A 72,089-nucleotide genomic window follows, 5' to 3' on the forward strand; every position below is an offset into this window, starting at 1 on the left:
AGGATTTTGAAAATAATACAAGTTTTGAAAGAATGATGTTTGCTTGGAAAATTTGAAATGTACTTGGAAAATCATTGGAAAAATACTTGAAATTGGGATTCCTGGGAAAATCATTGAGCTTCACTGAAAATCAGAAATTTACATTGGAAAATGAATTCTTAGGAAAAACTGGGAAATCTGAGAAAATCGATTTTGAGATTGGAAACTTGGAATTGAGAATATAGAAATCTTGATTCTGAACTTGGAAAATACTTTGAAATCTCATTTGAAAATTCAAAATCCTGAGAAAATCTTGAGAAAAATGATTTCTGAAAACTAGGGATTTTGAAATTTGAGAACTTTAAAACAATGGAAAATCTTGATTAGAACTTGGGAAATGCTTTGAAATGTCATTTGAAAACTCAGAATTCTGAGAAAATCCAATCCTGAGAAAGCCTTGGTAAATCCTTGAGAAAATTGATTTTTCTGAAATTGAAATTGGAAAATGAATTTGAAAATAATGCAATTTGAATGATATGAATGAATGAATATGAATTTGAAAGGGAATTTCATTGAGGAATTGGGAAATCCTTTTGAAACTTCAAAAATGCAGTGCATTTTTGAAGTTAGCCTAAGAGTGTAGGTTGAATGTGGCTAATATGAAGATCATAAATCTTGGTTTTCTTCATATTCTGACTATGGTCATAAATATGAATCACACCGAGTTTATAAACTTCATAAGAGCTTGTGCACATGTCAATCATAGTGGATTTGATAAAAAAATGTGCATATGCATCATATAACAGATATTGGAAATTGCAGAAATTTAAACTATATGCAATGCAGTCCTATTCTAAGCAGAAAATGTAACTCTTACTCCAAATTATTACATTGCTTTTCTACATTGAATTGAAAAAAACAAATAAATAAAATGCCTAAGTCTTCCTCTTGAATGTTCCTGCAAAACTAGAAAACAATGTTAGCACAAAAATGTAGGTTTTTCTGAATTTATCCAAAAATATGTGAAATTATCAGATATTATTTATATATAAACCCAAATCCATACCCCCTTTGATATAAACATGATAAATAATGAATAAATTTCTAAAATAAGCTTGGAAATTCGAAATTGGGGTCAGAATGACCAAAATGCCCCTCATGACCTTGAAATCAAGGTTTTCTGAAAGAATTTTTGTAAAATTTGAAATTTTGAAAATCAAATGAAATAAATCAAACATAATATGATGAAATATGATGATATGCATGAAAATTTATGGAATTAGAAATTGAAATTTTGAATATTAGGTCAAAATGACCAAAATACCCCTAAAAACAAGTCTATGGCCTTGAAACCAGGGTTTTCTCAAATGAATTTTGCAAAAATGGAAAGTATGAAATGAAAATGATATTTAAATTAACCCTAATATGATATGACATGCTTATTTACATGAATAAAACCCTAAAATGGCGAAAATATCATAAAATATCAAATTTAACTTGATTTTCGCCTAATTTTGCTTCTGAATTTAAAGATAAACTAACATATAAAGCAAATGAACTTGGAATTGATCCAAATTTGGCATGGACACCTAGACTAACCCTAAAAACATAATGGAGCTCGAAAATTTATTTTTTTTGTATTTTCTTGATATAGAAAATAGCTAAAATCCTAAGAAAATCAAAATTTTGCCTAAAATGCTGATTCTAAAGGAGGTTTTGGATATAAAACTTAAATAAAATTTTTCCAAATTTTATGGGGTGACAGAGGACAGTATGGCAAAGATTTTTGCCTTTTACACTTTCTGGTTTTGATCTATGGTCGGAGGTATACATCTCCGGCAAGTCGGATCGGAATCCGGCAACTCTAGGATTTAGGGAAAACAGACAGGTTTCGGAAGAAAATGTGGGGAAAATAGCAGAATGATGGGGAAAAGGCTAAAATTATGGTAAAATGTCCCTGAGAGACATAGAAAAAAATAATCTTTTCACATCGTTGGTATTAGGGTTACGGTTTGGAAAAGGGCACACTGTTATCAGAGACCTAAATCTCTTAAATTTCTGGATATTAGAATCTGTCAGACAGAAAAGAACATATTGGGAAAAATACTGAAAAAATTCAAAAAATTCCTAAATTTTGGGAAATGACAGAAAAATGGGTTAGAAACAACTTTTGTGTTGAAAGTTTTTGCAGACGGGCTACGGGTTGAGCGGACTTAGTGCATTAGAATCTGTTTATACCCTGACAAAGGAAAATCAAGATTTTTTCATAGGCCTAGGAAAATCGATTTTTGACAGAGGGTAAATATGCTTGTACAGATCTCAAAATTTCCAGATCATTATTAGATTTCATCATAAATCCACTGTGATTTTTTTTAGGATGATTTGAATCCCCCACAAGGGAGAATCTGAATGTTCTTGTCTGCTAAAACAGAAATTGAAATTTTTGGGAGGGTTCAAAACCCACTGCAGAATATGATTTATTTAATAAGATTTTAAAACCCGAATTAAAGCATACTTTTAGCAGGAGATCAAGAACATGTAAATCTATCTAATATAAAAATTTTAATATCTATTGAAGACAATACTAACATGGAATAACAACTGGACTCTTACGTATAAATGAAAACCTAAGTTAAACACTTAATAAAGGCAACATTAAGTGTTTATGAAGTGACCAAAATATTCTAAATGCAACATAAAGAATGAAATCTATACGAAAGTAGGAAAATAAACAAGAATAAAAGGAGGTATGATTCATTTTAATATTGGCTCTCAAGATGAGGGACTCGATCCCATTGGTGGATGAATCCCATTATCCATATAGCCTCGATAAACAAGGTGATTATTGCATTTACTTGATCTAAAAAAAATATATTCATATGATTGCAAATCTGATCCTTAGTTTAGTTCCATAACATTCATACGAAAGGGAAATCTAAAGGTCCCTAGTCTACGAATTCCATGGATGAACATCTTAGGGGCTTTACCAATAACCGATGAGAATCACAAAAAAAAAAGAGAATAGTGGCTCACCTTGGAGTTTCGACGGTAACAAACGGAGTTGCGGCAGTGAGGATGGACTATAGCGCCTTTAGAAGCAAGCTTGGTGTCTTGCTGGACTTCATTCCAAGGTGGGCGGCTTGTAGTTGTCCACGGAGGCTGGGCAATGGCTACATGCTGAGCGTGGATTTGAAGGAAGGCATTGTGGGGATAGTGGCTGCAAAGGAGATGCTTGCAGTGAAGCTGGAAACTTGGTGGAGATGAGGGCGTCAACTATAGCAAGGTGGTGGTGCTGGAAATTTGGAGGAGGTGAGGGCATCAGCTGTAGTAAGGTGGTGTTGCTGGAAGTGATAGTTGAAGGAGGAGATGCTGGCTTGTGTGGAGTTGCCGGCTGAAGCAAGGTGAAGGTGCAGCTGCTATTGATGGTGATGAAGGTTGGCTGGCAGTGGTTGAAGGAGGAAGATGATGGAGTTGCAGCAATGAGGCCAAGAGAGAGAGAGAGGGAGAGAAAGAGAGAGACGTCAAATTGGATCCATGGGGCAGCCGTTCCCCTCTTTTTTTATCATAACTTAGGTTTTGATCCCCTCAAAACCTAAGTTTCTAATAATATTTCATGAATAGCTATACGTGAATGGCTGCAGCCATATGGCCTTGAGGGAGATAGAAAAGGAGTACGGAAGAAAGGGCAAAGGAGGAAGGGAAGGAAAAGGAAAGAAGAGGGGAAGAAGGAAAATGAAAGAAAAGGGGAGAAAGGAGAGGGAAAGAAGAAGAAGAAAGATGGGAAGAAGGGCTTAAGTAAGTGGGCTGGAGGAGAAAGAAAAGAGGAAGGAAAGAAGAAAAAGAAAGAAAGAAAGAAAAGAAAGAAAGAAGAAAAAGAAGGAAGAAAAAGGATAATGGAAGAAGAAAAAAAGGAGATGGAGAGGAAGAGAGGGGCTAGGGTGGTCGACCCCCTTGTGGGTCCTACCTTAGGAAAAACAAAAAATAAAATAAAATAAAATAAAAATGAAGAAAATAAAGAAAAAGGTAAAAAAGAAAATTCTTTTTTATATTAAAACAGAAAATACAAATGGATGGACCATCTCAGAGCGGGTTCAAATTCCACTTTTGAAATTCATTTTGACGATTAGAGGGGTAAAATAGTCTTTTCAAAAAAAATTCAGACGAAACGAGCTATTTTGGCAGTTTTTGAAACGAGCTCGGATTTTGAAGTTCAATACCCCGTTTCAAAGCAAATCCAGTGTAGAATTTGAAATTTTAATTTTGAAAGAAATCCATATTGTTTTTCTTTAGAAAATATTTCCAAATTTAGACTCCCGGGGGTAAAAATGTCAATTTTAGAAACCCAGGGTTTGAAATTGATTTCTGAAAACTTTTAAAACTCAATCTGGATTGAAATTTATAAAACTGGAGTTCTGGACTTCGAAAATAGAATGAAATGTTATGAAATGCTGAGAAATGATATGAAATAATGAGAAATGACATGCAAAATGCAGACCTTGAATGAAAAATTTTGGATGTTAGACCCCGATTGACAGCTACACCAGTTTAAAAAGCATTAAAATTGATAAAATTTGCAAAATGGTTGAAGAAATGGTTTTTGGACTCTACTGGGTTAGAGTGATACTGAAAATCAGGGTTTGAGCTGAAATAAGTTAGATTGAGCTGGATTCTAGAGTTTCAGAACTCAACTGGACTGACAAGGTACTGACTCATATGACCTTTCCGACTAAATTTTCAAGAAAAGCTGCCATTTTTAGAGAAATGGTACGGAATGATCACTGGAGTAAAGTGAATTACGAATCTGAGCTGGATTTGAGCTAGAACAAAGGTCACTAATACTGAGATAAACTAAAATCAAAGCTCAAACACTAGCTCAACTGATTGAACTCAACTCAATTTCAGCTGAAAGAGCTAAAATGGGCTCCTGGAGACTTGGAAATGGTTTTGAACTGAAACTGGAGCACTTGAACTTCTGGTGAGCTCAAGGTAGACTTTGGGGGATATGACTGACTGTGAATGACTGACTCAGAGACAATTGACTTGGATTTGAGTGAGAAATGAGCTCATTTCTAAAGAAATGATCCCATTTTGGCAGGAATGGTCAGAAATGAAAATGGTTTGTTCATTGTGAGCTCGGATGAGCTTGAGATGACTGATATTCTAACTGTTCTGAACTGACCAATGAGCTTGGTTGACTCCGACTGACTGGGGTCCGGGATGTCTTAGGGGTAAAATGGTAATTTTACTAATGAAAATGGGTAAAGTGGTGATTTTTTGAAACAGACTCGGGGTTTGACTTCTACACTGACCTAACAGGGTTGGCATTGCACGAGAAGGGTTGTTTGAGAATGGATGAGGAAAATTTGGGGTGTTTACATATGCCCCTCTTTGCTACTAAGCCGGCTTGAGGACGAGCTTAGTGGCAAAGAAAAACACACCAAATTTGGGTTATAAAAATGCCCCAGTTAGAAGGATCTGGTTATGAAGATTATTAACCCTGATGAAAATGGTAGATATGAAAGGGAGAATGAAGAAGAAAAAATCACTTTAAAAGAAGTGAGATTCAGGTTTTGCCCTTATCCTGGATGGGACAGGAAATACCTCGTGTAGGAACGAAGTTCAGGTTTGACCCTTAACCTGACCGGGAAATGAAATACCTCATCAAAATGAGGCTCAGGTTTAACCCTTAACCTGATCGGGAAATGAAATACCTCATCAAAATGAGGCTCAGGTTTAACTCTTAACCTGATCGGGAAAATGAAATGTTGGGATTCTTGAAAGAAGAACCCATGATGGAACCTTTGAACTTCCGCACAATGAATCCGATAGGGGTTTTGCAAAAGGATGAAATTGGGGTCCCTTAAGCTTGAAAAGGGGTTTGATTTTGGGCGCCTCATTGCTGAGACTAAATAACTTTTGAAATTGATGACCTTTTGCGAGAAAATGATTTGTGGCTTAACCTCAAGCCGAAATTGGACTGCTTATGGTGGGATAGTGGGGACACAGGGAAGTGTGCGAATCTGAGAACCCAGGCGCTCAGATTATACCAACAGAAGGGAAGGAATCTTGAAAACTCTTGTTATCAAGTCCTAAAAGGATAACAAATGATGTCAAGCCAAAGATGAACCTCAAGCTCTCTCTTCACGCCAGGATAGCTAGAAAATATTGTCAAAATGTTGAAAATTGTTGTTGATTCAAAATGGTTGAAAGTGATGCATATTGTTTTGAAAATATTCCCTCTTTTCTACCTGAAGTATTACCTCCAACTAGGCTTAACTCCGGAGAATCCATATTCGAATTCAAATTGCTTGCAATTGACTTTCTTTCAAGGAAGCTATCAATTTCTTTGATATGAACAGAAAAGAGAGTATTCTTGATATTGTGAAAGCAATTGGTGAAAGAATATTGATAATAGAATTTCACAAAATTTTAAAGAGGATTCTTGGCAAATTTGGCAGTTTGGTATCCTGGGATTCTTTTCTCATGATGATCTTTCTGCCCACTCTTTTTTTTTATTGGCAGAATTAGAGCTCTCTTCGGTTTTGTTTTTTTTTGGATTACATCATCCTTCATTTTGAAGATGTTCTGACTTTTCTCTCTCTTTTTTTTGGAAGGGTACGTCACAAACTTCTTCATCTCAGAGATGTTTCGATTCTTCTTTTCTCTCAGGAGTTATATTGACGGTTATTGACTCTTTGGTTGGAAATCTCTTGATGATACAGAAATTAAATATCCTTTAGGGTTTGTCGGGAGGCTCATTGCAGTCGCCTTCATCTTGACGGTGATCTGAACTTTCCCTGGAAGGATCCGTCATAAACTCATTCATCTTGGAGATGATCCAAATCTTCTTTCGCCCCGGGGGTCTAACTCGCATAATTCGTCTTCATCTTGACGACAATTGAGAGATCCCTTTTGCAGATATTTAATTACAGCTTAAATGATTAAAGAAATATGGAAATTGAGTGGATTTTTCTGTATCACCCAGGATATTTCGACTGCCTTATTTTCCAAGAATGATCTTTAAAAATGTGTCATTGATTGTGATCAATATCAATCACTTATGGCTTTGCAACAACATTGAATTTCCTTTGCTAGCCATATCGAGGGTTTATTCTTCATCCTTTTGGTTGGCCAATTGAAAGATCATGAATTTTGAATCTTTTTTCGCGAAAGCTTTGTCCTTTCGAAAGTAATACTGGAGGTATTCTGAAGTAATGTTTTTGTGCAATAAAAATTTTTGAAATCAACAAGTATTTAATGATAAATTGGCAAAATGTTCTTGAAATCCTTCATGAAAGAAATTGCTTGAGGTTTAATTGACACACCCCTGACTAAATTGAGTCCTGAAAAGACTCAGTAAAAGATCAACTCGAAAGTTGGGTTTTGTTTTAACTTACCAGCTCTAAAGCAGAATTTTTGTTTTGACTTATCAGCTCTAAAGCAGGATTTGTTGACCGACCAGCTCGAAAGCAGGATTTGGGTTGATCGACTAGCTTGAAAGCAGTATTTGTTGACCGACCAGCTCAAAAGCAGGATTTGAGTTGACCAACCAGCTCGAAAGCAGGATTTATTGACCAACCAGCTCGAAAGCAGGATTTGGGTTGACCGACCAGCTCGAAAGCAGGATTTGTTGACCGACCAGCTCAAAAGTAGGATTTTAATTGAAAGATTGAATTTGATAATTTGAAATTGATTAGCATTGATGAAGTTGTAACCTGAAGGCTTAGAAAGTGATAGATATTGATAAAGTTGTAACACAAAGGCAGGAAAATGACTGATGTTGGTAAGATTGTAACCCGAATGATTGAATTTGGAAATTGATTGACCCGAAGGTCGAAATTAGAAATTAGTTTACTGGGAACGACATGGGTTCAATTGAGAACGGCATTGGTTCTCTGGGAACAACATGGGTTCAATAGGGATTCAGCCTAAGAACTTGGATCAGGAGGACTTTAACCTACAAATCACAATTCTGAAAAATACCAATCCAAAAGGGGTTCAACCTAAGGACTGTAAAGAATATTGGATCAGAAGGACTTCAACCTACAGATCAAATTTTTGGCAGTGGGATTAGTTCCGAAGGGGTTCAACCTAAAAACCGGAGATCAGTAGGAATTCAACCTACAAATCGAATTTTTGAGAATGAGATTGGTTCGAAAGGGGTTCAACCTAAGAACCATTGGGTTGAGAAGGACTTTTGGTTCACAAAGGGGTTCAACCTATGAGCCATATTGGTTTGACAGGCGTTCAACCTACAAATCACATTGGTTCCGCAGGGGTGCGATGATCATGCATATATTTTAGGGATATTTCATATAAAAATATGCATGATTTCATGAGAAAATGATTTAAAACCCCAAATTTATGTTAGTTTCGAGTAAATGTGCTAAAATAATATAAGAATAGAAAATGCATGAAAAATAGTGTTATTTTACATTTTAATGCATATTTTAGTGTTTGACATAATTGTAGTAGTTTAGTTTTTTGAAAATCATAAAAAATTAGAGTTAAAATAGACTTAGTTTTGTATTTTCTAAAACATAGTCATTTTGAGTTGTTTTGTAAATAACTTTTTGAAGAGAGGTTTTTGAAATGCAATTTTAAAAAGAAGAGGGACTTATGGAGAAAAGTTCAAATCTTTAAATATGATACGTAGAGGGAAGAGAGGCTTGTCTTCTCTCTTATGCCTTTGCCCTCTTTCCTAACCCTTCCCCTTCACCTTGTTTCTTGCCTTCTTCTTCTCCTTCTCCCTTGATCTCTCTTCTTCCTCAATCCGGTGGAGGCATCCAGCTACGGTAATGGCATATAGAAGGATTCCACTTCTCTTCAAATCCCTTTGGTTATGGTAAGATCTTCATCTTCTTCCTCTTCTTCTTTTATTCTTCCTCATTCTATTTTTCAATAGATTAGTTTAGCTGAAATAAAATCAAAATAAAATAAAATTGTAGCATTCATGATTCATTCTGAAAACGTAGATTCAAAAAGGAAATTCCAGATTTCATTTTAATTTGTAGTTCATATGCATTGCATCGTATTAATTTTTTTACTGCATTGATAATAAAATCGTTGAAGCATTAGTATTAATTCCTCAACATCATCAGAACATTAATTTTCCAAATTTGATCAATCCTGTAATCAATAGCAATTTGTGATCGATCATCAGATGTCTGGAGTAATTACATTCAATTGATTCATGTTTTGATTTGTTTAAACATATTTTTTTATCTGTTGATGATTAATGGAACTCTGATGACTGATCGGAAAAAAACTGGAGTTCATCTGATCCTTGTTGTTGATATAATTTCTGGCGACTAATTTTTTCCTCTGATAAATCAAGTTTTGTTGATGTAAAGTCTGAATCTACCGATCGATTTTTTGATATCGATCGATCAGAAGAAGCTGGATTGAAATCCATCTCATCGGAATCCTAATCTGATGTCTGCTGGAATCCCTTGCGTAAAGATCTGAATCTACCGATCGATTGCCTGATATTGATCGATCAGAAGAGGTTGGATTGAAATCCAGTCTGCCGGAATCATCTGGATACAGTTGGACTCCCGTGCTTCTGCTGGTAGATCAGCCAGATGGACTCCGGTGTCTGCCAGAATTTCTTATTGTTAGCAGAAAATCACCTTCAGCCGCCGGAACTTCTCTTTAGCCTGTCGTAAAATTCCAGATCTGCAAGACTGAAAGAAATCAATCATCCTAATTAATCGATTTGCTGTGAAACAAATGGAGGCATCAACTGTGATCAAGTGAAATTACAGATCTGTTGGAATCACCAGTGCCTCTTTCGGTGGATCCTTCTTCTGCTGTCATCCTGCCGGAATTCCCTGTTTAAGCCGTAAACTTCACATTTATCGTGAAGATCTTTGACATCATTGTTGTTTCCAAAGGAGGATGTGTTGCTGCTTTGAACTTCAGAATGTTTTTGAACTCCATTGAATACTGATATGATGGGATTTACTGCATGTTTTGAATCTTTTCATTGAATCCTTTGTTGTGTGGTTACATTGAATTGAATCATTTGGTACTGGGAACTGTCCTGTACTGATAAGATCCAGTGAAATGCTAAGTTTCACTGTTTATTTTTTCTAAAATTCACTGTTAATTCCTAATGAGTTTCATTGCAAAGTTTTCATTGAAAGTTAAATCATATTTGAGTTTTGTTATTTTACTGAGAATTGCTGAGTTTTAATTGCTGATGCTTTGTTTAAACGAGTATTAGTTCATTAATAATTAGTAATTAGTTAAACCATTAGTTAGTGTTAGTTAAATCTAATAATTAGCATAAACTGTGTTTAGTATAGTTTTTTTCTTGTACTGCTTGTGTTTCTTTTGACTTGTGCAGGATAGCACAAGAGTGGAGCTGAAGAGATTACGTGACACGAGGAAGCACACGAGTAAAAGATTTTTGCTTTTATTTTTAGAATTAGGAATTTAATTGGGTTTGTAAATATTGCACTTTACGCCCTCTGCGAAGGGTATTCATTTGTTGTAATAGTTAGTTGTTTTTACATTTCTTGAACATTTTACATTTTAATAATACGGCAATAAAGAATAGTTTAGAATTGTGTGTTTGAATACGAAATATTCTCGTTCCCTGAGTTCGACCCGGTCTCATCCACTAGTGAGAACCGGTTTTTATTATTTGATGTCTGGTTTTCACATGTTTTTCATATAAAAATCTTTTCAAAATTACAACGATTTAAAAGAAGACATCAAATTTTTGGCGCCGTTGCCGGGGATCGGCGTAATATTAGTATTCACTTTATTGCCAAGTGTTTATTGCATTTAGGTTTAGAACCACGTATGCGCATATCTTAGAGACGAGCTTACTTTTCTGCACAGCCCACCTATTAGGATCCCCTTAGAGGTGACTGTATACGATTGGTACCGTACACAAAGATTTTATATTTCTTTGCATAATCTCTGTTATGTGTAACTGCGTGGTGTTTGTTTAGTTTGTGTTGTTTTTAGTTTACTCGCTTTGTGGTTTGCGTGGTTTGGCCGCTTAGTGCGTTAGTTAGGTAGAAAAGCCAAAGTTAGGACGTGAGCTACACCGGTCTACTATGAGGTGTATGCAAGGGCGACGCTCACTTGACCCTGAGCTGATAGAGCCGATTGAGGACCCCGAGTCCCTTATTAGGAGAGCCCAGAGATCTGCAACCATGGCTGAGAATCAGCAGATTACTCGTCCTCTTAGGGAGTATTTCATGCCCAACACTTACACTCCCGCCTCCTGCATCACAAGACCTGATGTAGGAGCAAATCATTTTGAAATAAAGGCCAGTGTGATCCAGATGCTACCTTCATTTTATGGCCTTAGCAATGAAGACCCATACCGTCATCTCGACGAATTCTTAGAGATTTGCTCGATAGTGCGAATCAACAACTTTGGAGATGACGCGATGAGGTTGACGTTGTTCCCCTTCTCTCTGAAGTACAAAGCGAAGAGTTGGTTAAAATCATTAGATACAGTTCGAATTACCACTTGGGAACATATGCAAAGAGAATTTTTAAAGAAATATTTCCCAATTGGTAAGACGAACCAGTTTCGTAAAGCGATAACCAGTTTTTCCCAAATTGAGGGAGAACAGTTTCATGAGTCATGGGAGAGATTGAAAGATCTTCTCCGCAAGTGTCCCCACCACCAGGTGCCTCGCTGGCAACTGGTGCAATATTTCTATGACGGTCTTACTGAAAAGAACTGTCAAATGGTGGATGCCGCGTGTGGGGGCACATTTATGCTCAAAAGTGAGGATGAAGCATGGTCGCTCTTTGAGACATTGAGCAAGAATTCGATGCACCATGCGACAACCTCACGGTTCGATAGGGCTGCACCTGCACAGGATAGCATTAAGAAGGCAGGTATTTTCGAGTTAGGGATGAACCTTGAGTTGAGCAACAAGGTAGACCAACTGTCCCAGAAATTAGATCAGTTCTTGTTGGGTCCTTCTCCTGCCATGCAGGTGTGCGCGTTGTGTGCGAGCCCTGCACACCATGTCTTTGAGTGCCCAGTTGCGCCACAATATCCTGAGTTTGTCCAAGAGCAAGCTCAGATGGCTCAAAACTTTGCTAGGCCCGCACCTAATCCATTTTTCAATACTTACAACCCGGGTTGGCGAAACCATCCAAATTTCTCTTGGCGCAACTCACAGATCCAACCCCTTAACCCTTCCCAGAGTCAACCAAGTCAAGGCGGTTATGCGCCTGGATTTCAAAGATCCAGTTTTCCCCCAGTCCAACATGTTTATACTCATCCCCAGTCTCATGAGCCTTTGTATAGTCAATCCTTTGAGGATAAGATTTTGCAAGCTTTGAGCTCACATACCCAGTCTATTGCAAAATTAGAGACTCAAATGGGGCAGCTCGCCGAGGCGCTTAGCAGGCGAAGTGAGGGGACATTGCCTAGCCAGCCTATTGTCAACCCTAAGGGAAAGGAACCCATGCGTAGCTTGCATATGACCGATGCACATAAAGAGCAAGCTCAAGTAGTAACCCTTAGGAGTGGGAAGCAGTACCAAGCGAGGGAGGCTGCAGAAGAAAGAGAAAAGATAAGTAAGAAGCAGTTTGCCCCTAATGTTTTACCTCAAGAAAGCGAGAAGGTTCCTCCATCTGAGCCTTCACCATCCTACATTCCCAAAGCCCCCTTTTCTGAGGCGTTAGAAAGGCCAAGAGCACTAGGTAAGTCCGGAGTGAACATGCAAGAGATGCTTGAGATATTTAAGCATGTTCAGATAAACCTCCCCTTACTAGATGCCATCCAACAGGTCCCTGCATATGCAAAGTTCCTCAAAAAACTTTGTACGCAGAAAAGGAAGTCGATGTCTCATGTGCAGAAAAAAGATTTATTTAACTGGGCAGGTGAGCGCAGTATTGCAACATCAAACCCCACCTAAGCTCAAGGACCCAGGGACTCCTATCATCTCATGTGTCATAGGAAACATCACTATTGGGCGTGCATTGCTCGACCTTGGGGAAAGTGTTAACATCTTGCCGGGTTTCTTTTATGACCAATTTGGATTGAAAGAGATGAAACCTACACCTATGACTCTTCAGCTTGCAGATAGATCTATCAAGGTCCCAAGAGGGATACTTGAAGATGTTTTAGTCAAGGTGGAGGATTGTTATTTCCCTGTCGACTTCGTAATATTAGATATGGAGGGAGTTGATAGCCCATAGCAGACTCCTATTATTCTCGGTCGCCCCTTCCTAGCTACCGCCAACGCGTGCATTAATTGCCGCACTGGTGCAATGGATGTGTCATTCGGAAATAGGAAGATGCGGCTAAACATTTTTCGTGCTGCTATGGGGCCTGTTGTTGAGGATGCTTCTTTCGAGGTTGATGTCATTCAAGACCTCGTAGAAGCAGAATATGCTTGGTTATTGAGTGATCCACCTCATGAGGAGGATAAGGAATCACTAGAAGAGGATCACCTAGAATTACTTGAAAATCAGATAGGTGAGTTGAGTTGGATCGGGCACTTCGAGCCATTTAGAGGTAGACAGGATGGGAACATAGTGTGTAGTGTCACAGATGACACTATTTTTCATAGAGAGCCCGATTGAGCCTGACTTCATGTCCATTGGTCTCATGGACGATGAAGGATTTTTCCAGGGATCCGTCTGGCTGGGGACGTGAAACTTAGCGCTTTATGGGAGGCAACCCATATCTTGTATATTATTAGATTTGCTTAGAATTTATAGATTTTATTTTGTTTTTACTTTGTTGTGAGTTTTTCATGTTCTTTTTGTTTCATTCTATGAGTTTCATGTTTTGTCATATATACATTGCATTCATTATATTCATAGAACGTACATTTCTTTAATTCATGTCAGGTCATTCTGCTCTTTTCCCTCAATTATTTTCTCTCATGTGCATTCATTTAGTTTCATATAAGCATGAGGGAGTGCCACTGGGACAGTGTCATTTAAGCATGGGGGAGGGTGTAGTTTGCACATCTTGATATTTTTGTTTACGTTCTTGCACATGTTTACACATCTCTCATGAAAAGTAGATTTTTAAAGAAAAAGTTTTAACTTATATGAATGTTATTTCAAATCTGATGTTTTTAGAGGATTTTTATGCCCCACGAAAATTTTTTCTGACATAGATCTAGAAATTATGGTTGTTTATGCGGACTTCGAAGAAATGATGATAAATACATGTTAGAATTTATTTTGAATCATAAATATGAATATGCACAGTGCTATTTTTGAAAAACTAAGCAAATGAACAAAAGCGTAAAATAAGCTCAAAAGAGAAAAAAAAGAGCATGCGTTAGGTTGTTTGGATAATTTCACAATCCTTAGTAGATGGAACTTAGATGTAAGTTGAAACTTTTAATTCCATTTCGAAAAGGAGAGTGGAAAACTTTGTGATCCTAAGTAACTGAGAACAGATACAAGTTGAAATGTTTGACTCTCATGTTATAAAGGTGAATGAAGGAAGTCACTTTTATGTCTTAGTTGATATCTTTTGGTATGTATTGAAAAAGTATAGAAGATATTGACATTGCACAAGGCATAAAAGCAGACCACACGCAAGCTATAAGAGAAAAATAAGTGCGCAAAAAGAAAAAGCGTGAAAAGAAAAAAAGAGAGAAAAGAGCTTAAAAAGAAAGAAAAGTTCAATGCTTAGAAGTGTGATTGAGAAAACCTGTGTAGAAAACATATGAGTGAGGATAAGTAAAATAATAATATGTTTTTATTGGATTTTCTAAGAATAAAACATAAATAATTGTGATATTTAGAAAAGTGAAAGAAATTCTTTTTCTGTGGTGGTATATAAAAGAATCTAATTATATTGTGATTTTGAAATAACAGGAAATATTGGTGAAAATAAAGTCTTTGATTATCTACTGCTTATGAGGATGTGTAATATTATGCATACATGACAGAGATGTTTGTGGGTAGCATCACTGCAAACCCTCACGAGACCTTACTCGTCCACTGGGGTAACCCAGGGGTTGAAAGGGCTTGTTGCATGAGCTAAATGCAACCGTGATTCCTACGAAAGTGAGTTAGGTGATAGTTTGATTTCTTGCATTTTTCTAGTTTGCTCGAGGACTAGCAAAACATAAGCATGGGGGTATTTGATCATGCATATATTTTAGGGATATTTCATATAAAAATATGCATCATTTCATGAGAAAATGATTTAAAAACCCAATTTTATGTTAATTTCGAGTAAATGTGCTAAAATAATATAAGAATAGAAAATGCATGAAAAATAGTGTTATTTTACATTTTAATGCATATTTTAGTGTTTGACATAATTGTAGTAGTTTAGTTTTTTGAAAATCATAAAACAATTTGAGTTAAAATAGACTTAGTTTTGTATTTTCTAAAACATAGTCATTTTGAGTTGTTTTGTAAATAACTTTTTGAAGAGAGGTTTTTGAAATGCAATTTTAAAAAGAAGAGGGACTTATGGAGAAAAGTTCAAATCTTTAAATATGATACGTAGAGGGAAGAGAGGCTTGTCTTCTCTCTTATGCCTTTGCCCTCTTTCCTAACCCTTCCCCTTCACCTTGTTTCTTGCCTTCTTCTCCTTCTCCTTTGATCTCTCTTCTTCCTCAATCCGGTGGAGGCATCCAGCTACGGTAATGGCATATAGGAGGATTCCACTTCTCTTCAAATCCCTTTGGTTATGGTAAGATCTTCATCTTCTTCCTCTTCTTCTTTTATTCTTCCTCATTCTATTTTTCAATAGATTAGTTTAGCTGAAATAAAATCAAAATAAAATAAAATTGTAGCATTCATGATTCATTCTGAAAACGTAGATTCAAAAAGGAAATTCCAGATTTCATTTTAATTTGTAGTTCATATGCATTGCATCGTATTAATTTTTTTACTGCATTGATAATAAAATCGTTGAAGCATTAGTATTAATTCCTCAACATCATCAGAACATTAATTTTCCAAATTTGATCAATCCTGTAATCAATAGCAATTTGTGATCGATCATCAGATGTCTGGAGTAATTACATTCAATTGATTCATGTTTTGATTTGTTTAAACATATTTTTTTATCTGTTGATGATTAATGGAACTCTGATGACTGATCGGAAAAAAACTGGAGTTCATCTGATCCTTGTTGTTGATATAATTTCTGGCGACTAATTTTTTCCTCTGATAAATCAAGTTTTGTTGATGTAAAGTCTGAATCTACCGATCGATTTTTTGATATCGACCGATCAGAAGAAGCTGGATTGAAATCCATCTCATCGGAATCCTAATCTGATGTCTGCTGGAATCCCTTGCGTAAAGATCTGAATCTACCGATCGATTGCCTGATATTGATCGATCAGAAGAGGTTGGATTGAAATCCAGTCTGCCGGAATCATCTGGATACAGTTGGACTCCCGTGCTTCTGCTGGTAGATCAGCCAGATGGACTCCGGTGTCTGCCAGAATTTCTTATTGTTAGCAGAAAATCACCTTCAGCCGCCGAAACTTCTCTTTAGTCTGTCGTAAAATTCTAGATCTGCAAGACTGAAAGAAATCAATCATCCTAATTAATCGATTTGCTGTGAAACAAATGGAGGCATCAACTGTGATCAAGTGAAATTACAGATCTGTTGGAATCACCAGTGCCTCTTTCGGTGGATCCTTCTTCTGCTGTCATCCTGCCGGAATTCCCTGTTTAAGCCGTAAACTTCACATTTATCGTGAAGATCTTTGACATCATTGTTGTTTCCAAAGGAGGATGTGTTGCTGCTTTGAACTTCAGAATGTTTTTGAACTCCATTGAATACTGATATGATGGGATTTACTGCATGTTTTGAATCTTTTCATTGAATCCTTTGTTGTGTGGTTACATTGAATTGAATCATTTGGTACTGGGAACAGTCCTGTACTGATAAGATCCAGTGAAATGCTAAGTTTCACTGTTTATTTTTTCTAAAATTCACTGTTAATTCCTAATGAGTTTCATTGCAAAGTTTTCATTGAAAGTTAAATCAGATTTGAGTTTTGTTATTTTACTGAGAATAGCTGAGTTTTAATTGTTGATGCTTTGTTTAAACGAGTATTAGTTCATTAATAATTAGTAATTAGTTAAACCATTAGTTAGTGTTAGTTAAATCTAATAATTAGCATAAACTGTGTTTAGTATAGTTTTTTTCTTGTACTGCTTGTGTTTCTTTTGACTTGTGCAGGATAGCACAGGAGTGGAGCCGAAGAGATTACGTGACATGAGGAAGCACACGAGTAGAAGATTTTTGCTTTTATTTTTAGAATTAGGAATTTAATTGGGTTTATAAATATTGCACTTTACGCCCTCTGCGAAGGGTATTCATTTGTTGTAATAGTTAGTTGTTTTTACATTTCTTGAACATTTTAATAATACGACAATAAAGAATAGTTTAGAATTGTGTGTTTGAATACGAAATATTCCTGTTCCCTGAGTTCGACTTGGTCTCATCCACTAGTGAGAACCGGTTTTTATTATTTGATGTCTGGTTTTCACATGTTTTTCATATAAAAATCTTTTCAAAATTACAACGATTTAGAAGAAGACATCATTTGACCTATAAACTATCAATTCCATAGGGATTTAACCTAAGGATCACATCGGTTCTGCAAGGGTTCGACCTACGAACTATCAATTCCATAGGGATTTAACCTAAGGATCACATCGGTTCCGCAGGGGTTCGACTTACGAACTATCAATTTCATAGGGATTTAACTTAGGGACCACAGTTTAAGAATAAAGGATTCAACTTGTGAGGTTTGAATGGATCAGGTGCTAAACTGGGATTTAAGGGAAGATTTGAATCAGAATTCAAATCTTTCAAGGAAAAACTAAATGAATTGGGTTTTGAAAGAAAATTCGAGTTGGAACTTGGATCTTCTGGACCAATTACTAAATTGCAGAAAAGTTTGAGTAGGAGTTCAAAATTTTAAAGGAAAGCTAAGCAAATCGGATTTAGGAGAAAATTCAAGTTGAAACTCTAATTTTCTAGACCGATTCTAGCCATTTGAATTGGATTTGGAAGAAAATTTGAGTCAGAACTCTAATTTTCTAGACCAATTCAGAAGGAAAAGAAAACTCGGGTCAAAACTTGAATCTTCAAAGGAAAACTAGATCCATTGTGGAAGGAAAACAAATTCGAGTCGGAACTCGAATCCTGAAGGAAAAGTAGATCAATTTGGAAGAAAAAGAAATTCGAGTCGGAACTCGAATCCTGAAGGAAAAATAGATCAATTTGGAAGGAAAAGAAATTCGACTTGAAACTCGAATTCTGAAGGAAAAGTAGATCGATTTGGAAGGAAAAAAATTCGAGTCGGAACTCGAATTCTGAAGGAAAAATAGATCAATTTGGAAGGAAAAGAAATTCGAGTCGGAACTCAAATCCTGAAGGAAAAGTAGATCAATTTGGAAGGAAAAGAAATTTGAGTTGGAACTCGAATCCTGAAGGAAAAGTAGATCAATTTGGAAGGAAAAGAAATTTGAGTCGGAACTCGAATCCTAAAGAAAAACTAGACCAATGTGGACACTGAATTTTAAAGTGTAACAGTATGAACACCGGATTTTGAAAATGAACCAGTACAAGCATTATGTTTTGAAAAATTACCAGTACGAATACTGGGTTTTGAAGAATTACCAGCACAAACACCGGGTTTTTAAGAATTACCAGCACAAACACTGGGTTTTGAAGAATTACCAGCACGAACACTGTGTCTTAAAGAATTACTAGCACAAACACTGGGTTTTGAAGAATTACCAGCATGAACATTGGGTTTTTGAAAAATTACCAACACGAACACTGGGTTTTGAAGAATTACCAGCATGAATACTGGGTTTTTTGAAAAATTACCAGCACGAACACTGGGTTTTGGAAAAATTACCAGCACGAACACTATTTTTTTTTTTTAAATTACCAGCACAAACACTGGGTTTTGAAGAATTACCAGCACGAATACTGGGTTTTTTGAAAAATTACCAGCACGAACACTAGTTTTTTTGAAAAATTATCAGCACGAACACTAGGTTTTGGGAAAATTACCAGCACGAACTGTAATATCCAAAAATTTCTAAGTTCTTTTCTATAGCATTGTGAAATGTCCTGAATTTCGTGCCAATATAAAACCCTAATTTCTTTAAAAATTAATGTTTGAGTATATTCGTAAGGATTAAGGGGTTTAATTCTATTGAATTATAGTAAATATAAACCCTACATGGTTTGGATATCTGAGAAAATTCTAAGTGATGTCTAATTGAAAACGTCTTACTTAAAAAGAAAATGTTGATTTTTCTTTTAAGTAAAATTATCTAAATAAAGTAAATTAACAAAAGTAGATTTTAAAAATATACATATTAACATGCTTAATAAGATGGAATTAACTTATATTCAATTCCTTTACATTTTCACATGAGTTGTGGGTATATAAAACTAAAACGGTTTTTAATTAGAATTTTATGATTATTCAATAATAGTTTAATATAATAGTTTTCTTTTTTATAAATTAAAATCCATTTTCATTAGTTTAGTAGGAGCCCATAGGTGGGCCGTCCCATCCTATGTGGCATCTTACTTCAAATTCAAATTGAAAATAAAGGTATAGTGAATTTCAAGGTTATTTAAAGTTTGAAAAGTCAAAGTGGAGATCAAGGGCTCCAAATGAATTTCATTAATGAGATCAAGGGCTGGAATTAATTCCAGCACATAACCTAATTTAAGAAGGGTTATAAAACCCTCCCATAGCCCTTGCCCTCCTCATTTGTGCTGGAAAAAAAAAGGAGAGCTTCTCTGTCCCCCAAAAACCCTCTTCTCTCTCTCCTCTATTTCCCTTCCCTATTCTCTTCTTTTAGGGTTTCTTTTGGTTCTTGAGTGCAAGATCCAGGCCTCAAGGGGTGTGGAGAGGAGATCAAAGGTCCTCACCTTGCTGGAAGAAAGGGCTGATCGGTGGATCGAGCAAAAAGGGTCGTTCATCCATCAAGAAATACATTTTTTTCAACAAAATGTAGGGTTTCTATGCTTTTCTTGCAAGAACGGAGTTCTTGGCATGGATTTTGATGCTTTTTCATGAGTTTAGATCATAATCAAACCCTCTTAACCGTGGGTTTGACTCAGATCTAATGATCCATGGCAAAAACATGTTTTCCCCTAAAGAAAACCATTTTTGAAATCGGGTTTATTATAAAAATCGGTTTCTTAGAAATAGATTCGTAAAATATATTTGTATTTGATTTATTCCATGATTTTTATGCAAATATTAGTTTGGATTGATAGATTATGAAGTGTTTCATCTACTGTGAATATTTTAGAATTTTCGGAATTTTATTTCATGCGTATTCCCTATTTCTTTTAATTTTTCTTGGGATTCGGGTGACTCGGTTTGATTCACCCAAATGCAAATCTCGGAATTTCAGGTTTTCCACTTTACCTTCGTTCAGTAAAATGGTCGTTTCTCCCTCGTCCGGAGGAGTTTTGATGAACGGATTGTTGAGTTGGAAAGCTAACTCCATTGTGCATCTACTGTAGAAATTTGGGCTTTGTTTATGGACCGAGCACATCTCTGTGACAGTCAAAACAAAAACAAATAGGTCTGTAGTAAAACATGCATAACTCTCTCATACGGAGAAGTTTTTACAAACGGTTTGCGGCTATGGATAGCTGACAACAATTCCTATATACTGTAAAAATTTCAGCTCTGTTCATGGAGCCAAAAAATTTCTGTGAGCTATGTACCAGTCGGACAGAGTTAAGAAATTGGAAAAATTTAGGGCAAATTCATAAATCAAGTCTCAAAGGGTGCATAGTATATATGTTTTTAATCAAATTCTTTATAGAATTAGTATGCATTATATGAATGATTATGTAGGTTTGATTGTATGCAATCTTATATGATTATGGCATGAATTGTAAATGGAAGGTTACACATTAAAGATTTAGGATCAAAAGGTCCAATGAATACAAATTTATGTTTTAAATTCTAAAAATGTGTTGCCTACATGTATGTTCATGATATCGTGATGATATAATTGTTTCATTGATACGGATGTTCATATATATTCTCCTTGTTGCATTGGCCATGTACATGCATATGCATTATATTGTGTGAAAGTGAATAAGATGTTTATGCTACGCATGTGCTCTAGTGTCTGTTATAAGTTTAATTATATGACTTTGTCCAATGCTTTATAAGAATGCATCCATGAACATAAAGTGGTTTAAGTTTGATGTTGCATAAAAAGTATGACTGTAAACAAGTAATCATGTGACATTAAACTCAAGATACTTGCTTGGAGAGTAGCAGGTGATACAAAACTTTGTGGGGCAAGTTCTGTTATGGGCACGGAAGGTTGCTCCTCCCCTCCCACGATTTTAGGGGGAAAACCTCTGCATTAGACTGCAGCGTAGAGGTTATAGTACTCATGAGAAAAAACTGATGCATCGGGTTGAAAGGTGTTGGGAATCTCTCTCGTATTAACGTCCCTCACCCCGTCTTAGTGAATGGACCTGGCTAGGCTAAAGCCACCCCTGTATGTAAAACACGTCCTGTGTCATGGTCCTGATCTGAGAATGTATGCCTGTGTCGTATCAGCAGGGCTAAGAAGTGATAACTTAAATGGTGTGTGCATTAATTTGGCATCGCATGCATCATCTAACTAAGAAAATGTAACTAAAGATAAGAAAATATGCATGTATTGAAAGAGCTTCTGCATATGGTAAGTCATGCATTTTAATGGTTCATGCATTTTGTATTTTGAATATATGAATTTATGTCTTTCTGTTAAATATGAAACTTCTAAACATGCATGATTGTTGTATGATTTTTTTTAAGTTAAATTAAATGTTAAATCATGAAATTTTTATTGAAATCCTTGTCTTGTTATTCTGTCTTACAAGTTTAGCATAATTACTCTACTGAGACATGTTGTCTGACCCTATATGGTTTAAAAAATTTCAGGTAATGAGTAGGTACTTACGTGCGAAGGCGGAAGGTTGCGACGGGGACTGAGCCTACCTTTCCTCTGCTTCATGAATTCTGAACTCTGATTTTACTTTAATTCAATTCAATAACAAATGTGATAAATTTTGGATATTATGGAACTTGATTTTATTTCATGCATGGTTAATTAGTTGTTAAAGTTTAAATTCCATAAGTATATGTTTGCAAGCATTCATCTGAAGTAGCACGCCAAGTTTTATGCCCAATGTGTTTTTCCGTTGTTAACTACTAAAAGATTTAAATGTATTTCAAAAAAAAAAAAAATCCACCAATTTCGGGTTATAAAAATTGGGGTGTTACACGAACACTGATTTTTTTTTTGAAAAATTACCAGCACGAACACTGGGTTTTTGGAAGGACCAATTCAATGATTGGTTTTGGGGAAGGACAGATGTTAAATCAGGTTTTGGAAGGACCAAGTGCTAAACTGGGTTTAGAAGGACCAATTCAAAGATTGGACTTTGGGAAGGACCGATGCTAAATCGGGTTTTGGAAGGACCGGGTGCTAGACTGGGTTTACAAGGACCAGGTGTTAAACTGGGTTTGGAAGGACCAGGTGCTAAACTGGGTTTAGAATGACCAGGTGATAAACTGGGTTTGGAAAAGGCTTAACCCGAAGGTTGATTTTGACAAGATTGGCAAAAATGGTTTTGATAAAGTACTTGACTCGTAGGTCAACTTAAAAAAATTGATGTTTTGAAAAGTATTTGTTTGTCACGATGGGAGATTTTCAATCTTCATCTTTATGATGACTTTTGGATGACTTTGTCGAGGTCTTAGGATTATCCCTTATCCTGAATGGGTATTTCAGGTTTATCCTTTATCCTGAAGGGGAAATGAATTTGATACATATGGATGCAAATGAATGTGAATGAATGCAAATATATGCAAATGAATGCAAATGAATGCAAAATGATGTAAATGGATGCACATGCATGCAAAATAAGAGATTTATTTGATCATGCTTGCATACAGGATGTCTTGAAGACAATTTTCAAAATAATGCCCCAGTATAACTGCGGAGTGAAATTTTGGATAAAAGGAAAATAATTGATGTTCGAAGAATGCTCTCCGACAGTAACAAAGCAACTGACTTTTGATCGATTCAGAGACTCTGAAGAGGGTCATTCCTCGTGCAAGAACATTTTGCAAAGAAAGAGAATAAGAGGTGACATCAAGTTCATGAGGAAAATTGATAATTTTATTAATGTATTGAAGGAAAGATGACAAATCGAGGAAAGACAAGTGGGATTGCATTGTTCTTTCAAATTAATAAAAGCAAGATGAGAAATGGGAAAATGCTAGCATTGTCAGCTTCTTGAATGATTGAGGAAAAAGCTCAGTCAGGATGACTAGTCCTCCTTTTCATCTTCAATGAGTTGATTCTTATCAATGCAGTCTTGAACGATATTCTTGAAGATGAAACAATGCTCGGTATTATGACCCATTGTCCGATGAAACTTGCAGAATTGATCTTTAAACCTTCTCATGGTCACAGGAGGATCCGCTATCTTGGGGAGTCTAACCATCCCTTTGGCTATCATGTATTCCAGAACTTGCTCGAGCGGCTGTTCTAAGGGAGTAAAATTGTAGTCGTATCTCCAACCGTCATGCTTTGGTCTCCCTTGGGGTTTTAATTCTAGTTGAATGCTCGAGGGAGGGCTGTCATTCTGCTTGTTAATTCTGTCCTCTTGTCCTGTATGATTATCTTTGCTGGAATTTAGACTCCATGATCCACCGGTGTGGTTCTTTCTGCCACCCCTTTTGTTTTTTCCATTGTTGTTGCCAGAGGCATTCGCAGAGAATGTGAAGTTTGACTTCTTTTTGGTATCTGAATTGCTCTTTGAGAGTGTGAGACTCTCATATACTCCATTCTCTATTCCCATCTCGAGCCATTCAGCTCGTTCTGTCAATTCGATGAAAGATCGTGCTGGAGAAGTAGAGATCAGGCCTCTCAAAGGTTGGGAGAAATTATTCAGGATGACCGACAATGCATGCTTTTCTGATATTGGATCCTTCATTTGGTTGTAGATAGATCTCCATCTGTGGATAAAGTCTTTGGCCTTTTCAGTGTCCTTCTGCTTCAGATTATAAAGATGATTCAGGGTGGGTAGCACCTCGGTATTGAACAAGAATCGCTCAATGAAAAGATTAACCACCTTGTCGAATTCCTTCAACTCAATAGGATTGATGTGCTCTGAATACCATTTGGCGGTAGTGCCTTCTAGACTGCGAGGAAAGAATCTAAACAAAGCGTGATTGTCTCTCTTGAATCTATTACATTCTGCAAAGAACATAGCCAGATGAGCCTTGGGATTGCCAGTCCCATCAAATTTGACAAATTTGCGAGGGAGATCTTCTAGGCTGTCATCTTCTTCCAGACCATCATAGAAATCTTCGCTTGTGAAAATCCTTTTGCCCTTGTCGCGGGTCTGTAGATCTCGAACTATCCTTACCATATCTTTGAACTGTGGTTGGTCAGAATCACTGATAGACTGATTTTTGAATTTATGGGCTGACCCTTGCCCCTGAGTAGACTTGCAGAGTATCTGCTGAGTCTCAATTTCTTCATCTGTGTCTCCCATTGATTCCTCTTCATCAAATGTATCTTCATGCTGGACACGCTTTTTAGATATCCTTACCTGCTTCTTGACTGTGTGACCCTCAGCCTTCTGCTTAACCTGGGTCTGCTCTGTACTGGCTTCAGCTTGCTCTGTCAGCACCTTACTCATCATCTTTTTGAACATGGCATACATCTGAGGATTGATGACATCATCTGCTTGGTGACTTTGGTTTCTAGCAGATCGCGGAGAATCCATCTCTTGCTCGCTGCTACTGTTAGGGTACTGAAGCGACGCTATTTTCTTCCCAAATCTGGTCTGAACCATTCCACGATACTGAAACTCTCTGTAAGTCAAATGGGATGATTAGAATGAGGAAAAATTCTTAAAGGCAATCACTTGGAGAATAGAATGAAAATAATGGATGAAGATCTGAAATTGGGTTGACAGTTTGAAGGATATCCCTTTACCAGGGATGGGATTATTGTTGGGATTGCGAAAATTGCATTGTTATTCCATGAGAGGAAATAAACAACCAAGATATGCCTTGTTACCTAGGCGAGGTCGTCAACCATGAAGAAAAAGACATTTTTGAAGGAATATAACAAAGTAATGCATAATTGGTAATGAGCTTCCCTATGAACTTGGTAGATTATCTGAGAAGGCAAAAAGAATTTTTTTTTTCAGAGAAAAGCATTCATCACAAAGGGCATATTGCATGAGAGTTCAGAAAATAACATTATGAAGAAAATGACCTCCAAATATAAGGAAAACTTATGATTTTATTGATGTCTTGGAGGAAGGATGACAAATTTAAAGAAAGCAACTGGAGACTACATTTATTCAGAGAAGCAAAAAGCAGAAATGATGGAAATGAGAAAGCATTGGCATTTGTCATCTTCATGAATGATCAGGGAAAGGCTCGGTCAGAACGATCGACTGGTCTTCCTTTTTAATAGGGAGATTCTTGTCAACACAGTCTTGAACGATATTTTTGAAGATAAAGCATCGCTCAATATCATGCCTCGTATCTCGATGGAATTTGCAGAAGCGATCTTTCCATTTCCCTAGGGCAACTGGAGGATTAGCAATTCTTGGAAGCTTAACCATTTCTTTGCTCAGCATGTATTCAAGGACCTTTTCAAGGGGCTAATCTAGAAGAGTGAGCTTGCGGTCATAACCCCAACCTTCATGATTTGGGTTCTTTTGACTGCTTGCTTTCTGCTGTGAGCAGAATTGAATGGATTTGGTCATGATAGTCGGTTGGTCTGCTATTTTGTTTTCCCTCAGCATATTCTTGTCAACATGATTCTGAACGATATTCTTGAGGACAAAACAATTTTCTGTATCATGTCCTATTGCACGGTGAAACTTGCAAAATTGTTCTTTGAATCTGCCCATGATTGTCGGAGAATCGACGACCTTTGGTAAATGAATCATGCCTTTTGCAAGCAAATTTTCTAAAATAGTCTCGAGCTTCTGATCCAGAGGGGTGAACTTTCGATCAGTGCTCCAGTCTTTGTGTTTTGGTTTTTCCTGCTCTTTCCCTTTATGCTGAGGACTGGACTGGAGAGGTCGATCATTCTGCTTGGCTGGTTCCTTTCTAGTGCTTGACTCGGGTAGCTCTAATAGCATTTTTGTCATCATTTTTTTAAACATCTTATACATGACTGGATCAATGTCATCTTCACTTGTCTGGTCCTATTTCTTGACTGGCCTCAAAGAACTCATCTCTTTGACACTACTTGGTGTTGTTCTCTTTCTCGACCTTGTTTGAACCACGGTGAAAAATGCCAATGATTTCTGCAGATTAAAGGAATGGTTTAGACTGAAGAATTTTTGAGAGAAATTGAGATGATGCAAGAGATGTCTAAGGACTCGGAAAGAGACGAAAATTTGGCAGACTTGGAGAAAAGAAGTTTGACAAGATTTGAACATTTGAAAAATGGCATAAAAGATCAAAATAAGGTTAGAAATTCGAGGTCTAGAGGAAAAGTAGGAAAAAGGAAATCGCCTGGACTTTTGCGGAAAAATATGAGGTTTTGAAAATCGTTCAGGGTTTTAATAAAATTGTTGAAAAAAATGGATGAAATTTGGAAAATGATATAAAAGGGAAATAAAAAGGAAATGAGAAATAAAAGAAGAATGCATTCAATCACATCCTGCACAAACAATTATGCACATACAGCATTCCCTAAGAAGCTGACTCTAAATGTATCAGTTTTGAAAGAGCTTTAGGACCCTAATCTTGACTCTAAGCTCAGATCATCTGTGTCCAACCATGCTATGCCTATATACTCAAGCCGAGGCTCGATGTATGTGGCATAAAAATTCATCTCCAGTTCTAGGCTTGTGCTTTCCCAACATCCTTGAGCACCTGCCGATATATGTTGGACTATGGCCCTTGGTACGTGGTAGGGGAGTGTTAGCCCAAATAAGTGGCCCAGTTGTGAGGCTCTGTCCTGAACTATGGTTCTGGAAGAGAGCTCAGCAACATGAAGACCGGGTAGACATAGGTGGGGTGGTTTTTGAAAACATGAGCACATGCAAGCAAACAGAGGGCTCTAAGTCCTAAAGAGATAGAATTTTGAAAATTTTTGAAGCAAACATTGTTTTCATACAAGTCCTAGATTGAGGAGTGTTGTATTTCAGACCTAAGTCTAAGTGAGCATGAATAATTCTCCTCAATATGATCCTACCAAACCATGCCTAGTCTACATGCAATCCATGTCAGTTGGGTTCAAGCCTAGGCTCTTAGGTTCACATGATATCAGAAATTAAAAGCTAACATTCTATAGAACATGATTCTGAAAATTAAACTAAGTCAAGCACACAATTGATCAGACGAAGAAAAAGTCCCATCACGATCGCCAAACCTGTTATCATCGTAAAATTTCTCCCCTCTTGCGAGAGAGAAATGAATTTCGTGAGTCAAACTCGACCAAAGTTTTGAAAAATTGATTTTGAAAATTACTCGCCTCTATTTTGAAAATTTGCGGGAAAATCATGGAATGGGATCCGCCTGTCGGTACGAGGTTCGACCGTTCCTAGCACCTTTACCAGGGGTAATCGAACCAAGGATCAAATGTGCGCTTTGACTAAGTTAAATTATTTAAATTATGCTCTATTTTCCTAGAATGCACAAAGAATCAGGCTTGTGCTATGGGATTTTGAAAATAATGCAAGTTTTGAAAAAATGATGTTTGCTTGGAAAATTTGAAATGTACTTGGAAAATGATTGGAAAAGTACTTGAAATTGGGATTCTTGGGAAAATCATTGAGCTTCACTGAAAATCAGAAATTTACATTGGAAAATGATTGGAAAAGTACTTGAAATTGGGATTCTTGGGAAAATCATTGAGCTTCACTGAAAATCAGAAATTTACATTGGAAAATGAATTCTCAAGAAAAACTGGGAAATCTAAGAAAATCGATTTTGAGATTGGAAACTTGGAATTGAGAATATAGAAATCTTGATTCTGAACTTGGAAAATACTTTGAAATCTCATTTGAAAATTCAGAATTCTGAGAAAATCTTGAAAAATCTTGAGAAAAACGATTTCTGAAAACTAGGGATTTTGAAATTTGAGAACTTTAAAACAATGGAAAATCTTGATTTGAACTAGGGAAATTCTTTGAAATGTCATTTGAAAACTCAGAATTCTGAGAAAATCCAATCCTGAGAAAGCCTTGGTAAATCCTTGAGAAAATTGATTTTTCTGAAATTGAAATTGGAAAATGAATTTGAAAATAATGCAACTTGAATGATATGAATGAATGAATATGAATTTAAAAGGGAATTTTATTGAGGAATTGGGAAATCCTTTTGAAACTTTGAGAAATGCAGTGCATTTTTGAAGTTAGCCTAAGAGTGTAGGCTGAATGTGGCTAATATGAAGATCATAAATCTTGGTTTTCTTCGTATTCTGACTATGGCCATAAATACGAATCTCACCGAGTTTATAAACTCCATAAGAGCTTGTGCACGTACCATTCGTGTCAACCATAGTGGATTTGATAAAAAATGTGCATATGCATCATACAACGGATATTGGAAATTGCAAAAATTTAAACTATATGCAATGCAGTCCTATTCTAAGCAGAAAATGTAACTCTTATTCCAAATTATTACATTGCTTTTTTACATTGAATTGAAGAAAACAAATAGATAAAATGGCTAAGTCTTCCTCTTGAATGTTCCTGCAAAACTAGAAAACAATGTTACCACAAAAATGTAGGTTTTTCTGAATTTATCCGAAAATATGGGAAATTATCAGATATTATTCAGATATAAACCCAAATTCATACCCCCTTTGATATAAACATGAGAAATAATGAATAAATTTCGAAAATAAGCTTGGAAATTCGAAATTGGGGTGAAAATGACCAAAATGCCCCTAATGACCTTGAAATCAGGGTTTTCTGAAAAAAAAAATATTGTAAAATTTGAAATTTTAAAAATCAAATGAAATAAATCAAACATAATATGATGAAATATGATGATATGCATCAAAAATTATAGAATTAGAAATTGAAATTTCGAAATTTAGGTCAAAATGACCAAAATACCCTTGATAACAAGACTATGGCCTTGAAACCAGGGTTTTCTCAAATGAATTTTGCAAAAATGGAAAGTATGAAATGCAAATGATATTGAAATTAACCTTAATATGATATGACATGCTTATTTACATGAATAAAACCCTAAAATGGCAAAAATATCATAAAATATCAAACTTAACTTGATTTTCGCCTGATTTTTGCTTCTGAATTTAAAGATAAACTAACATATAAAGCAAATGAACTTGGAATTGAGACAAATTTGGCATGGACACCTAGAATAACCCTAAAACATAATGGATCTCGAAAATCTAATTTTTTTGTATTTTCTTAATATGGAAAATAGCTAAAATCCTAAGAAAATCAAAATTTTGCCTAAAATGTTGATTCTAAAGGGGATTTTGGATATAAAACTTAAATAAAAATTTTCCAAATTTTATGGGGTGACAGAGGACAGTAAGGCAAGATTTTTTCCTTTTACACTTTCTCGTTTTGATCTATGGTCGGAGGTCTACATCTCTGCCAAGTCGGATCGGAATCCGGCGACTCTAGGATTTAGGGCAAACAGACAGGTTTCGGGAGAAAATGTGGGAAAAATAGCAGACAGAAAGAAAAAGGCTAAAATTGTGGTAAAATGTCTATGACAGACAGAGGAAAATTTTATTTTTTCACATCATTGGGATTCAGGTTACGATTTGGAAAAGAGCACATTGTTATCAGAGACCTAAATCTCTGAAATTTCTGGATATTGAAATCTATCAGACAGAAAAGAAAATTTTGGAAAAAATACTGAAACAATTTTAAAAATTCCTAAATTTTGGGAAATGACAGAAAAATGGGTTAGAAACAACTTTTGTGTTTAAAGTTTTTGCAGACGGGCTACGGGTTGAGCGGACTCAGTGCATTAGGATTTGTTTATACCCTGACAAAGGAAAATCAAGATTTTTTCAGGGGCCTGGGAAAATCGATTTTTGACAGAGGGTAAATTTGCTTGTACAGATCTCAAAATTTCCATATCATTAGTAAATTCCATCGTAAATCCACTGTAATTTTTTTTAGGACGATTCAAATCCTCCACAAGGGTGAATCCAAAGGTTCTTGTCTGCTAAAACAGAAATTGAAATTTTTGGGAGGGTTCAAAACCCACTGCAGAATATGATTTATTTAATAAAGTTCAAAAACCCGAATTAAAGCATACTTTTAGCAAAAGATCAAGAACATGTAAATCTATCTAATATAAAAAAATTAAGATCTATTGAAGACAATACTAACATGGAATAACAACTGGACTCTTACGTATAAATGAAAACCTAAGTTAAACACTTAATAAAGGCAACATTAAGTGTTTATGAAGTGACCAAAATATTCTAAATGCAACATAAAAAATGAAATCTATACAAAAATAATAAAATAAACAAGAATCAAAGGAGGTATGATTCATTTTAATATTGGCTCTCAAGATGAGGGACTCGATCCCACTGGTGGATGAATCCCATGATCCATATAGCCACGATAAACAAGGTAATTATTGCATTTACTTGATCTAAAAAAAAAAATTATTCATATGATTGCAAATCTGATCCTTAGTTTAGTTCCATAACATTCATACGAAAGGGAAATCTAAAGGTCCCTAGTCTACGAATTCCATGGATGAACATCTTAGGGGCTTTACCAATAACCGATGAGAATCACAAAAAAAAGAGAATAGTGGCTCACCTTGGGGTTTTGGCGGTAACAAACGGAGTTGCGGCAGCGAGGAGGGACTATAGCGCCTTTAGAAGCAAGCTTGGTGTCTTGCTAGACTTTGTTCCAAGGTGGGCGGCTTGTAGTTGTCCAGGGAGGCTGGGCAATGGCTACATGTTGAGCGTGGATTTGAAGGAAGGCATTGTGGGGATAGTGGCTGCAAAGGAGATGCTTGCAGTGAAGCTAGAAACTTGGTGGAGATGAGGGTGTCAACTGTAGCAAGGTGGTGGTGCTGGAAATTTGGTGGAGGTGAGGGGATCAGCTGTAGTAAGGTGGTGTTGCTGGAAGTGATGGCTGAAGGAGGAGATGCTGGCTTGTGTGGAGTTGTCGGCTGAAGCAAGGTGAAGGTGCAGCTGCTATTGATGGTGATGAAGGCTGGCTGGCAGTGGTTGAAGGAGGAAGATGATGGAGTTGCTGCAATGAGGCCAAGAGAGAGAGAGAGAGAGAGACGTCAAATTGGATCCATGGGGCAGCCGTTCCCCTCTTTTTTTATCATAACTTAGGTTTTGATCCCCTCAAAACCTAACTTTCTAATAATATTTCATGAATAGATATACGTGAATGGCTGCAGCCATATGGCCTTGAGGGAAATAGAAAGGGAGTAAGGAAGAAAGGGGAAAGGAGGAAGGGAAGGAAAAGGAAAGAAGAGGGGAAGAAGTAAAAGGGGAGAAAGGAGAGGGAAAGAAGAAGAAGAAAGATGGGAAAAGGGGCTTACGTAAGTGGGCTGGAGGAGAAAGAAAAGAGGAAGCAAAGAAGAAAAAGAAAGAAAGAAAGAAAAGAAAAAGGAAGAAGAAATAAAGAAAAGAAAGAAAGAAGGAAGAAAAAGGAAAATGGAAGAAGAAAGAAAGGAGATGGAGAGGAAGAGAGGGGCTAGGGTGGTCGACCCCTTGTGGGTCCCACCTTAGGAAAAAAAATAAAAATAAATAAATAAAAGAAGAAAATAAAGAAAAAGGTAAATAAAAAAATCTTTTTTATATTAAAACGGAAAATGCAAATGGATGGACCATCTCAGAGTGGGTCCAAATTCCACTTTTGAAATTCATTTTGATGATTAGAGGGGTAAAATAGTCTTTTCAGAAAATTTTCAAATGAAACGAGCTATTTTTGGCAGTTTTTGAAACGAGCTCGGATTTTGAAGTTCAATACCCCGTTGTGAAGCAAATCCAGTGTAGAATTTGAAAATTTAATTTTGAAAGAAATCCAGATTGTTTTTCTCGAGAAAATATTTCCAAATTTAGACTCCTGGGGGTAAAAATGTCAATTTTAAAAACCCAGGGTTTGAAATTGATTTATGAAAAACTTTTAAAACTCAATCTGGATTGAAATTTATAAAACTGGAGTTCTAGACTTCGAAAATAGAATGAAATGTGATGAAATGTTCTGAAATGTTGAGAAATGATATGAAATGATGAGAAATGACATGCAAAATGCAGACCTTGAATGAAAATTTTTGGATGTTAGACCCCGATTGACAGCTACACCAGTTTAAAAAGTATTAAAATTGATAAATTTTGCAAAATGGTTGAAGAAATGGTTTTTGGACTCTACTTGGTTAGAGTGACACTGAAAATCAGGGTTTGAGCTGAAATGAGTTGGATTGAGCTGGATTCTAGAGTTTCAGAACTCAACTGGACTGACAAGGTACTGACTCATCTGACCTTTCCGACTAAATTTTCAAGAAAAGCTGCCATTTTTAGAGAAATTGTATGGAATGGTCACCGGAGTGAAGTGAATTGCGAAACTGAGCTAGCTTTGAGCTAGAACAAAGGTCACTAATACTGAGATGAACTAAAATCAAAGCTCAAACACTAGCTCAACTGACTGAACTCAGCTCAATTTCAGCTGAAAGAGCTAAAATGGACTAAAATGGGCTCCTAGACACTTGGGAATGGTTTTTAACTGAAACTGAAGCACTTGAACTTCTGGTGAGCTCAAGTTAGATTCTGGGGGATATGACTGACTGTGAATGACTGACTCGGAGACAATTGGCTTGGATTTGAGTGAGAAATGAGCTCATTTCTAAAGAAATGATCCCATTTTGGCAGGAATGGTCAGAAATGAAAATGGTTTATTCATTGTGAGCTCGGATGAGCTTGAGATTACTGATATTCTAATTGTTCTGAACTGACCAATGAGTTTGGTTGACTCCGACTGACTGGGGTCCAGGATGTCCTAGGGGTAAAATGGTAATTTTACTAATGAAAATGGGTAAAGTGGTGATTTTCTAAAACAGACTCGGGGTTTGACTCCTACACTGACCTAACAGGGTTGGCATTGCATGAGAAGGGTTGTTTGAGAATGGATGAGGAAAATTTGGGGTGTTTACAATGTACTTGAGAGGATTGAGCCTCGACAGAATTTTGATTTCTGATGTCAGTAAATATTGTCTCAACTTTTGACACATCCATACCAAGGTGAGACATGTCTTTTCTATCTGAGAATATCTCTTCTCATAGTCGACGAAATTCTTGCTTACGTAGTAGATGGCATGCTCTATCCGGCTGCCTTCCTTATACTGTGCAAGAAATCTGCCACAAGCATTTTGATTGACAAAAAATATACAAGAGAAGTGGCTTTCCCAATTCTAGTGGCTTCAGAATGGGTGGATTGAGGAGATACTGTTTGATGTGTTCAAACGAAAGCTGATATTCTGATCCCCATTCAAATTTCACTTCTTTTCTTAACAAGTGATTGAAGGGCTCGCATCTCATGGCCAAATTGGAGAATAAGCGCCGAATTGACTGAATGTGCCCCTGAAGGCTCCTCAGCTCTTTGAGATTTATGGGAGGCGGCATATCGATGATTGATTTTGCCTTAGCTAGATCCATCTCTATTCCTTTCATGCTGATCATAAAGCCCAGCAGTTTGCTTGACTCTACTTCGAAGACACACTTCTGCGGGTTGAGTCTCAGCTTGTAGAGAATAAGTCTTTCAAAAACTTGGCTGAGAGCATCAAGATGATCCTCTCCTTTTTTTTATTTGACCTGGATGTCATCCACATAGGCATCCATGTTCTTGTGTATCTGGTCATGGAAGATGATGGCCATTGCTCTCTGGTAGGTTGCCCCAGCATTCTTGAGCCCAAAAGGCATGACTGTGTAGCAAAATGTACCCCAAGGCATGGTAAAAGAAGTTTTTGACTGGTCACGAGCAGCCAATTTGATCTGATTGTAGCCTGAATATCTATCCATGAAGGAAAACATGGTGTGGCCCGCCGTGCTGTCGATCAAAAGATTGATGTTGGGGAGTGGCTAATCATCTTTTGGGGTAGCCTTGTTGCGATCCCTGAAATCAATACAGATTCAGACTTTGCCATTCTTTTTGGGAACTGCTGCGATGTACGTCAACCAGTCTGGATAATCAATGGTCTGAATAAATTTTGCTTTTAACAAATCCTCAAGTCCTTATTTAACTTGGGGTGTCACTCGGGGATCCATTTTTCGTAGTTTCTGCTTGATTGGCTTGAAGTCTGGCTTTAAAATAAGACGATGTTCGACCAGTTTAGGATCTAAGCCTGGCATATCCTCATAGGTCCAAGCAAACACCTCTTGATGTCACTTGAGAAAATGGACGAGCCTTTCCTTCTCATCTAAACTTAAGCTGAAACCAATTTTGAGGATTTTCGAATCATTTTCTAAACCAATATTGGCATCCTCTGTCGAATCCTGAACCAAAGGTGATGGTTCGTCTTGTTTCTGAATACTGGCAAATTCTGACAATTCTTGAATCGCTGAGTCAAACTCTGCTAACTCTTCAATCTGCCTTATCACCTTGCTGACCACTGCCCCTGTCTTTATCTTGTAGATCCTGACCGGTTTGAAGTTATTTTGAGAAAAATTGAGATTGATAATTAGCCTTTTGAGTGGTTTAGGAGCCATGATTTCAGCAATCCTGAAAAATGCAAAGAGAGGTTTGTTTGAGGAAAATGAGAAATTCAAAATAGCCTTTTGTACAGAAATGAGGAATAATGATATAGACAAAATATAAGCAAAAGAATGATTAGACACCAAGATATGAAGAAAATATCAAAATTTCATTGATAGACTAAAGCTGAAGACAGCAGCTTGATATTTATAGATGTTTCTGACAAAGGAAGGAAAACTGAGATTGTGTTGTCCCTACAAGATGACTAGAAAAGCAAGAAAGAGGAAAATAGAAAACAAAGGCATTATCTTTATTCTGCCCCTTTGATGAATGTAGTTCTTTTGCCAGATGTCTGACCAGTAAAACCCAGTTCTGAACCAGTGATGTGTCGGGTGGGAGTGATTGGATCCAGTATGTCATCCTCATTCTTACCAAGGCCCCTGAAATGCTGGTAGTCATGCTTCATCAACAGATCAAATTCCTTCTTGGTTTTTGAAAACTGAGGGAACAAAGGATGATCTTTGAGAGAAGCGCAATTGAGGCACCCTCCTAGCTTGTAGAAGTGAGGTCCCTGCCATTGGACCACTGCTGTAACATTTTTTATTGGTTGAACTTCCTTCAGTTTCAACATATACAGACTGTCACTCAGATTAATCTCATCGATTTCCCTAATGCTAGGGATGTCTGCTGTGAAAGTAGGGCAAGGAATCATTGGTTGTGGGAGTCTCTCCTCCGGATCTTCTTCCAAAATTATGGTAATCATGCCTCTCTTCGACCATTTGATACACTGATAAAGGGTAGAGGGAACAGCATTGGCATTATGAATCCATGTGCGCCCTAACAGAAGATTGTACGTAGGCGGCATATTGACCACATGAAACAGAACTATATGCACTTAATAGTTGATAAAGATTTCAAGGAATATCTTCCCCTTGGCGGTCTGCCCGTGGTTGTCAAAACCGTAGATTGTAATGAAATCTGGCACATACTCCTCTTCTTTTAGGCCCAAGGCCTTGACTGTCATTTCAGGACAGATGTTGAGGCTACTGCCTCCATCTACGAGCAGATGTGGGACAGTCATGCCCCTGGTTCACACCACTATATAGAGAGCATTGTTATGGAATGTATGAGGCTTTGGCAAGTCCTTATCTGAGAAGGTTATTGGTGCGTTTGTCATGGCTTGATTGACTATCTGAGCCATATCCTATGGAGTCGTGCTCGGCTTTATCTTGATTTTTCTTAGCAAGTCATCCAGAAATTGCTGATGTTCAGGGGAAGCATGGACTAGATCCAGGATGGAAATGTTCAACAAAGCTGTGATTGGTTTTTGAACTGACTCAGATGCTTCACCCTTCCTTGAAGCTGATTTGATGAAACGCTTTGGAAATCTTGGAACCTGCCTAGCATCTTCTGCTAAAGCCCCTGCTGGCTCACTTGTCGATTTCATCTTGCTGAGAATCGAAATAATATCCACCCTCTTGGTGGAAGACTGAGCTTGATGCAGTACAATGACCTGATGTTGGTCCTGAATGTCCTGGCTGGAGCATGGTTGAATACTGCCCTGAAGAAAAGATACTTGCTCTGAAACAACTGATGTTGAATGTTTTGGGAATGGCTTGGACAAGATCTTAGGTTGTTCTTCTTTGTCATCTTCTATCAACAAATTATTGTCAATGCAGTCCTGGATTATGTTCTTGAGGACAAAACAATTTTCTGTGTCATGTCCTACTGTACGGTGAAATTTGCAGAATTTCTCCTTCCACTTGCCCATGATAACTGGAGGATCAACCACTTTAGGGAGTTTGACCATCCCTTTTGACAGCATATATTTCAAAACATCTTCACGGGATTGTTCTAGAGCAGTGAATTCTCTATCATAACCCCAGCCATCGTGCTTTGGTTTCATTTGCGGTTTTACTTCAAATTGTAGCACTGGTTGAACAGGCTGCGGCTTGACAAACTTCCCTTTCTGGGTTGCAGAGTTTGCTCTCTCAGTTTTAGAGCTTTCTGAGCTCTTGATGTGGTTCTTCTTGTTTTTCTTACTGTTTGCACCGCCGCTGCTACCTGAGACGCATGCGGAGTAGGTAAAATGTGCCTTTTTCTTCTGCTTGGGGTTACCTCGAACAAGAGAGAAACCCTCGTAAAGACCATTTTCCATCCCTGTCTCGAGTCATTCTGCTCATTCAATCAACTTAATAAAGGATTTCACTGGAGAAGTGGAAATAAGACTCCTCAAAGGTTAGGAAAAGTTATTGAGGATTATTTGCAGCGCATGTTCCTCTGGAATGGGGATCTTCATTTTGTTACAGGTGCTTCTCCACCTATGAATGAACTCTCCTACTTTCTCTTTCTCATTTTGTTTCAGGTTGTACAGATGGTTGAGAGTGGGTGAGGCCTCGACATTGAATATGAAGCGCTCGATGAATAGGTTTACTACCTTATCGAACTCTCGTAGTTTGATAAGATTGATGTGGTTCGCATACCACCTTGTTGTTGTTCCCTCCAAGTTGCGTGGGAAGCAGGTGAACAAATCCCTGTTGTCCTTTCTGAAGTGGCTGCATTCTGCATAGAACGTGGCCATATGGGCTTTTGGATTGCCCGTTCCATCAAACTTGATGAACTTGAGAGGGAAATTCTCCAGATTATCGTCTCCATCAAGGCCATCATAAAAGTTCTCGTCAGTATAGGTGTGCTTACCCTTACTCTTGGCTTGAATGTCTTTTACTGCTCGAGTTACTTCTCTTAGTTGTTCGCGCATTGGATCCTCTGCTGGGATCCCATACTTGGGCCTGCTCATTGATTTGAGCTCTTCAACTATCTTCATGAACTGTCATGAAGGATTTTGACTGAACACAAACTGTTCTTCCTTTGATTCTTCTTCCTCTACTGACTCAGTGCCCTCAGAAGTACTGTCTGGCTGGACCTTCTTTTTGGTGATCCTGATCTGCTTTCTCACAGGCTTCTTCCTCAGTTTGTTCTTAGGAGTTGCCTTCTTCAGACTGGCCTCGGCTTGCTCCGACACCATTTTGGCCATCATCTTTTGAAACAAGCTGTAAATGACGGGATCTACATCATCCCCTCTATCCTAACTCTGTCCTCTAGACGACCTGGGAGAGTCCATTCCTTCTATTTCACTGTCACTGGGCTGAGATGAAACTATCTGCTTTTTGCTTCTTGTCTGAACCATTTTTATAATGCCAAGGTTTTCTGTAAAATAAATGATGGTTAGGATATGGAAGAAGCTTTTAAGACAAAAATTTTTTGAGATAAGGGAAGAATGGAGGATTTGGTAGATAATTTAAAAGGTCATCCCATTACCAGGGATCGGGTCATCACAAGACTTGTGATAATGGTGTTACCATTTTCATGATAACTGAAAAATGTGCCTTGTTATTTAGGCAAGGTCATCAACCATGATAAAAGATATTGAAGAAGAATAGGAGAGATATTTAAAAAGAATGTCCCATTACCAGGGATGAGGTCGTCACAAGAATCGTGACCATCTATGCTATAAAAAAGAATGAAATTTGGCCCAAAAAAGCTTTTCAGTATAACAAAAGTAAACTTTATTGATAATAACTTCAAAGGCAAAGAGAGGGTGGACAGACAGTTTGCCACCATTCTTGATATTTAGTAGATGCATTGGGTCCAAGAAATACAGAAAGAGAAATGAAAGAGTCTCAAGTGTATTTGGCTGCATGGTATGCCCCAGACCACTGATCTGACTGCAGATTGAATTGTGGCATTTTACCCGTCGGGAAACGAGTGTTGACACGAACCTGCTGCTACGAAAACTGTTTGAGACATCTCTCAGGCTGATAATTGACAAAGAAGAAGGGCTCCAGCAGTCTGTAATGCTTGTCACATGCATAAGTGTAGCGAGAAACTTATTTCTGCCGGTTGAAGTAATCACAAATGACCTCCTCTTGATGCATACTCTCGATCAAGGCTCGATACTGAATGGTTGACTTCAGCTTCTTACTGTTGAACATGAATGAACTGGCTTTTGATAATACGTGTCGCAGAAACCACGACTGCAAGGCATAGGTGCATCCCTCCACCAAAATGGTCTCTCCAAGAGTGAAGCGGGCCAAGCCTCGGTAGAGGAAGGCTAGGGCGGCTATAGAAACTGAAAGATGGCGGGTCTGCTTGTTTTCCCATCTTCGAAAGAGTTGGACAACTCTGACATCAACAAAATTCTAACTGTCCTGAAAGAATGCTAATTCCACTATGCGTGTCAACTTTCTCATAAGCTCAGTACTTGCGATAGAGTCCAAACAGGTCAATGAATTGATTCCCATTGATCTCAGTGAGAGACCAAGATCTACTCCATGTTGCCCTGGCTAAAGCTTCTCGAACATCTACCCCTTTGATGTTGATCAGAAATTGTTGCTCAACAGGATCATCTAGTTGACTAGATGGTTCTGGCAATCCCATGATATCATTGAATTCATCTATCAGTAGAGTCATCTCTCCCCATGAAAACCAAAACATGCAGGCATGTGGATTCCATCGTTCTACCATGGCCTGAATCAGACTTTCGTTGATGGTCCGCTCGCCCACTGTTGATGCCATCTCCAATCCACAGTCATCCAAGTAGTCTGGGAACATACGTGAGAAGGTGGCGAACCAAGATTAATACCACCGAGGGAAGAATGAATGAGTCTGGATAGCCCGATGATCTGGGAATCCATCCTTTATCTGATAGGAGACATGATCTCTGGGAAAGACAACATCGAGGGAATTGGACGCCATTGGAATAATACTGGGGCAAAGAAGAATGAAGAGAATCAAAATAGAATGCAGGACTTATGGATAGACTCTCAAAGAAAAGGAGAATAGATACATACCTAGAATTTTTGAAAGATTAAGGGAATATAGAAAAAGGATTTCCAGGGTTTTGAGAAAATTTTGAAAAAAAGAAAAGAGTGCAGATAGAAGAAAATGTACACCTAGGTGGTGAAAATAAAAGAAAATTTTGAATAATGTACCCAGGGTCTTGAAAAAGTTAATATATAGGGAAATATAAGAAAACATCACATAATCACAGTTGCACAAACAAGGATGCACACACAACACTCCCTAAAAGCTGACTCTAAATGCAATATTTGAAATGGCTTGTAGGACCTAAATCCTAACTCTATGGTTCAGATCATCTGATTCCAATCAAGGTATGCTGATATACTCAAGCCGAAGCTCAAAGTGCGTAGCATATAAATTTTTCTCCAGTTCTAAGGTAATGGCTTCCCAACATCCTTGAGCACCTGTCGATATACTTCGGACTATGGCCCTTAAGTACGTGGTAGGGGGTGTTAACCCAAATAAGTGGTCCAGTTATGAGGCTCTCTCCCAAACTATAGTTCAGTGAGACATCCTAGCAACGTGAAGACCAGTACAATATAGGTAGGGATGTTTTTGAAAACATGTTCAACATGTAATAAAATCAGATGTTTCTAATGCAAGTCCTAAAGAGATAGAATTTAAATGAAGAGAAGCATACACTTGCATACATTGTTTGCATTCAATCCCTAGAATTGAGGAGAGTTGTGTTTCAGACCTAAGTCTAAGTGAGCATGGATAGATCTCCTCAATATGGTCCTACCAAACCATACTTAAATTCTATATGCATTATGTCAGCTTAGGACAAAGTCTAGGCTCCTAAGGTTTGCATAGAAATGAAGCTGACATTTGTAGAATAAAGACTTAGATAATATCAAAGCAAAGCAAAAGGCAAAAATTCGACCAGACGAAGATGAGTCCCATCTCGGTCGCCAAATCCTGTGATCATTGCGAAATTTTTCCTCTGGTTTCCTCTTTTTCTTCTCTTTGCCTTTCTAGCCTCTATTCTCTTTTTGAAGGGGAATAAAAGAGAGAAAAAAAAAGAAAGAAGAGAGATGAACTCTTTTGCAAAGGTCTCACTTGACCTTAATTTGAAAAATGTTTTGAAATTACTCGCCTCCGTTTCTTTTAAAAATTTGCGGAAAAATGGAGAGACGGGATTCGCTCGTCAGTACGAGGTTCGACCGTTCCTCACGCCTTTACCAGGGGTAATCGAACTAAGGATTGAACTTATGCATTTTGCTTTGCCTAAATATTGTCTAAGAATTTATTCTAAGTGTAGAATGCATAAAGAATCATGCTTATGAAAATGCCAAGGTGAATTTTGAATTTGAATCGATTTTCAAGAATCAATTTTGAAAAGGGATCTTTGGTTTTGAGTTTTGAATTCAGAACCTGAAATAAGAATTTTTTATTTGGAAATTAAATTTAGACTTAGGAAAAAGTGAATTTCAAAAATAGAGTTAGAATTGGAATTCAGATTCTGAAAATCAATGTGAGATTTGGAAATGGAATTTGAGATTGGAATTGGAAATCAAATTGGAAAATGGGATTGGATTCAAAAATCTGAATCCCAGATGGAATCGGATTCGAAATCTGGAATCCTAGATGGGATTGGATTTGAAATCTAGAATCCTAGATGGGATTGGATCCAAAATCTGGAATCCAAGATGGAATTAGATTTTAAATCTAAAATCCAATATAGAATTAGAAGATGGATTTGACAAATCTTGATTGAATTTGAAAGTGAACTTTAATTTAGGGAAAAATCAAATTGAGATTCAGAATCAATCTCAAAACCTTGATTTTGGATAAATGAATTAGATTGAAAATCAAGACTCAATCTTCAGATAGAACTTTAGAGATTTTGAATAAAAACTTGATTTTAAACTTGAATTTTGAAATCACGAGATGAATCTGGAAATTCCAAAGTTTAAATTGAACTTTGAAATACAATCTAGGATATTGAATTAAATCGAATCTTAAAAATGAAAATGAAAATGAATTTGAATTTTCAAAGTTGAATTAAACTTTGAAATTGGATCTGGGGTATTGAATTGAATTTAAAATCGAATCCTGAAAATGGAAATGAATTTGAATTTTCAAAGTTGAATTTGAACTTTGAAATTGGATCTGAGGAATTGAATTTAAAATTGAATCCCGAAAATGGAAATGAATTTGAATTTTCAAAGTTGAATTGAACTTTGAAATTGGATTTGAATTGGAAATTGAATTTTGAATATAGAGATGAATTTAAAATTTCAAAGCTAAATTGAACTTTGAAATTGGAATATTTGAATTTTGAAAAATAAGATAGAATTGAGAATAGGGAGATTAATTTGAATTTATAAATAAGAATTGAAGATTGATCAGAGAAATGAGAAGATATTTGAAGAATTATCTCAAAATCACTTGGATTTTTGAAGATAACTTGAAATAATTTGAAAATATGATGTAATTCTATCCTAAATGATGGATGAATTAAAGAATTTTGAAAATTGGATATTGAAAAGAATATTTTATTCTTTAGGAGAATTGAAATCAGATTAAAGATATAATACATTCCTGACTATGGTTATAAAATGTATTATAAAATAATCTGTATTTAAATTCAGATAAAGAATAAAATACATTTTGGTGCCTTTATAGAGTTTAAAATGAAATTAACTCTCAATATATCTTGACTATGGCCATTGATATATATTTTAAGTTAATTTCAAGTTTAACTTTGATAAAGGAAGAAAAAATTAGAAAATATGATGCTTTTTGAAAGAGATCTAGTGTGGATCCAATGTTATTCCATAAAAGATGAAAACCCTAAGTTTTGTTCATATTTTAACTATGGCCATAAATGCAAATCGTCAACTTAGGATTTAATCACCTTTTATCAGAATGGTGCACGTGCCATTCGTGTTCTCATTCATGAATTTTTTGAAATAAAAGAAAAAAATAACATGAAACAAGCAATTCTAGAATATATGCATGCTCATGCAGTCTAATCTAGGACTAGAAATGTAAATATTCTCATTAATACCTAGCTATTACAATTCTGAAATTGAAATTACAATTTTTGAGCTAAGAAAGGAAATAACATTTCCCATGCATTTTCTACAAAACAGGGTTAGTACAAGGTAAAGATAATGGAAGATATGTAAAATAAATAAATAAAAATAAATAAATAAAATGCAAATGCACATATTTAAGCTTACTCTCAGTGAAAGGTACATATATAATATCTAAATGTCGTGCTATACTTTATTGAATATATACATATGTATATGAGGATGCATGATATGCTATATCAATGCCATTGAATGTCTATCTATAAGAATAAATATGAGATGAGGACATAAGAAGACATGTATGAACCAATTTGGCATATATTCGTGCTAGAGTTATGACATAGTTTTGATGAGAAGGCTAAATATATGTGTTGTTGAGGCTATACGATGTGCTAGATGATGCATAAATATCAAAAGAGAAATGGTGCATCAGTGTACATAGGGATGACATGTTAAACAAGGAAGTGGACATATACAGGTTAGCAATGCCTTGCATTGTGTGTAAATGTGGCAGATTATTGATGGATGAGTGGACTGGATAATGGAATATAGATGGCTGCATATGGAGCATGGTAGTGAACAGGAGAAATGCAGCAGGATACATGGTATGTATGGGCTGGATGTTGTGAAGTGAAGGTGGTTGTGACATGCGAATATGGGTGAGAAAAGGTGCTTTGGTGGGTGCAATAGTGTTTAACAGGGCTGTTGTGAAGGGTTGGTAAGTAGCAATCTATGCTAGTAAAGGGGTGACTAATAGTAGGTGAAAGAGTGGATTTGCAAGGGGTGCAAGTGCTTAACAGGTGTTAGGTAATGGAGGACTTGTTCCTACAAAGTGAGTGGTAGGAAAGAAGCAATGTGGTAGCTGGATAGTTGCAGGGGGGTAGTACAGATGCAAATGGGTGTTGTGACATAGGCATGATGGATATGTATAATGCATAGATGATATGCAACAAGGTGTGGTATGGATGCAACAGATGAACACTATGTGCAAGTGCAAGTGATGGAAATGTGGGATGCAGCAAAAAAAAATGAATGTAATGAAGTGGGTATTAAGTGCAGGGATTAGTGGTGAAGACATAAGAAATGGCATGCTAAGCAACACATGAAATGAAGGTGATTGCTCTTGTTAATGGATGCTGAAGCAACTAATTTCAAGTCCACATCTTTAAACACCTTGACTGTTGTAACCACAGGCTTTCCCTGCGTAAGTGTTCCAGTCTTGTCAAATCCCACCTAATGAACTTTTTGAGCCCTTTCCATATCATCTCCGCCTTTTCTAAGAATTACATGATTAGTCCAAACACCAGTTGCCATCATGACTGCAGTTGGTGTAGTCAATCCAAATGCACAGGGGGGCAGAGCAGAAAAAGAAAAAGAAAAAGTGGTTAATGGAGACAATAATGTGTTGCGGGTGCTAAGAGAGTGCAGTTATTGTGCTGAAGTGCACCGGCGCGACAGGGAGGTATTGCACATGCTATACACGAGGGGTGTTGATGATGTCGTAGCCAAAGTTGGCGAAGTCTTGCCACTTGAGCAAGTGCAACAGTATTTGAATGACACAATGCTTTAGGCAGAAGCGCTTATAGCAGTGGTGATCTTTCTAATCCAGCGGGAAGTCTCTTATGATAGGGGCTTGCTAGACTTGCTTGAAGGGAAGCTTGTTGCAGTTATTGTGGTAGAGGTAGCAGGAAGCATCCGAAGTTGCGACTGAATATTACACAAGTATAGGTTGGGCTGAGCGGGGGGGAGTGTAAATGAAGGTGGAGTTATGGGAAACACCATGTAGGTAGCACAGGAGATGAGTACAGTAAGCAGTGTTGAGCAGAACATCTATTGACGATCTTTGCTAACAAAAAGCTTCTGTAAAGAGACCACTTCAGGTCTGGAGGAGAGGTAACTAAAGATTCTCAAAGAGAAAACCATTATTCATATCAATAGCAATTGATATAAGAACACCATGTGTCACTGACACAGGTATCCTGCCAATCCAATCTGTTATATATCGGATCAACTCGGATGTGTAATGCCCATGTAGACATGACTTCTTAATGAATATGCATTGTGATTCACACTAAATTTGCCACAAATATGCCCAAGAGATGCTAATGCACGAAAATTCATCAATCTTTTTGATAAAGGCCATACCATGTCCAAGATTGTTCTTCCCAGCTTAGTCTCTGTATCCAGCACCCTGATTCAGCTAATCAATTCTCTATCAATATAACAATATTGCTAAGACCTGACTCAAACATTCCCAGGTTAGTCTACTTTATGATCCTTCTTACGCTCCCTTGTCAAAAGTACCCAAAAAAATGGGAGTGAAATTTGATGTTATGTTATCATATGGGGATCTACAACAAATCCCTTGACATATGCTAGAGGAGGCAGTATCCTTCCTATGTTGATCGATAGGCAAAGATCACTTGTACATGTTGTAAGGTTGGGTTCACTACTTCCTTTTCCCCTTTCCCTTTTTTTTTGGAGTGAGACTCACCCGGATATCTAAACCCAAAGAGAATAGGCACAATGCTGAAGCAATGAGAATATAGGGTGTAATGATTGCTTAAATCAAACAAATCACCTCAATGATTCTAAAAACAAGAGCTAATTGGGCCATCGTGTGATAGTTTATCAACACCACCAACGTACCTGGATTTTAACCAATATGATTCTACCTTCTCTAGTGGGCACCCTTCTGCAAAACTTTAGGACCCTTCCTGCAAAGATCTGATTCAAGCACGGATGCATACTAAAACAAAAAATATATGCTTTATGAACAGTAAGAAGCAGAGAGGAATATTCACAGCAGAATGTGTTGAGATACGAATAGAGAAGAACGTATCATAGCAAAAGAAAAACCATGAGAAACAAACGATTGGTGTCATGAACTAAACTATTGTGTACATATGAATGATATGATATAGAATGAACTAAGACAGAGTTCAAGGGTTTGATATTAATAAAATGAGGTGCTAAAAGGTGATGTTAACAAATCAATCATACAGAAGATGGTGGAGCCTTAACCATTATAAAGACAATTGTGTGGCTCATGCTGGGAAGATGCAATATGCGTAAATGCATATGGAGAATTTTAATGAGCTATTGTAAAGAAGAACGCCGATGATGCAAAGTCCATCTGGATTGTGTAAGTGAACCATGATGGATCATGTCCTAAAATATTTATAGATGCAGTGAGCCTCAATTGCGATGAGTAACCAGTGAAATAAAATGGATGGGATGAAATGAAACTAACACTCGTAATGTTAAAACAAGTAAAATCGACTACTGAAGCATATGTAATGGATCAAAATAACTCATAAAAAATGAAATTCAATGATGAAGAAAATGCACGACAAACAAATTATGAGTGATACAAAATGCTTTGCATCGATGATTATAACCATGGGTAATCCACGAGATTAATAGAAGACCACTGCTAGGGTAAAATCAATCTGATACTAGATCAGATCGAATGTTACCATGAAGATTACTTCCATATGTAGGATTAACTTAGCTAATGAAATGATACTACCAAATGCTACAGCAAAGATAAACGTATATCTAAATCCACAAATGTGAATTCAAAGAAACAGATGGATCGGGTGATGCCATGCTAAATCAGAACATAGGGCCGGAAACCATAGCTATGTGATAAAAAAAAAGATAAATGCCAACACATAGGCATCGATAACATATTACGGGGATTCAAACAAATCCAATATAATTTTGAATGTAAAACCAAGAAACCAAAAATGCAGATAATAACACACCCAAACGGATAATGAAGAAGGAAATGGGGATCAAAATAGGAAATCAAAACAGAAGTAATAATTGAGAATCAACAAGAAAATTGAACTGATATTATCAGATTATTGAATCTGATAGCATGAGCAGAACAAAAGTAAATCGCAAAACAAGCAAAGAAAATAAAACAAAAGTACGAAAAGAAATGTCGGAATTAGGAAATTTTGTTTGCTGTTGCACAAGAGAGGGATTGATGTTGCTATAAAATACCCAACACAACTCAGTGGTGCGTTAATGGGGGCCAAACAAAAAAATGAGAAACGAGCAGAAAGTTCAGAGAAAATAAAAGAGGAAGAAAAGGTACTCACCGAAGCGTTGTAGGGGCTCTGAAATAATCCCTTCGGAAGGGGGAAGAAGCTCTACTGTAGGATTATTCTTCAGAGAACCAAAGAAGGGAAAGTGCTAAGAGGGAGAAGAAGGGATTGCTCGATAAGGCTCATGCAGAATCGGATGTGAATGGATAATGGCGATCGATGGGAGATGTAATGGATGGATCGTTTTTGTCTCTCAATGTTTGTTTATATAGGGAGGGGCAAAAGGATCAAGAAGAAGAGATGTAAGGTGATCGAAGGGTGGTTTGTGAAGGAAGAGGCAGGAGAAGCGATGATCGCCCTTTGATCCCCTGCAACGGTTTTTCAAGAAAAAACCGTTGCAATATTTGCAACAGGGGTCCTTCTGTTTTTTTAGAAATTTTCAAAACGACGGTCATTTTCAAAAGGTTTTTCTAAAAGGGGTTTTAACAAAGACAATTTTCAAAAGAAGGGTTTCTAAAACCATTCTTTTGTATTTTCTTTTTCTGTTTTGATTTTTTTGTTCTTGTTCTTCATATTTTATATTTTTTTTGTGTTTTTGAAGTAAAAACTCTGAAAACTAAATGATTTTAAACTAATTTTGTAAAATTCAAAAATATTTACAAAAAAAGGGTTTTTCTGAGAATTCGGGTTAAACTTTGGAAATTTCTTTAGAAAACGGGTTTGATGTTATCATCGCAAAAAAAATTCCCTCCCTTTGCGAGAGAGAGAAACGATTCTGCGAGTCAAACTCGACCAAAGTTTTGAAAATGGTTTTGAAAATTATTCGCCTCCATTTTGAAAATTTGTGGGAAAATTTTGTGGAATGGGATCCGCCTGTCGGTACGAGTTTCAACCGTTCCTGGCACCTTTACCAGAGGTAATCGAACCAAGGATCAAATGTGTGCTTTGACTAAGTTTAATTATCTAAATCATGCTCTATTTTCTTAGAATGCACAAAGAATCAGGCATGTGCTATGGAATTCTGAAAAGATGCAAGTTTGAGAAATATGATGTTTTCCTTGGAAAATTGAGATGTACTTAGAAAATTACTGGAAAAGTGCTTGAAGATGGAATTCCTGGGGAAATCATTGAATTTTATTGGAAATCAGAAATTTTCATTGGAAAATGGATTCTCAAGAGAACTTGGACTTTGAGAAAATCGATTTTGAGATTTGGATTGCTTTTCTGAGGAAATGGATTTCAGAATTCTGAGAAAAATCAATTTCAAAAATAATTCATGGATTTTGAGAAAATCGATTTGTGAACTTTGAAAATGAAATTGAGAATAATAAAACATTGGAAAATTATGGTTTTGAACTTGGGAAATACTCTGAAATATCATTTGAAAACCCAAAGTTTTGAGAAAATCAAATCCTGAGAAAGACTTAGAAAGTTCTGAGAAAATCAATTTCTCTGAAATGGAATTGGTAAATGAGTTTGAAAATGATGCAAATTGAATGAATGAATGAATATGAATTTGAAAGATAATTCTTTGAGGAATTGGGAAAATCTTTTTAAATTTTTGAGAAATGTAGTGCATTTTTTAAGTTAGCCTAACAGTGTAGGTTGAATGTGGCTAATACGAAGATCACAAATCTGGATTTCATTCATATTCTGACTATGGCCATAAATACAAATTCCACCGAGTTTGTGAACTCCCTAAGAGCTTGTGCACGTTTCATTCGTGTCAACCATAGTAGATTTGGAAAAATGTGCATGAATGATAAATCAGATATTGAAATTTGCATAATTAAACTATATGCAATGCAGTCCTATTCTAAGTAGAAAATATAAATCTTATTCTAAATATTATAACCTTGATATTACATTGAATTGAATAAAGTAAATAAATGAAAATCTTCTTCTTGAATGTTCCTGCAAAACTAGAAAACAAGTTAGCAAAGAAATGTAGGTTTATCTGGATTTATCCGAAAATATTGGAAATTATCAGATATTATCCAGATGTAAACCCAAATCATACCCCCTTTGATATAAACATGAGAAATAAGTAATAAAATTCAAAAACAAACTTGAAAATTCGAAATTGAAGTAAAAATAACCAAAATACCCCTGATGACCTTGAAATCAGGGTTTTCTAAAAGAATTTTTATAAAATTTAGAAATTTGAAAATCAAATAAAATAAAATGAAACACAATATGATGCAATATGATGATATGCATGAAAATATGGAAAATTGAAGTTTGGAATTTCGAAATTGGGGTCAAAATGACCAAAATGCCTCTAATAACATGACTATGGTCGTGAAACCAGGGTTTTCTGAAATAAATTTTGCAAAAAGTTGAAATGTGAAATGCAAATGATATTGAAATTAACCCTAATATGATATGATATTCTTATTCATTTGATATAAACCCTAAGATGGCAAAAATATCACAAAATATCGATTTTAACCTGATTTTCGCCTGATTTTTGCCTTTGAATTTAAAAATGAACTAACACAAAAGACAAATAAGCTTGGAATTGGCTCAAAATTGGTATGGACATCTAGACTAACCCTAGAAACAGAATGGAACTTGAAAATCTATTTTTTGATATTTTTTTAACATGAAAATTAACTAAAAAACCTAAAAATCAAGATTTTGCCTAAAACTCTAAATCTAAACTGAATTTTGGGTACTAAACTACCATAGAAATCTCCCAAATTTTATGGGGTGATAGAGGATAGTTAGGAAAAGATTTTTGCCTTTTACGGATTTTGATTTTGACCTATGGTCGGAGCTTGACAGCTCCAGCAAGTCGGATCGGAATCCGACGACTCTAGAACTTAGGGCAGACTGATAGGTTTCAGGAAAAATTATGGAAAAATAGCAAAAAATGAAAAAAATGACTGAAATTTTGAGAGAATGTCTCTGAAAAACATAGGAACAGTTACTTTTTTGACTGTTTTGGGATTAGATGAACGGTTTGGATGGACACAGAGGTTTATCAGACCTCTACTTTTGATAAAATCTATCTAACAGGAAATTCAATGGTGAATTTGTAAAATCTGGAAAATTGGGAATCCGAACCCTAAAAATCCTAAAATTATGGGAAATGACAGGGGAGTTTACTAGGAACAACTCCATTGTTAAAGGTTTTGACATCCGACCTATGGATTGAACGTGGATTAGGGTCAATCTAGACTCTGACAAGCAGAAATCGAGATTTTCACAGGGGTCTGGAAAATCTGATTTTTGGCAGAGACCAAATCTCCTTAGAAAAATCTGGAAAAATACGGGAAAACAATAGGTTCTAACAGAGATCCACTGTATTTTTTTATAGAATGAATCGGATCTCCCATGGGGGAGATCTCGGGTCCTCAAGTCTGCTAAAATGAAATCTGGAAATTCTAGGAGGTTAAAAATGCAGTTCAGTGTTTGATTTTTTTTGATGGGGTTATAAAACCCAAATGGATCTCAAAGTTTGGCAGGATATCACAGAGAAGTAAACCTAACTATCATGAATTTTTTTTGAATTTATTGATGAAAAATTGGACATAAAATGACGATTTGTCTTCATGCATAAAATCAAAACTTGTAAATCCTAAACAAGATACTAATAAAACCATACTATTTGTACAAAACAACTATTCAACTACTAAAATGAATCTAAATGCAATGTTTGAATGCAAAAACTACATGAAATAGAAAAAAAATTGGGCGGCATGATATTCATTTTGATGTTGACTATCGAAATGGGAGATCCAGTCCATCGAAAGAATGGATCTCGCCATTCATTTAGCCCACACACATGCAATGTGTGTTTTTCTAATTTTTCCCCATTTCATACCGTAAAGGGGCCTCTTTTATCACTGTGGATCCAGACTTTGATCGGGTTCTAGTGTATATTTTTTTTTAAGGAGGCCATGCTTGAAAATTCCAGTGGCAATGGAGGTTGTCTTTGAAGAATGGACGACTTACCTTGGGTGGTACTGGTTTCTAATGGAGAAGGTTTAGATCGGTCATTGTTGCTTAGTGGAGGAATCGGCTGTGATGGGGACACTAAAGGTAGGTAGCTGCAGGCTGGATCGTTTGAAAGAGGCAGTTGCTGAAGGATGAGGCAGCAAGGTGGTGCGTCGGCTGGACTGATGACTGCAAAAGGGAAGGGGCTGGAAGAGATGGCGCCGGCTGGAGGTGCTGCTTCAAGGCTGCAGCTGTGATGATGGAGTTGTTGTGGTGGCTGCCTTGATGTGGTTGAAAGGTGCTGAAGCAAGGAAGGTTGGGCGTATCTTGGAGAGGCTGAACCTGTTGCACCAAGGGGAGTTGAAGGTTGAAAGTGGTGAAGGAGAGAGATGGAAGCCAAAGGCTGGGCGTGTGATGCTTTGATGGAGTTGGAGCCAGGAGGTTGCACTGGTAGCTGAGGCTGCCTTGGAGGGGAGAAGATGCTATGGTGCCACCTCAATGTGGCTGGAACAAAAGGAAGAAGGAGAGAGTGAGTTAGACGTGAAAATGAGAGAGAGAAGTAGTAAGAAGAAAGAAGAATGAAAGGGGAGCAATCAACCAGCCCTATGGTGTTCTTCCCAAAATTAAAAGAGAACTTAGGTAATAATGGGAGATAGACTTAGGGCTGAGAGAGGCTAATGAAAGAGAGGAGAGGTGTACGTGAATGGGCTGGAGTAAGTAGGGAAAGAAGGAAAGAAAGGGGAGAAAGAAAGAAAGAAAAGGAAGAAAGGAAAAAGGAAAGAAGGAAGGAGGGAAGGAAGAAAGGGATTGTACGTGAATGAGAAGGAGAGGGAGGAAAGTGAAGGAAGAAAGAAAGAAAGAAAGAAGAAGAAAAGGAAGAAAAGGGAAGAAGAAAGGAAAGGAAAAGGAGGGCAAAGAAAGAAAATTCTGAAATTTTTTATTTTTTTACATGTGGCGCCACCTTGGAGTGGGACCCACATGGTTTTCAGAAAAAAGCTTCAAAGTGGGCGCCACTTTGGAGTGGGCCCGCACGATTTTTAAAAAAAGAAATTTTAAAACCCGAAAAGGTTTCAGTGTGATGCCACTTAGAGTGGGTCCCACTTATTATTTTGAAAGCCAATTTTGGAAACCAAAGGGGTGAAATGATTTCTCATAAAATTCTTCGGATGAAACGAGTTTTTTTTGGCAGTTTTTGAAATAAGCTCAGAATTTAAAGTTCTATACCTCGTTGCGAAGCAAATCCAATTTAGAATTTGAAAAACCAAGTCTGAAAAAAATCCAGATTGTTTTCTCGGGAAAATATTTCCAAATTTAGAATCTTGGGGGTAAAAATGTTGATTTTTGAAACCCAGGGTTCGAAGTTGAACTTTGAAAACTTTAAAACTCAAATCTGGATTGAAATTTTCAAAACTGGAATTCTGGATCTCGAAAATGAAATGAAATGAAATATGATGAAATGTTATGAAATGATGAGAAATGATATGAAATATTATGCAAAATGCCAACCCTGGATGAAGAAATTTGGATATTAGACCCTGATTGACAGTTGTATCAGTTCAAAAAGTGTTAAAATTGATAAAAAATGGACAAAATGGTTTAAGAAATGGTTTTAGTCTCTGTCGAGCCAGAGTGACACTGAAAATTGAGGTTTGAGCTGGTTTGAACTGAAATGAACTCGATTAAACTAGGTTTTAGGGTTTCAGAACTCAAATCGATTGATGAGACACCGACTTAACTAAACTCCCAGACTGAATTATCAAGAAATACTGCCATTTTTAGAGAAATGTTAAGAAATGGTCACTGGAGTGAAGTGAATTGTGAACACGAGTTGGGTTTGAGCTAGAACAAAGATCAGTAATACTGTCATGAACTAAAACTGAAGCTCAAACACTAGCTCAATTGACTGGACTCAGCTCAATTTTAGTTGAAAGAGCTGAAACAGGCTAAAATAGACTCCTAGACACTTGGAAGTGGTTTTGAACTGAAACTGGGGTACTTGAACTTCTGGTGAGCTCAAGCTAGACTCAGAGGAATATGACTGACTGGGAATGACTAACTCGAAAACAATTGGCTTGGATTTGAGTGAGAAATGAGCTCATTTCTGAAGAAATGATCCCATTTTGGCAGGAATTGTCAGAAATGAATATGGTATGTTCACTGTGAGCTCAGGTGAGCTAGAAATGATTGACATTCTAACTGTTCTGAGCTTGAGAATGAGCTTGGTTGACTTCGACTGACTGGGGTCTAGGATGACCTAGGGGTAAAATGGTAATTTTCCTAATGAAAGTGGGTAAAATGGTAATTTTTTTACCCAGACTTGGGGTTGGACTCCTGTACTCACCTACTAGGGTTGGAATTCACATGAGGGGTGTGTCTAAAAATGGATGAGGAAAATTTGGGGTGTTTACATTTGGATCCAAGGTTTTTGAGAAAGTATTCGAGTTTTAGACCTCGAATTGAGGAATATAGAACAGTGGATCCAAATGGATACCGGATGAACTGTCTGAGCCATTCAGAAACTATTTTTGTATTTTTATAATTTCAATTTGAAAACTGGATTAACAGGGCTTAGAATTGGATTCTAATACTGGATCGGAATCCGAAATTGAGTCAGATATAGAAAATGGATTTGATTCCTGTAAAACCTGAGAAATAAATTGGAATTTAGATTGAAACTGACTCAATTATTCAGAAAATGGGGGCCAAGGGCAAAAAGGGATTTTTTACAAAATTTTGAAAAATTTGGGGGGTGTTCACACTGTGTTGCTCGACTTCCCCTTTGTATTTGTTGGCCTCAGCAGGAGTTATGTTTACAGCACATCATTGCATTTTATTAGGCTTAGCTCATTCACATCTCATTCCTAAGATATTATTACTATTCTATGCATTGCTCTGTTAATGTTAATCTAGGTATGTCTTCCACAGGGTCAGTTCTTGTTCATCCCTGCCTCATTGAAAGAAATCATCTCCATCTGTGTTTTATTGTATATATAATTTATGTTCGGCAATACCCAATGACTCATTCCCATCCCCTACATTTTCATTTGCATTAAAATCTCGATAATAACGTCATTTATGCATAGTATGAGCATTTATCACTTAATGTCTACATTGATTTGATCTACTTATTTTCTTTTCTTTTTTTTTGTTTTGTCGCCTAAGAATATTATATAGCTTTACATCAAAGCATTCATATGAATCGTATATGTTTTCCTGACATTTTTCATGTTCACCTGCCTTTGATATCCTCCATTTCATTACATAACCTATCCTGTATATTATATATCATCTTTGTGCTCTGGTTTGCTTCATCCTCGTTCCAAGTGTTGCAATCCCAACATTTATTTCCTGCTTTATGATTTATTGTGTTGAATTTCCTAAGTTTATGCATGGGAAAACACTTGTTTATGCTACTTCAAGTTCGATACTCCCTTTTGCAGTTCCTCGTATCAGCTTATTTTTACCATTTGCCATTTGTATGTTTCACATTCTTTCACCGTCACTCTCTGCTATGCATTTTTTTTTATCTCTGCAATTTATGATTCAAATTCATTTTAATAATATGCAATTTTGAGATCACATTTCTGTAAATAACAATTTGGAGTTGCCAATTCATTTTTAGAGATTTGTCTTCTCCAAGATCATGTTTCTGCGATTTAGTGATGGGAAGATGTCGCTCATTTTGGCGACTTCATGTTTCTGCAATTTGTGATTCGAAAATGTTGTCTTTGAAATTCGCTATTCTCTCTCATCTATATAAAACCCTTGCCTCAATCTGCATCTCCCACCGATGAATCTCTATTTGGAATTGATTGCATTTCTATCATATTAATGCCCTTCAATCCAGTATTTGCGTTGAATTTCTATTGCATTTACTGCTTTATCTCTGAGAGAACAGGGTGGAGTTTGAGAGTGGGGGTGAATGACTAAATCTGTTATGAATTCTATCTGCTGGGATAAACAGGCGTGAACATGGGCCACAAGAGGTGGGCTCTGTGAGCTCTCTTGCTTTTGCTAATAACAATGTTGATGCCCTGGAAGGTGTAGAACTTTCGTGCTCAGCAGAAGGGTTTGAAACTGCTGTCTACCAAGTGTACATTAGGTTCACAAAAGTCTCTTGCGTACTTTCAGTGTACAGAACTTATTAGACATTATGAAAGGACCTTTACTTCATGGAACCTCTTTTTTTCTTTTTTTTTGCCATTAAAGAATGGCATGATTTGCCTCTGATTTATTGAAACTAGATCAATTTAGGCTGATTCTAAGCATTCCATTTCCATGGATTTCTGGTTCCAAAACCAGAGTAGAAGACTCTAGTTTCTTTTAGTGTCCCCTTTTCTATTTAATTTTGGTGGAATAAGTCTAGTATGACCCAAAGTTCATCTGAAAATGATGATCATCACTAAGGATTTGACCCTTACTATTTTGAGGTTTTGAAGAATGTTTGGGGATGTGTTGTAATTCTATTGTGTTTAATCCTTTAAAATCTTTATTGACCTGAGGGTGATTCTTGCATATTATGTCAAAGAAAGTTGCACCGACTACTACCAATTTTGAAAGTATTACTCTTATTTATCAGATCTGTCATGGGATCAAGGAGTATCATCTGGGGATAGCATTGAATCTTGGAACTAATCAAATGATCTGGAATATTAAGGTTTTGGTTGTCTTTGTTGCTGCGAGCCACGAAGCAATATGTAAAGTAAATGGGTAACTCAAGGGCATGTTGCTTGTGCTTTCTCACTGTCCCTGAGTTTACACAGGATCTAGTATGCTTGGAAATGTTTTGCAGATGCTTTTCTTTTTTGTAAAAACACAGAAAGTCAATAGCTTCAGTCTATAGGAAAAGATGCCTGAAAATTAAAAACATTATGATTGGTAAGAAGCCCTCGAGGATAGCATAATTTGTCCATCCATGTAATCTGTGCACCTAACACTCACTGCACCTCACATGTTTTGCTTATCATCTTCCCCACCTGCCGCCATCTTCACTATTTAATACCCACAGCCCCACCATGTAGCATACCAACCACTTCACTATCACTTCCAACACTCATTCACTTCACTACAATCCATCTAATACCTACATTGCATCCACTTATGCACTTGCATTTTTTTCTGCAAATTATACTATTCACCACACCTTTTGCACCCCATTACAGCCAGCTGCACTTGTATATTGCATCCATCTTCAGTTTGCATTTCCAGCATTTACACCCACTTTGCCACCTTCCAGAAACTCACCTCTCACAAAGGTATCCCCAAGCTTGGCAATAGGTGCAGGCCCAGCCGCAGGAATTGATGTAGCTGCAATCACAGTTTCAGCACCACCTCCCAACTCACCATTTCTTTTTTTTCCTTTTTTTTGTTACAAACTTGCTGCTGCACCTGCCCATAGCATTTAGGCATTTGATGTGTTCTTCAAAATGACAGCTTCAGCCTAACATTCACTTGCTAAACACACTATTCCACCACCATTTGTATACCCACTGTATGCACGCCACTTCATTTCTTGTGTATCCACCTGTTAAATGCACTATTACACTCATTCACAACCCTTGTGCATACATGAGCACAGCAGCTCAATGGCTGTTGTATCTCACAGCATCCCCAATCACACCTCTCCATAGCACCCTGCAACTACACCTCTTTCAATTGGCCGCGACCCCTACCCATAACATCTATGTCGCCATGCCTTCCCACCATCTTCTTCACACTCTCACACACCTTCAGCCATTTCAGTTTCACTAATACCTTGACACCTACACACTTAAGCACATCACATGTGCTGCCTTCACCTGCTATTTGCAGCACCCATTTGTATATTCCATCCCCCTCACGCCTGTCCACCTCCTACACTTGCTTCATGTGTTTCCCCTTTCATCTATATATCAACTGTGAATTAGGCTTGCTGAAAGCTTGTGCTCACTATATTCTACTAAATATGTGTAAGTTCAGTGGTGTGTGAGTCCAGCATCTCATTAAACTAGTGAATTCAACCCACTAATCTCACTCAGTTGTGGAAGACCCCTCTACATTGGTTTAGTTCAGCTGGGTTCCGGTTCATGGTTTGTCATCACATCCCATTAAGCCTGGCCCAATGTGTCATTGCCTGGTACAGAGAAGAGTTTTCCTAGTACCCTGAGTGGGTCTGGATTTGCTGAAGTCACACCCTCAACACCTAGCATATCTTCCATCTGTTGTCATTTGTTACAACAAGCATTATTCCTCACTATCACACCACTGATCACTCCTACCTGTCCAGCCTCTATATACAGCTTATACACAACATCACTTCACTATTCTTCAGCTTCTCTATTACCTACCTATCGCAACCACACTTTGCACCTTCAAATGCACCAGCTCCATTCCACTTACTAAAAATCTTTTTCTCACAGCATCACCTTTATCCCAGCTCACTCACCCTGCATCCACTTCATTTTCACCTTCTATTAACAGTTATATCCCACCTTCTTCTCATTGCATAGCATATCATACCATTTGTGTAGTAGTAACCACCAGTATGAAGCACTTTTCACCATTTCATTGTATTCATTGTCATTCCATCATATGCATTGTGATATGTATTTCCCCATTAGAATAGTGTATTTCACATAAGTCCTAACATTCGTGCATTCCAATACATAGGATTTCTCATCAAATGTGATACATTATACCTCCATTAGCATAAAGTACATACATGAGTATTTAATTAGTTGCATCTTAGGATTCAATGCGATATTATGTAAATTGCTTTCTATATGCATCTTGTACTAACTTGAAATTTTGCAGGACTTAGGTAGAAAGGGTTGTTCTCTTTCTTAGTTTAGGAATTTTATCATTGGAATTTCAATTCCTAAGTTGTAATAGCTAGATATCAATGAGAATTTTCCTTCCCAGCATTAGAATAGAATGTATGAGCATAAAATCACTTGTTTCATGTCATTTCTCCTTTTATTTCAAAAAATTCACGAATGAAAACATGAATGGCACGTGCACCATTCTAATAAGAGGTAATTAAATCCTAAGTAAATGATTTGCATTTATGGCCATAGTCAAAATGTGAACAATACTTAGGTTTTTTATCTTTTATTGAATAACATTGGATCCAAATTGGGTCTTCCTTCAAAAATCATCTTATTTTCTGAATTTTTCTTCCTTTATCAGAGTTTGAATTATAAATTAACTTAAAATATATATTCATGACCATAGTCAGAATATATTGAAAGTTAATTTCATTTCAAACTCTATAAAGGCACCAAAATGTATTTTATTCTTTATCAGAATTTAAATACAAATTATTTTTACAATACATCTATGACTATAGTCAGGAATGTATTATATCTTTAATCTTATTTTAATTCTCCTAAAGAATGAAATATGCTTTTTTTTCAAATTCAATTTCAAAATTCTTTTAATCCATTCATTATTTAGGATAGAAGTTCATCATTCTTCAAATTATTTCAAGTTATCTTTAAAATCCAAGTGATTTTGATATATATCTTCAAATATCTTCCTCATTTCTCAAATCAATCTTCAACCCTTATCTATAAATTCAAATCCATCTTTTTTCTAATTCTATCTTATTTTCAAAGTTCAGACTTCAATTTCAAAGTTCAATTCAACTTTGAAATTACGAATTCATTTCTAGATTCAAAATTCAATCTCCAACTCAAATCAAATTTCAAAGTTCAATTCAGACTTTGAAATTCCAAATTCATTTCCAGGATCAGAATTCAATTTCAAATTCAATTCAATATTTCAGATCAAAATTCAAAGTTCAATTCAACTTTGGAATTCCAAGCTCATTTCCTTATTTCGAAAATCAAGTTTTATTCTGTATTCTTCACTTCAAATTCCCAAATCATCTTCTGATTTCAGAATTCAAGTCTGAATTCTAGTTTTGTTCTTTATTTCTCAAAATTCCAAAATTCTAAGTCTTATCTCTCAAATCCTAAATCAGACTTTAAAAATCAAAACTTGATATTCATTCTGAAAATCGACCTCTCCCAAATTCCATCCACCTTTCCTTTCCAAATTCAAAATCAAATTAGGATTTCTCAGATCCAATTCCAAGTTCCATTTGGATTTTCAAAATCCAATTCTATTTCTGAATTCCATTTGTATTTCTCAAATCCGATCTCATTTTCCAATTTAATCTTGATTTCTCAAATCCATTTTTAAAAAACTTTTATCTGGATCCGATCCATCTTCAAATTCCATCTGGATTTCTCAAATCCAATTTCATCTTGAATTTCAGATCTCAAATCCAATTTCATCTTGAATTCCAGATTTTCAAATCCAATCCCATTTTTCAATCTAATCTAGATTTCTCAAATCCATTTTTCAAAAGTTTTATCTGGATCCGATCCATCTTCAAATTCCATCTGGATTTCTCAAATCCAATTTCATCTTGAATTCCAAATCTCAAATCCAATTTCATCTTGAATTCTAGATTTTGAAATCCAATCCCATTTTTCAATCTAATCTGGATTTCTCAAATCCATTTTTCAAAAGTTTTATATGGATCTGATCCATCTTCAAATTCCATCTGGATTTCTCAAATCCAATTTCATCTTGAATTCCAGATCTCAAATTCAATTTCATCTTGAATTCTAGATCTCATATCCAATTTTATCTTGTATTCCAGATCTCAAATCCAATTCCATCTCGAATTCCAGATTTTCAAATTCAATTCCATTTTTCCAACTTGATTCCAATTCTAGAATCAATTCCATTTCCAAAACCCATCTTGATTCTCAAATTCCATCTAGATTTCTCAAATCCAAATCCCGATTTCAAAATTTCATCTTGATGTTCAAATCCAATTCCCAAATCCATTTCTTATCTCTAGATCAAAACTTTCTTTCCAAAATCGATTTTTGAGAATCAAATTCAAATTCAAAGTTCATTTTTAACTTTGAAACTTCACTTTGACTTCAGAACTCTATCTCAGTTCCAGAATCTCCTTTTTCTCTTCATTCTCCAAATTCAAGATACATCCTCAAATCTCTGATTATTCCAAAACTTAGAATTTCAAATCTCTTCTACCAGATCTATTTTAGAGTCAAAATCTAACTTTTCCAATTCAATCTTCAACTTTCAGAATCCATTTCTTCATAGTATTTTCAAACTTATTTCAAAATCACTTGGAAAACCCTAAAAAATTCTGAATTATTCTTCTCAAAAGCACACATCTCTGCATTTGCATTGCACAAGCATGATTCTTTGTGCATTCTTAGACTTAGAATAAATTCTTAGACAATATTTAGGCAAATTAAAAGGCATAAGTTTGATCCTTGGTTTGATTACCTCTGGTAAAGGCGCCAGGAACGGTTGAACCTCGTACTGACGAGCGAATCTCGTCTCTCCATTTTCTTGCAAATTTTCAAAAATAAAGGCAAGTAATTTCAAAATATTTTCAAAATTAAGGTCAAGTGAGACCTTTGCAAAAGAGTTCCAAACTTTCTTTTCTTTTCTCATCTCTCTTCTTTTCTATCTTTTATTCCCCTTCAAAAAGGGAATAGAGGCTAGAACGGAAAAGAGAAGGAAAAGAGGGAACTAGAGGAAAATTTTTGCAATGATCACAATGACATAAAATGATATGAAATGATTCAAAATGATTACAAAAATGTAAGCCCTGGATGAGGGATTTGAAGTCCTGAACCCCTGGCAGAGACAAGGAACTGAACATTCTTATTCGAGGATGAAATTTGATAATTGGATATCAGATCCGATGTTGGATCCTATTAAAATATAAAATGAGTCTCGGATATAGATAAAATTTCAGAAAAGGAATTGGCCTCAGCTCATGTTGGCAGTTGTACCAGCTTGGAGAATGACAAGAATGAAGTTTCGGACAAAATGATTCGAGAAAAGATTTTGCCTCTGCAGGGCATAGAGTGATATTGAGGACTAAGGTTTGAACTGGTTTAACTGAATCCTAAGGTTTCTAAACTCAGGTAAACTAAAATGACACTGACTCAACTGAACTTTAAAGTTGAATGACTGAGAAATGCCATGATTCTCAGAGAAATAGAGAGAAATAGACACTAGAGTGAAGTGAGTCACGACAATGTACCAAGTTTGAGCTGGAATGAAGGTCAGTAATACTGAGATAAACTAATTTTGAAGCTCAAACACTAGCTCGGCTGACTTGATTTAGCTCGATTTCAGCTGAAATGAGATGAAATAGACTAAAATGGGTCTGACACTATGGAAAATAGAATTTAACTGGATATGAGCCACTTAAACTTATGGTGAGCTCAGGTTAGACTCAGAGGAATAGGGTCGACTGGGATTAACTGACTCGGAAACAATTGACTACAATTCGAGCTGGAATTGAGCTCATTTCTAAGGAAATAAACCAATTTTAGCCAGAATGGTCAGAAATGAACAAGATTCACTCATCATGAGCTCAGGTGAGCTAGAAATGATTGACATTCTAACTATTCTGAACTTAAAATAAAGTTGGTTGACTCTAACTGACAAGGATCTATGGTGATTTAGGGGTAAAAAAGTAAATTTTCTGACAAAAATGGTGAAATGACACCTAAACTAGGACAGACTTAGGGTTAGACTCCTGCACTAACCTACAGGGGTTGGCATCTGCGAGAGGGGGGTGTTTGGAAATGAACAAGGAAAATTTAGGGTGTTTACAGATGCCCCTCTTTGTTGCTAAGTTGGTTGAAAGCCGAGCTTAGTGGCAAAGAAAAACACACCAAATTTGGGCTATAGAAATACCCCAGTTAGAAATATCTGACTGGGTATGAAAGAATTTGCTCTGGTGATAATGGTCGATATGGAATGAAGAATGAAGAAGAAAAATCACCTCATCAAAATAAGGCTTAGGCCTGACCCTTGACCTGGATGGGACGAATAATACCTCATAGAAGAACGAGGTTAGAGCAGATTCCTCGAGAGAACAGATTGAGAAAACCATGAAAAAGGCCTCATAAAATGAGGGGCTGCAAAGAAAGCAATAAAAATGGGGTTCCCTAAAGCTTTGAAAAGGGAGTGTTCTTGGGCGTCTCATTGTTGAGACTAAATAGCTTTTGAAAGAAGGCCTTTTTGCAAAAGATGATTCAGGTTTAACCCTTATCCTGAAAGGGGAAAAATACCTCATAGAAGAATGAGGTTCAGGCTTGACCCTTAACCTGAACGGAAAAATACCTCATAGAAGAATGAGGTTCAAGCTTGACGCTTAACCTGAATGGGACGATACCTCGTGGAAGAATGAGGTTCAGGCTTGACCCTTAACCAGAACAGGGAAATACGGAATTCTCGAAAGAAGAAACTATAATGGAACCTTCGAATTTCGAACAATAAATCCGAGAGGGGTTTGCAAAAGGAAGAAAATGGGATTTCCTAAAGCTTTGAAAAGGAATTGATCTTGGGCGTCTCATTGCTGAGACTAAATAGCTTTTGAACCTGATGACCTTTTGCTGGAGAGATGAATGTTGGCTCGACCTTGAACCGAAGATAAAAAAATGAACTGTCTATGGTGGGACAGTGGAGAGCACAGGGAAGTGTACTAATCTAAGAGCTCAGGCGCTCAGATTAAAAAGAAGGGAAGGATCTTCAAAACTCTTGTTATGAACCTAAAGAGGGATAACAACAATGCCAGGATATATCAAAATGGACATCAAGCTCTCACTTCATGTCGGGATAGCTTGAAAATATTTCCAATAAGATAAAAATTATATTTGATTCAAAACTGATTGAAAGTAAGTACATTTGTACGAAAATTATTCTCTCTTCTACCTTGAGTATTACCTCTAATTGGGCTAACTTCGTAGAATCCAGAATCGAAATTAAATGGTTGTTGTTGGGTTTCTTCAAAGAAGCTATCCATTTCCTTGATATGAAAATAAAGGAATTTGCTCTCAGTATCGTAAAAGCAATTTATGAAAAGATATTGATAAAAGAAATTCACATGAATAAAGAAGATTCTTGGCAGTTTTGACAGTTTGATATCTGGGGTTTACCCATAATGATCTTTTTGCACTCTTTTGAGACATAGAGATTGAGTTTTCTTGGGGCTTGGCGAGAATTTCATCACATCAACCTTCAACTCGATAATGTTCTAATTTTCCTTGAAAGGACACGTCGCATACTCCTTCAACTTGGAGATGATCTGAGTCTTCTTTGGTCCCAGGAATTATATTGAGGATGTTGTCTCTTTAATTGAAATCTCTAGATGATCTTTTATACTCTTTTGAGGCATGAAAAGTGAGCTCTCTTGGGATTTGGCGAGAGTTTCATCACATCAACCTTCAACTCGATAATGTTCTGATTTTTGCTGGAGGGACACGTCACATACTCCTTCAACTTGGAGATGATCTGAGTCTTCTTTGATCCCAAGGATTAGATTGATAAAATGGTCTCTTGATGATAGCATTGATCAAATATCTTTTAGGGATTGGCGGGAGGTTCATTGCATCAGTCTTCAACTTGGTGATGATTTAAACTTTTCCTAGAAAGACACGTCACATGCTCCTTCAACTTGGAGATGATCCGAGTCTTCTTTGGCCCCGGGGGTCTAACTCATCCATCAGTCTTCAACTTGACGATGATTGAGAGATCCCTTTTGCAGATAATTAATTGCAGCTTGAATGATTGAGGAGATATTGGAATTGAGTGGACACTTTTATCGCGCGGGATATTTTCACTGCCTTATTACCAAAAGAATAATCTTTAAAAATGTGTCATAGCTATGATCAATATCAATTCACTTATGGATTTTTGACATCATTGGATTTTCCTTTACCGGTCATATCAAGGTTTTTTCTTCATCCTTTTGGTTGACCAACATAAAAGGTTTGAATTTTTTTCTTTCTTCACAAAAATTTTGTCCTTTTAGAAGGAATATTGAAGGTAATTTGAGGTAATTCTTTGTGCAATAAAAGTTTGAGATCAACAATTATTTTTTATGACAAATTGGCAAAACTATTCTTGAAATCTTTGGTGAAAGAGATCGCTTGACATCCGATTGACACGTTCGTGGCTAGATTCTCCTCTCCTTTCCTTAAAGAAGAGACTCAGGCTTGACCCTTACCTGAAAGGGTAACAAAAGATACTCCTCTCTTCCCTAAAGAGGAGGTGTTTGCAAAATGAACTTTCGAAGAGAAATTGAGCTTTCATCAAAGCTCCCTAACTTTAGGCTTCTCTTATGAAAAGATGGCTGATTAGATAACGTTGATGAATTGTCATCAATGAACGAGTCCATCATACTCTCCCTGGAACAGGGCCCTTGATGACAGAATGGTCTAACAAAAATATTGGGGGGCACAAGGAGAACAAGCTTCCATCAAAGTTCTCCCTGAAAAAGGGTTCCTTGTGTAATAATAAAATTTATTTTGCAAACTGCTCATGAAGCATGAGTCCCTTCAAACTCTTCCTAGAAAGGGGTTCAACGAACGAACAATAATTGCATGTGAAAGGAATGAGCCTCTCAAAATCTCCCTGAAAAAAGGGTCCCTTGCAAGAAAAATGATTGATGAATGATATTGAGCCAATTGGTAGACGAATTCGACACGAAGGTTGAATCTTGAAAGACCATGATTGGTAAAAGAGATCCGTGGGTTAGAAAATGATTGACTTTGGTAACCCAAAGGTTGGATTGATAAAAATTGATAACCCGGAGGCCTGACTGATAAAATTGGATGACCTAGAGGTCTGATTGATAAAAAGTAATTGACCTCGAGGTCTGAAAATTGATATTGAGACTAAATCTTGATGCAAAACCAATATGCGGACTGGATCTGAGAGAGCGACCAGTATGAATACTGGATTTTGATGAAGCACCAGCACGAACACTGGGTTTTGGAAAATGTACCAGCACAAACACTGGATTTTAGAAAAAGTACCAGCACGAACACTAGATTGTGAAAAGACACCAGTACGAACACTGGATTTTAAAAAAGCAGGCCAGCGCTTTGAAGATATTTGAAGATTGTGATGGGAATTTTCAACTTTGCCTTCACGATTGATTGTCATAAATAACTGTCGGGGTCTAAGGATTTATCCCTTATCTTGAATGGGTAGCGGACCGATACAAAATGATGCAAATCAACGCAAATAGATGTTGATCAATGTGAATGAATGTCGATCAAAGCCAATCGGTGCCGATCGATGCAGATGAATGTCGATCATGCAAATAAATGACAATGCTTGATAGAACACCTTGCTTGATAATGGAAAGATTTACTTGGTCCTGCCTGCATACAGGGTAATTGAAATAAAAGATAAGTTTTTATAACAAAAGATGCCCCAATGTAGTATGGGAGGAAGGTGTTTAGATGAACCAAAAATTGATCATTATTAAAGGAAATTCATTAAAGAACACAAAAGATAGAACCGATGTTCTAAGTATAAAATTTCTTCATATACAGGGCATTGATGGGATCAGTCAATTCTATCCCATCTGCATTAATCAGACGATATGAGTTACGTGGTAGTGCTTCATTGACCACGTAAGGACCTTCCCAATTCGATGACCATTTGCCACGTGGATGGTGCTTGAGATGAGCAGTTGATCTGAGGACCAGATTGTTAACTCGAAATCTTCTTTCAATGACTGATTTGGCATATTACCTTGCTATTCTCTGACAATAAGACTGAGCATGCTCTGTTGCTTTGAGTCTCCTCTCATCGAGTAGATCGAGTTGTACCAACCTCTATCACTGATATTGATCGAGTGGTAGCTCTAGAAGCGATATGAACTTGAGAGCGGTCTTTTGAACATGAAGAGGTAGCACCACCTCGGTTCCATAAATGAGCTCTAAAGGAGTGGCATTGGTTGGGGTTCAATACGCCCAAAGTACATCATAGATTTTCTTGGGCCAATCAAGACCCGTCTCAACGGTTCTTTCTAGGATACGAATCAAGATTTTATTGGTGGCTTCTACCTGACCATTCTCTTGAGGATAATAGGGAGCAGAAAAATGATGATGAATCCTGAATCTTGAACAAAAGATCTTCATTCTCTCATTCTTGAAATGACTGCCATTATCTGAAACTATATGGTGTGGTATGACAAAATGACAAAGAATATTTTTATGGATGAATGAAACTACATGCCAACCTTCCACTGCATGTAGAGTAACGGCTTCCACCATTTTGGCAAAATATTATGTTACGGCAAAAAAATACTTGTGGCCATTGGAGGCATAAGGAGTAATTGAACCCACAACATCGAAAGCCCACATAGAAAATGGCCATGGAAATACAACTGATTGCATATATGTAGCAGGCGCATGAATGGATGGTGTGTGCATTTGGCATTGAACACACTTCTTCACAAAATGATAGCAGTCTTGTTGCATGGTTTTTCAGTAGTGCTCTGCTTGAATGATCTGCTTAACGAGAGTTTGGTAACCGACATGGCCACCACAAATGCCTTCGTGTGTTTCTCGAATGACTTTCTTGGCTTCATCTTCGTCCAAGCATCTGAAATACTCGACACTGAATCCACGATGATAAAGAACATTGGTAAGAATAAAATATCGGGCAGACATGCGCTGAATTGCTCGCTACTCCCTTTTTGGCAATTTTGGTGGAAGCTCACCAGTTTCAATAAAAATTTTGATATCTTAGTACCAAGGCTTCTTCTTTTGCCCTGCCTGATTGATTTGCATAACTAGAATGAAGGCAGGTTGATCGAGTCTGTCAATTTCAAAAGAACGACATGATTCACTATCTTTAAAGGACATAATAGAGGCTAGGCTAGCTAAGTCATCAGCTATTTGATTGAAATCTCTCTTGATATGATAAAGTTGAAATTCTTTGGAACTATTGATGAGAGCTAAAGCAATCTTCTGATAATGAAGTAGCTTTTGATCTTTCACCTACCATTTGCCTTTTGTAAACACCCCAAATTTTCTATCTTCATTCACAAACACATGCCTCTCGCCATTGGGACCCACTCTCTATAACCTTCAGGGAACCAGCTGGTCGATATCTGAGCCAGGGTTGTTCATAGCCCAAATTTTATAACAAAATTCAATATTTTATCTCACAATCAAAATTCAATCCTCATTTTGGCTGAATCTCAATTTTTAGTTCTCATTCTCAGATGAGAATTTTCAATTCTTTGTGTCTGTCAGGAGTTCAGGATTCTAAGTCCCTCATCTAGGGTTTGCATTTCATGAGTCATTGCATATCACTGCATGCATTTGGCATATCATCTCATACCATCCCATATCATTTCATGTCATTTCCTGTCATTGCATCTTATTTGCGAGATCCAACACTCCTGTTTTTTAAAATCGTTCAATCCAGATTCGAGTTTTAAAACTTTTCTTTCGAAATCAAATTCAAAACTTGGGTTTCAAATCGATATTTTTGCCATTTGTTAACCCCCAGAATCTTATATTCTTTTATTCCAAAATATTTTCTTTACAAAATGATCTGGATTCATTTTAAAATCAATTTTTAACAGATCTCAGTTCTCAGAGGAGACACATCTAGGTGGTGTCGCTTCTAGATTCTTTCATTCATCAAATTTCTCAAATTTTCAGAGTCCTAGTCGGGGCAGAACTCTATCTTTTTACTTTTCAAACCTTTTCAAAATTCTATTTTTGGTTTTAAATTAAGGTAGTCGTATCCCTTATCCATTCCTGTTATTTTAGCCAAAATCTCAGAGTTTCAATCGAATTAGGACTCTTTTCTAGAGTTTCAGTTGGATCAGGACTCTACTTTTTACCTCTATTTTTATCTCTTTTCGAGAAAACCTTTCAAAATCCTTCATTTTGGCCAAAATTTTAGAGTTTCGGTTGAACTAGGACTCTACCCTAGAGTCCTAATCGAATCAGGACTCTATCCTGATTTTATTTTTACTTGTTTTTAAAAGTTCTTTTTAAAATCTCGTCATTTGTTTCTCAGAAAACCAAAAATTATCGGAGTTCTAATCGAATTAGGACTCTTCTCCAGAGTCCTAGTCAGATCAGGACTCTTAACCTGACTTCAATTTCCATCTTATTTTTACCTATTTTCTAAAATCCTCTCATGTGTTTTCAAAAAAAACCCTAAATTTTAAGAGTTTTAGTCGAATTAGGACTCTATCCCAGAGTCCCAGTTGGATCAAGACTCTAATTCTAATTTCAATTTTCATCTATTTTTGCGGAAAAACTTCTAAAACCTCCTTGTTTGTTCAAAATTTTGAAAGTTTTAGTCAAATTAGGATTCTATCCCAGAGTCCCAGTTTGATCAGGACTCTGACCCTAACTTTATTTTTCAGCTCATTTTATCAAATTCTGAGAAAACCTGTTAAAAACTTCTTTATTCATCTTTCAAAAATAGCAAAATCCTAGAGTTTTAGTCGAATGAGGACTCTATCTTCAGAGTTTCGGTCGGGTCAAAACTCTATTCTGATTTCACTGCTTGTCGCTATTTTCACTTGTTTATGAAAATCCTTTCATTTGTTTTCCAAAAGAAGCAAAATTCTAGAGATTCAGTTGAATCAAGACTCTGTCCTAGAGTCCCAATCGGTTCAGAACTCTACCATGATTTCAATTGTTACCTTTATTTTACTTATTTTTCGAAAACAAACCCAAAATTTTAGAGTTTCAGTCGAACTAGAACTATCTTAGAGTTTCAGTTGGATTAGGTCTCTAATCCTGATTTCAAATTTCATCCTATTTACACCTGTTTCTAAAAACTCTCTCAATTATTGTCAGAAAAACCAAAAAAAATAGAGTTTCAGTCCGATCAGGACTCTGTCCCAGAGACCTAATCCGGTTAGGACTCCATTCTGATTTCTGTTTCTACTTCCATTTTCATTCTCTTCACTTGTTTTAAAAAAATTAATCCATTTTGGAGAGTTTCAGTTGATTCAGGACTATATTTCAAAGTTTTGATTGAGTTAGGACTCTAACCCTTACTGTTTTTTTTGACTTACTTTTACTCATTTTAAGAAAATCTTTCAAAAACCTCTTCATTTGGCTTTCAAAATCCCAAATTTTAGAGTTTTAGTTGGTTTAGGACTCTAGTCTAGAGTTTCAGTTCGCTTAGGACTCTATTTTTAAAACTTCTGATTTCCATTCAGTGATTTTCACTCTATTTTGAAACCATTTTCAGTCTTTATTTTAACATTTTCAAAACTTTGGTGTGGGGCCCACTCAGTTGATGTCACATCTGGAAGAGTTCTGATCTAGTCAGAACTCTATTTGGTTTAAAAACTTTCAATTTCAATTCCAAATTTTAAACCTCTTTCTGAAAACTTTCATTTTCAAGCTTTAAAAATCACTTTTGAAAATCAAGTGGGGCCCACTCTAGGTGGTGCCACATTTGAAATAGTCAAGGTTAGATTAGGGTCAGTCAGTGTCCTAATTAGGTTAGGAGTTTGAAAAGGTCCAAATTGATTTTTAAAACTTCATTTTACTTTAGTATTTTTAAAACACATTTTTAACTTTTGAATTTAAGCATTTAAAAAACCCATTATGGGCCCACAGGGGTTGGCGCCACATTTGGATTGATTTAGGGTTTAATTAGGACTTAGGTAGAGTTAAGGTTAGGTCAGAATTTTTCAAAAAGCCGCCCCCCTTAGTTGGTTTTAGATAGGATTTTGAAAAAGTCAAAGAGGGCATTAATTAGCCCTAATTAAGTGGGATTTCAAGAGGCTATAAAAGGGGACCCAAAGGGGGTTGTTTTTCATAAGTTCTCTCACTCTCTCTCTCTCAAAAATTCATGCTCTCCACTCTCTCTCAGCCTCCTCCTCCATTGAAACCACTCCAAGGTAAGGTCTTCTTCTTTTTCTTTTATCTTTTTTAGTGTTTTTCATGATTATTTCACCATTATCTCCCCATCTAAGCATGCTTTTCTTTATTTTTTTGGCTTAAACCACATGCTCCATGACCCAAGAATATGATATAATGTTGTATTAGAGTACTTTTCATGTTTTTGATCCATTGGAATAGCTTAGAATCATATTTTTTATGTTTATGCCAAAGAAAAGAGGAGATTTGACCCCTCTATGGATCGAACCCCTCTTTCAAGGGCTAAATCAAAAGTTATTTAATGCTTCCTGTATTTTTATATTTGTTCCAAGCATGTGCATGCATATCTCCACTGTTTAATATGTTGAAGTATGCCTAATAGCCTTAGTTTAAATTTTTTAGTTATTTATCATGCTTAAATTGAATTTATTTCATGTAATGCAATGTTAGTTATCTATCTTGATTTCTAGTCGTCTATTTCTCTATTTTTTTCATATGTTATGTTTATCATAAAAATCTAATTTTTTTTATGTTAGAACCATCTGTTTGTCTTATATTTTCAATAAAAAATGGGTTTTTTAACTTTAGTAACCCTGATAAAAAAAATATAAGTTGAGAGCCTGTCTCTGCAGGCAATCAATCTGGACACAGAATCAGGGTCGACTTGTCCCTATTATACCTCCTAAACAGGAACTGTTTTGCAAAACCCACATAACTCAAAGTTGTTTTTCTATATGTCTACTATTTACTCTGAATTTTTCATAATTTTTCAAGTCCTTTTGATCCCCTATTCGGATTTAAAACCAGGACTAATACAAAATCCAAATTCTGTAACACACCTCTTTTCAAAAATAAAAGACCTGACTTCCCGAAGTCACACAGCTCCAACCCTAAAGTGTTTTTCAATGTTTTAAGTCTTAATAGAACCATTGAGATGTCTAAAATTGTCTCCCAAAATTTGGTAAAATATTGAATACTTTAGACTCTAAAACATCAAAAATATCAGAATCTGTTCAAAAAGCCTATTGACTGTTTTTAAAATTTTCATCTTCAATGTTTCAGTCATAAATCAAGTTTTATAAATTGTTTTTCAACTATGTAAATTCCATCTGATTTCTAGGGATGTCAAAGATCTTTATCCTCAATTTGAGCTCCATTTTATCTCTTTTTAAACCTCTTTTGGCCAAAACATCGAAACCAGTTTTTCCCCCTTTCTTTATTTTTATGAAAATTCAGTTATTTTCATAAAATATCTTATTTTTTAAATTTTTCCCAAAAGTCTGCATAATTTCTAGATTCTAGGATGTTCCTAAGGCTATTAGGAGTCTTCAAACCAGTTTTTAGATTTTTCTAAAATCATTTTGCATGTCATTCATGTGTTTTATTAAAACTACTTCCTTGAAAACCCCAAAAAACAAGGGCAAAATCATCATTTTCATTTAATATTTCCAATTTTGGGCTATTTCAAACATGTTTTCAAACATCCAACTACCTTTATAATCAATTTTATAAATTTTGAATGCCCTAAATTAAAGATATTTCAAATTTGTCCTTGAAAAATCCTGATTTCAAGGCGATAGTCTTGTTTTTGGGGGTACTTTGGTTATTTTGCCCTAATTTCGAAATTTAATCCTTCAAATAAAGTTGATTTTCAAATCTTATTCAATTATACATGCATTCAACAATGTATTTCATAAATTTTCATTTAAAGAAGCTTTGAAAAGGCTTATATTCCGATAAATCCATCAATTTCTAGATATTCTTGGAAAAATCCGGAAAAACCGACATTTTTGCCACTAGCAAGTTTGCTAGTTTTGCAGGGATATCCAAGACTGTATTTTATTTATTATCCTTTATTTCTTTTTAATTATTGATGTAAAATGTAAATATAAATTTGGAATAAGAATTAAAATTTCTCCTTAGATTAGGGTTGCATGGCATATAGTTTAAACTTTGATATATAATTGTTATGCATGTCATTCATGCACATATTTCAATTCCACCATGGTCTACACGAATGACATGTGCACTAACTTATAAGAAGTTAATAAACTTGATTGAGTTTGTATTTACGGCTATAGTCAGAATACGAACAAAATCCAGACTTATCATCTTCTTTTAAGTCACAATCGGCCTACACTCTTAGGCTATCTTCAAAAACCATTCTATATTTCAAAGTTTTCTAAATATTTTTCTCCTTTTAGAATCAAATGTGTTATATTCAATCCATATTTGTGGCCATAGTCAGGGATATGTGTAACGACCCCAATCCAGACCCTTTAAAAATGCAAAATATTTTTTTTTTCTAAGAGCTGCAGAAACCTTCCCAGAGATCTGGGGTCCTCACAGTTCCACTTTCCATTGGATAGCCCAACCACCACAAACGAAGTTGCAATTATCATTCATATCAACCAACTAAAACTCTTTTATTAATGAGTAAGAAAATTTCAAAGACAAGGTTTTCTTCAACTGAAAGTAAAGTAACAATTGCATAAATTAAAAGAACTAAAAGACAAAAGAAAGATCCACTAAGTCCTCTACTGAAGCTGACAAGCCCAAGTATAACTCATCCATCCTCAGATGCATGTCCAACTTCACTGTTCACCATTTCCTGTGAAAAAACAACAAAGTAGGGTGTCAGAACCGAAATTTTGAGCACAGCTACTTCTAAAGAAACTAGGTGAGAGAAAGAACATGGATAAGATTTCATGCAATGATTTGGGTGAGTGCAGATATAAAATTTGCAACATTCAAATATCCATAACTACCAATAATTGCTTATAATCATCAGTCGAGAACA

The sequence above is a fragment of the Nuphar pumila genome, chromosome 11, assembly GCF_984573655.1.
Source record: "Nuphar pumila chromosome 11, dmNupPumi1.hap1.1, whole genome shotgun sequence".
Lineage (NCBI taxonomy): Eukaryota > Viridiplantae > Streptophyta > Magnoliopsida > Nymphaeales > Nymphaeaceae > Nuphar > Nuphar pumila.